General features: G+C 39.7%; 1 long non-coding RNA gene across 1 annotated transcript; it reads right to left on the bottom strand.

Moving 5' to 3' along the window:
• Positions 1–40,161: 40,161 nt before the first annotated feature.
• Positions 40,162–57,342, bottom strand: LOC135984127 (uncharacterized). The gene is made up of 3 exons (XR_010602036.1): positions 57,265–57,342; positions 43,613–43,715; positions 40,162–41,147 (listed from the first exon to the last, which is right to left on the bottom strand). It is a non-coding gene; the product is annotated as an uncharacterized LOC135984127 (long non-coding RNA).
• Positions 57,343–72,089: the final 14,747 nt, after the last annotated feature.

Here is a 72,089-nt window from a genome sequence, read left to right as displayed (position 1 = left end):
CCTGGAACACAGGTCTCCTGATTTTGCCTCTGGTTCTTGATCATGAATGTGTAGTTACTGGCACCATGCAAAGTGCGCATAAAGTGTTATTATATCAGAATGGCAGCATTTTACAACTACTTTGCACCGGTGTAAATGACTGCACAAGGTGCAGGGCAATGGAAAATTAGGCCCTCTGATTTTCATGCCCTGTACAGGAGACCATGAAATTTCCCACGAAATACTTTAAATAGAATATTATTGCAGCAAAGATTGAGTTGAGATAGAAGTATTGTTTTTCACTAGGCTATTAGGAGCAAGGCACATTCAAAATTACACTAGTTAAATTGGAGGGGAGGGGGAAGCTATTGAAGAGAGAGAAAAGCATCAGTTAAAATAGTTTCCCAACGTACAGAAGGAAGTATTTTTTCATTTTGTCTTTCTCACCATTAGCAAAATATTTGTGTGAGCATGCTGCTTTTGTGCCTAAGAACTGATTTTTTATTTTGTGATGTTCAAACAATTTAGGGATTTTATTTTATTTTTACATCTTATACTCATTCTCCAAAGCAGTCTGGAGATTAAAAGTAGAAAATGCTTGCCAAAGTTTTTATTTATGAAAAGCACACAGTAGAAAACATTTAGTGCCCTTACCCTTTCAATATTTGCCCCAGAATTCATTCACCAAAATGATATAGCCCCAACCTGAAAGGGAATTCTGACCGCGAGCATGAAAATTAACACACCGAGCATCTTGCTTTGCTCAGAATTCTTATATTCAGTACCACCAAAATGACAAATTTGTTAAATTGTTTTAGAATATACCCAAGCTATGTTTGCAACACCTCTCATTTCCCAAAATTAAAATATATTGCAATGAAATTATTACAATAAGTTTTGGGCACAGGGCACAATTTTGGAAAAAATATATACTGCATAAGACATTGGATTCAATAGACCCTGATATTCAGATAATTCCCTGAGCTTCGAACTGTCATATCCTTCAAAGTGATCACCTTCCCTAAACCGTCTTTTGGTTTACTGATGTAAACTGTTAGTCTCCCTAGTAAAAGTAATGGGCCTAATTCTGCTCTCAGCTAGTCCAGTGAGCTGAATCTCCTATATATTTAATTTTTATTTTTTACCATAGCAAATCACTGAACACACTTTCATTGTGTCTACAACCAAATTGGTGAGGCTCTGCAACATAAAAGATGGCACAAATGTTATCCCTGGACTCAATATGGTGCTTTTGCTGTACTTTTAATAATACCAAGGATATTCTAATGTAAACATTGTATTTCAGGTATGCTCAGTGCAATAGCGGGATTTTGTTCAGTTGGCCCATATTGACAGACTTGCTAAACAATAATGAACTGTTATAAAAATCACAATACATTACTCAGGGTGTATCAGAAAATAAGGAGGAATCCTTTTAGTGTAGGATTGAACCTATAAGTTATGGAACTAATTTCCCTGAAGCTCTCAAAGGACTCCATGGAACATTAATGTTAATTGGTCTGTGACTTTTTGTGGGAAAAGGAAGGTTGCTGTCATAGTGCAAGGCAGTAAATTTTCATAGGAAAGTTATCCAAGAAAACCTGTTTGGCTGCAGCAAACTTGAAACAGAGTATCTTACACAGAGAGCTAAACATTTCCTTACATGTTGTTGCACATGATTAAGGAGAAATGATACACATCCTCCCTAGGTTCCAATTCTTTCCAAACTCAAATTCAGAATTACTCTTCTTGTCTTTAAAGCTATCTACGACCCTTTCCAGGCCTCCTCATGGTTCTACTCTGCATCATTCTTGTCATCTCTCCATCTCAACTTTGGGGAAATAGAGGGGCTAGGTGGTGGATGGGTTTTGGTGATATTCAGTTGTACCGTCAGTTTCCACTGGGAGGTATGTAATACTTGCAGCAGATGATTTACTTATGCCAGAAATAAGTGTAGGCTTGCCAACATCGGTGTTGACATGGTCCAGTGTTTTATTGCAACTTATATATGAAAGCCTCAGACATGCCTTCTGTGCCAAGATGGAAAATATTCCATATATCAGGTGTCAGTACACTTTTGGCACGTAGACACCACCTACCTTTGGTGGTCTCTCAAAGACAGCAGCCTCACCAAATTATTTCCCTCCCCACAGAGATTTTCTGTTGCCATAACAAACTCTCTCTCTAGGATACAAATCTTCTCTTTGTTTCATGGCCATTTTTTTATTTTTTTAATATTGCTTGGTGATTTTTAGGATATTTACTGCTTTGTTTTTCCTCCCTCACTCCAATAATGAGACCCAACTACTCCTCTGCCTCCCTCCAGCATCTTTAACTATTCCGTATTCTTATCTGCTGGTTATCAGTAGTGACCACTAGTATGAAATATCCATGAATATTAACCATAGGCCACATCTGTCACACCTCACTTCAGTTCTCTAACTTTGGTTAAAATAGCTATAATTGGATAAAACAAGAATGTTATTATGTGAAAGACAAATATGTCTTTTGACTATAAATACTACAAATATAAAAAAAAAACCATATCCCAAATTGTCCACTAATGTGATTATTACAAACATATACACAGAGGACTCAGGAAATGAAAAAAAAAAATGAATCTGCCTAGTAACATATACAGAATATGGGTGCATTAATATGAAATTTTGCATTTTAGTTAACTGAATTTGTATGTATATGCAAACAGGATGAAATAATGTTGCCATGAGAACAATAGTTTTTCCATTTACTGATTTTTATGCATGTTAATTTATAATCTTATCATTGTATTACCATGGTCTTTATTGTTATCGCCTTTTTTATTTTTTAAAAAGCAGAAAGAAAACCATATTTACTATGCTTATGTCCTGATACTTATTTTCTATGTCTCTAGTTAATTTACAGCATCTCTATACTCTAGCTTGGTTAGGGCTGTAAGTTCCATGCCTTCTGAATTTAAGATAATACTAACCAGGAATTATAATGTTAGTTTATTTCAGTTTTTCATTGGTTTCTAAAACAATGTAGAAAGTGATCTGGCAAGACAGACAAACAGTGGCAATTAACAAGATGAAGGATGGTCTTGTGTCTGGCATTTGGGAATAGAAATTGGGACTATGTTTTTATTCTCCGCTCTGACATAGACATCTTGTAATTCCTTGAACAAGTCACGAAGAATTAATTTCAAAAGCTTGACAAATACCAATATAATCACCTATTTTAGGGTGCAAAAGTTCAGGGTGGCCATTGAGATCTTTGCCAAAAACTAGACATGTACAAATGCATGATGGATTGTGTGTACGTGAGAGATGGGATTTACAGACTTGACACTAATCCAGAACAAAGCAGCAGGCAGTACTGGGCCAGGGAGGCCCCCACCCCTCAGCAGCTGTAGGGCAGGCTCCAGGGGGAGGGCCAGTTTAACACCTCTTCCTCCTCACCTTAGTTTTTTAGTGGGGTTGCGAACCCAGGAGCATCTCCAAAGAGAGGAGCCACAGAAATTTAGGATGGACCAATAAGTGGTCCAGACACTGCAACGTCCGTTTAGTGGAGTGAGAAGACTTAGGTCTCCCTCCCCTTATCCCCCTTCCCTTTGTAGTGACAGAAGCCCAAACATAGAGGAAGAGATACACAGGAGGGTGTGGCCCATTATATATGACTTGGGAGGGGGCCCTAAGCAGAACAAGCAGACTGACGAGAACTGTGAAGACACTGTTTGACCACTAGACCAGCTGGCAATTTGCCTGATCTGCTTATAGTGTGACTTTACAAATAACCTTTTTTTTAGAATCTTTAGACTTCTATTAGCCACTAGAATCATTTAGAATAATTCTAAAGAAGCAGCAGCTAAAGCACATTGGTGTGCATGGTACTTGTCTACTTACATTGTCTCTAATAGCTCATCAATATAGTGTTTAGATTATTGATCCCATGGATGGTTTGGGGCCATGTTTCAATTTATCACTGAAACTATCATTCTACGTGAGTGATTAAACACTTAAAATGAAAAGTATTGTGGTTTTATTTAATCTGTCAGGTATCTCCAGTTAAATCAATACAGTAGCATTATTTGACAAAGAGTGGGGAGAGAGGGCAGAAATCACGAGAGTTGCATGAAGAATGTGCCCCTTCTTTGACCAGCTCTACAATAGAGTTATATCAGGATGAACTGCTTTTAGTATAAAGTATTTACTTAGTCACTAATCACCTTCTAAACTGTAGGGAGTATAAAGATCCCTGCGCTTTAGAAAGCCTATAAATAGATGGTTTCTTTATTTAACTTGTTCAGGTCATCATACAATCGATAAAAATCAGTTATGGTATGACAAGATGAAACACCACTGCTTTCATTTATTAATATATCCAATTTTGACTTAGTGTCATTATGCTGGGTTTAGTCATTTGTATTATTTCAAATATACCCATGAAGTCTAAATAAGAATGGCCTAACCTCCCTGACTTTTCAAAGATAATGTGCAGTTTGGCTTTAGATCTAAACTGTGATCTTACTATTTTCTCATACAAAATATTTCAATTTCATGTTAGAGATTCCATTCATACTATGCCGTAAATAATGTACTTGTGGCTTCATTAAATACAAGGAAAACAAATTGTGTCTTGGAGATTATTCAAATTAGAGAGCTTATTAGGAGAGGAGTGCAACCTGCAGGGCATCTAAACTTTCATCCTACTTGATGAGCCTGTAGGGATACCTACTCTGCCTGCTGCCAGGTTAACCAGGTCCAGAAAACTCCTAAGACAGTTAGGAAAAATTCACATTGGGAAGTTTAAAATACATCTCAGCTAGCTAAGAACAACAGACTTCTGTTGTCTTATGTTTTACACACATAGTGTGCAAACTGTTATGAGCGGAGAAAGATATGTTCCACTGGGTAGAAACTGAGAAACATTACCATCACTGGAGAATTGGAAGGAATATATGTGATGTTTGGATACAGAGAAGGTGGGGTGTTTATGGATTTAATATTCCCCTTTTTGTCTAAGGTTAGAAGCCAAGTGATTGAGGCAATAGTACCCATGGAGGCTGTACAGCGCTTGGGGGTGGGGATGGATTTCCAAAACGATCTAAGGAGTTAGAAGCATAGGGTCCCATTAGAAGTTAATATAGAGGCACTATGTAAAAGGAAACAAGGGGGATATATTATTTTTACTACCTTGTGCATCAGTTGAAGGCACCTGGGCTGGTATCTGCTATGAATAGTGTGAAGAGATCGTACTTAATATTCAACATTGGGGAACAGAAGAGATTGTGTACTCTAGGGGTGTTTTATTATTGACTTCAGTGGGGCCGCAATTTTATCTTAATATATTTCTCAATGATGACCCATCAGTTCAACAATATGGTGATGATGGGCTCTATCCAGTCATTTGAAGGATGGTTGCTGTAATTGTGGTCTGGAGTTTGTGCTTATGAAATATGATTGAATCTGTAGGTCTCAAAAGAATGTGAAGTTCACTCCCAGGGTGAGAGGGGGAGGAGAGGAAGGAAAACTCTGGAGGTACGACAATTCATTATCCACTCTGTGTTACATAGTTAAAGTCTTAATAAAATTCAAATTTGAATACAAAATAAACAAAATATTTCATTGCAGAACACACTGTCCTAAATTTTCAACAGTGACTGTACATTGCCTATTTTATACAGTGACCAGAGTGAAGTCACTCTTTAAGTCAGCAAACAAGATCAGAATCAGGCCCATAATATAACGTTCAACTAGATGATTTTATATATTAATTGATTTAAACAAATGCACTAAATTAAATACATATTTAATAAACTTAATTTCAAGTGTTAGCAATATACATGTGAAAGAATGGACACAAGAGCCAGGATAGCATAAACTCTAGCAATATAATGTAATCTAGGTTTACATCTCCCCTCCAACTACTTTCCAATTGTAAAAGTATTCTTGCCAGTATTGACACATTGGGGTTGATTCTGATCTCACTTACACCAGTGTATATCAGGAGGAACTTTAGTGAAGTTGTTGTAGTTATATGCAGGTAAAACTACTGTTGGTGAGATAAGGATCAGGCCATATCAGAAAGATCAAGGCACAAAATGAGTTACAAATATCAAGTGACATAAGACAATAAAGAGTGGTTCTATAAATACATTAGGAGCAAGAGAAAAAATGAACGCTGAAGGCAAATGTAGAGCCTCTACTTCAGTGATGGGCAAACTGCCGCATGCGGCCCATCAGGGTAATCTGATTGCAGGCTGTGATGTTGACTGTCTGCAGGCATGCCCCTCCCCACTCCCCCTGCAGCTGTCAGTGGCTGCGGTTCGCCATTGCTGGCCAATGGGAGCTGCAGGAAGCTGCTGGTTGCCCACCACTGCTCTACTTAGTGGGAAAGATGAGCTAATAACTGATGACATCAAGAAGGCTGAGGTGTTTAGTGAAGACTGAACCAAAATAGGCATTAAGAAGGTTGATGGTGACCGGATACATAACACAATATTAATAACAAGGGAGACGAGTGATGCTGTATGATTGAATATGATCATTTATATAATTGATATTGCTATTGTTATACAGTTGCAAAAAATCTTGTACAATGTATGTCATGTAAAGTGTCAATGGAAAAGTTATGATTTGCTAAGTAGGATTATCCTGTTTATATGCATGTCTCATCTTTATAACCGAAGTTATGAATATTGGCTACATACTGATATTTTACACATGTGCTATGTTGCTGGGTACCACCCCCAAACAGAATTTACATTAGGGTCAGACAGCTATGTATTGATGGCCTATCAAGGACACTTAGCTCTCTCAATGGGCCATAGAAGAAACTCATTCCACCCAGATAGCTCTTTCTCACAATCTAAGGGGCCAGTGGCCACCCCCTGTGGATCAGTAAACTATGTAAGGACATGTGATATGCTCATGTGACCCTGGACATCATCTTAGGCCAATAACTTTCCACAAACAGGGGTTGTGGGCTTTCTTTGAGACAGGAAAATTCCATGCACATGGCAGAGGATATAAAAAGGCACCTGAGACAGCTCCATTTTCCTTCATTTCCTGAATTGGATTCCTAACAAGGACGCTCTAAACAAGGACTGATGACCACCAATCTGGTTGGGTAATTCCAGGGAGGCTTTTGAAAGCTAGCAGTTTATTCCATCACTGGTATGATCCTGATTTATGAACACTGAAAAAATCACTTGTGAGCATATATATATATAAGATCTATTAACCATTTATAATTCTTTTCTTTTATTATTAAATCTTTAGTCAGTAAAGGATTGGCATAAGCATGATTATTGGGTAAAATCTGAGTTATATATTGACCTGATTAAGTGGCTGTTCCCTTGGGATTAGAAGTACCTTATATTTGATTAAACTGGTTTTCAGTAAACACTCCTCATAAGGTCTAATGTCTGGATGGTGAGGCAAGGGCTAGAATGCCTAAAGAGACTGCCTTTTTGGATTCTTGTTAACTAGTGTGCTGATATAGAAGTTCACTTTTGTTACTGGCTTGGTATAGTCTAATGATAGAATAACCACAAGTTTGGGGTGAGTCTGCCCTATTTCTCAGCAGTCTGTTATGAATTTGGCATTCTCAGCTGTGACCCACTGAGTCACAGTGATAGGAAGGAACACAAGTCAAAATAGGTAAAGAACAGGTAAAAGAATTTTTAGGTGATTAGATGTATTCAAGTGCATGGGCGGTGGGTGAGGTCCCAGAGGACTGGAGTAGGACAAACATAGTTCCTATCTTTACAAAGGGGGGAAATAGGAACTAGGGAAATACACACCAGTCAGCCTAATTTTGGTACTAATTTTGGAAAGATATTGAAACAAATAATTAAGCAGTAAATTTGTAAGCATGCAGAGGATAAAGAGTTTAATAGCTAGGGTGACCAGATGTCCCGATTTTTTAGGGACAGTCTCGATATTTGGGTCTTTGTCTTATATAGGTGCCTATTACCCTCCACCCCCATCCCGATTTTTCACACTTGCTCTCTGGTCAGCCTATTAATAGCCAACATGGAATCATGCCAAACCAACCTAATTTCCTTATTTGACAGAGTTACTGTCCCACTAGACAGCAGAGGGGGAGCTCTAGATGTGATATCATGATTTTTGTAAGGCATTTGACACTGTCCCACATAACATTTCAATGGGCAAACTAGGGAAATCTGGTCTAGATTAAATTACTATAAAATGGATGTAAAACTGGTTGAAAAATAATTACTCAATTAGTAATTATCAGTGGTTGGCTGTCCAACTGGGCAGGATGTATCTAATGGGATCCCACAAAGATCTGTCCGGGATATGGTAATACTAAAGTCAATAATTTCATTAGACTTGGGTAATGGAGTGAAGATAGGAGGATTGCTAGCACTTTGGACAACAGGATTAGAATTCAAAGTGACCCTGACCAATTGGAAAAATGGTCTTAATTCAACAAGATGAAATTCAATAAAGATAAGTGTAGAGTACGGGGAAAATCAAATGTACAACTATGAAGTGTGAAATAACTGGTTTGGTGGTAGTACTGCTGAAAAGGAGCTGGGTGTTATAGCAGATCACAAATTCAATGAGTTAACAATATGAGACAGTTGCTGAGAAGGCTAATATCAGCATGGGATGTTTTAACAGGAGTGTCGATTGTTAGACACAGGAGGTAATTTTCCTGTTATAATCGGCACAGGTGATGCCTCAGGAGGAATACTGTTTCTGTTTTGGGGTGCGATGCTTTAGGAAAGATGTGAACAAATTTGAGATAATCCAGAGGACAGCAAAACAATGATGGAAAGTTTAGAAAACTTGACATATAAGGAAATGTATAAAAACAAAACTGGGCATGTTTAGTCTTGAGACAAGAAGACTAAGTGGGGACCTAATAAGTCTTCAAATATGTTAAGGGTTGTTATAAAGAGGACTGTGATTAAGTGTTGTCCATGTCCACTGAAGGCAGGACAAGAAGTAATGGGCTTAATCTGCAGCAAGTGAGATTGAGGTTAGATATTAGGAAAAACTTTGTAACTATAGTTAAGCAGAAGGAGGCTGTGGAATCCTTGTCATTGGAAGATTTAAGAACAAGTTAGACAAATACCTGTCACTGATGGTCTAGATATATCTGGTCCCTCCATGCACGTGACTGGACTAGATGATCTCTTGAGATCTCTTCCAGACGTACATTGCTATGATTCCAGTATCATGAGCTGACAACCCTAAGTCTCGCTTACTTCTAAACACATGTATTTGGCTTTGCTGGTTCTATTTTAGTCAGTGTTGGAAGTCTGTCAGTGCTAAACCTGTTCAGAATAGGCAGCATTAAAATGGGGCCCCCAGCCTCTCTTTGTTCTAACACCTGAACTCCCCATTCTTCACATCATTTTATTGCATTTTGAAGACTTCATTTAATACAAACTGGACTGGAGGAAGTAAGTACACATGCTTTTATATATTGCTCTGTATGAAGAATTCCTAGTATCTTCATTAAATGTTACTAGTGTATATTCTAAACTCCAGCACTCTGCAGCTTTGTTAAGACAGGCCAATATATTAATGAAGAAACTGAATGATGGTCTCTTGTTAAAGGATGCAACAAACCTACAGTGTCTGATTTGGGAATGAAATACTGTAGTAGGCATCATAACTGAAATGGCCCAGCTGTATTACATTATGCCATATTAGAAAAATATCTATGAAAAGTTTTACGCTGTATGATTTAACAGCTGCTGTCCCTAACAAAAGACAAGAATATTAATGGAAAGGAGATGAGCTTAATCTCATACATTTAGATCACTGAAGTGCAGTGATTTATAGCTTACCAGGACTAAATGATTTATATTATACAGCCAAGTTTACTATCCAGATTAATAAGTATTGTTGAACTGTGTAAATGGAGAGTTAACAGAACACATACAAAGCACTTGAGTGAATTTTGTCTTTTGAACAGCTTTACTAGATCACAATAGGCAATTTGTGAATAGCTAGCTAGATTTTCATGATCGCTTTATTATTTTTTGTTAAACAAGCAGGGAAATACTTTAAAATAGGAAACATATATATTTACATGATTTTTCTTTTGGTTTAATGTTCTCTTACAGACTAATGAAAGAATATTCCATGGCAAATCTCGATTCATCCATTTCCTCTGTTCCAAAGAGAAAAAAAATCTGCAGCCCTTACTCATGTGACTAATCCCATTGTGACCATTTGAATTACATGTGTGAGTAAGGGCTGTACAATTTGCCCCATAATGTAGCTCCTTGGCAGTTTCCCCAGAAATTAGGCAAATTAAACTATATCATCAACTTTCTTGAAAAAGCAAGGAAAGCTTGGCAGAATGTGAACACCACCACCACACAAAAGGCGTTTGTGTAGTTTCTGCTCTGTCTTCCTAGCCTATATATTAGTTTTATAACAATATGACACTTATTTCTTCAAGACAGAGAGCTATGCTTAAGCCTAGAAACACATTTTATTTAACAAATTTCAAATTCACCACTTTTTTTTTTCTTCTGGAAAGTCCCAGAGTATTCTGACTTGCACTATCTGCTGGTGGGAGTATAGGAGTTATCCCAATTTTTCCACATTACCCCCATATTTTGAAGTTCTGAAAGATCAAAACAATCTTCAGAACCTATCCTACAAGAAGGACTGTATGGGCAGACCATATTGAAGTCAATGTTTGCTGGATCAAGCTCTTAAAAGTACCCAACATAGCTTGATTAATATACAAACTCTCAGCGTGCAATTCAAATGGTGACACTTTAGACTAACTGTGGCCTTTTTTATGGATTATTTTTAATACATAAAGGTTGTTTGAACAGTGAAGCAAGTGATAGAATAAAATTTAAAAGGTAAAATTACTATTAATATAAGTATTCTAAGCACAATATTATATTTTCACTGTTGCTTCTTTTCCTATAAAAAGTAGGACAGTCTGACATTTCAAAAGACAACAAGGTCTGGGGATATTTATAGATATCTAAACATTTCATGTACTTCTGCTTGGAACACCATATGTTGGCCCTACAACCAATTCCTTTAATCTTTCATCACATCTAAGTTTATAGTGTATCATCAAGAAGTCATTTTGAAACAGTATTTGACTGTCCAGGCAGGACTACACTTAATGCATATGATTCTGATTTCAACTGTTGCAATGCTAAAGTTCTTTGACTCTCTATTGACAGGCTGCCATTCCAAAGAATTTTGTATACATGAAAGGAGCAATAGTTGGAGTGAGAGAACAAACACTTTGGCTAGTGGCAGCATCCTCACAAAACTCAGCTTTTGAGGATGGAGAATAAAGACAGCTACACTGTAAGAGAAATGATAAAAAAAAAATCATCAAGTGAAGACCAAGTCAAAGCAGCACATATTTCATTTAGAAAGTGCCTTGGAAAGCTTCTTTGACAAATTTCTGGGCACAAAGAATCAGATCCATCCAGCAGTAATTTCCTGAGAAGTAGCTGCACATATGATACTGAGCAAGCACTTGGAATAAAATAGCATACATGCTGACTCTTCACAACAAGCATTTGTAGCAGGACTGTAAAAGATATACGGTCCATGCTATCAGACATCCATTGTGGGAGATGTAGAGCTGTCTATCTTTTACTGAAATTGAATTTTAGAAGTAACACAGGGAATCACAAGTAACAAACATTAACCACATGGATGAAACATTGAAAGTGAATGTTCTCCTCGCCCCCTCCCCCTGTCCCAGCCCCGAGTATTCAGGTGCCTATGGACAGATGCTGATTTGCCACAGAAAGATCTGAGGTTGATTAATCTGAAATTACTCTCCAAGCTGTTATTAAATAAGGCTGTTGGCTTTACATTTTGGTTGGAGAACATTTAGCATGTGCTATTTAACCTATACAGTAACATGCAAGTGTTTATTGTGCTGTAAAAATGACTTGGCTTACAATGACGATTTTCCCACTTTAAAAATAAAGTACTGCTACCAGTATACCTAGTGTAGTAAACTGAGAATAGTAGCATTATTTATAATGCAGTTTACATTTCTTCACAAGTTCCCTGAAATGTAGACACTTCAACAATGCCAAGACACTTGATTTTTATTTGTTGAGAAAATACTTTATTACTAAAGAATAACAAAACTGGAGGGGAAAAATAGATTCCAGTGATGGATAAGTGCTGTTAGAGGGGCTCAGAAATAGTTGCGTTGAACTCTTCTACAATAAATATGTTTTCAAACCTCAAAGCAAATAACCAGAAAAGCAAATACTAAATAAAAATAATAGAAATTTGAAAAAAAAAAAAAACGTTGTCACTATCCTCATGAAATCTAGATTCTGGGTCTGCCTCAGAATCAGCTCAGAAGGTGTTCTCTTCCACATGGGCCTAGAGATTTCTGGTGCACCTGTGCTAGTAACAGCTAACCTCCATGGTGGTGATCATGGTAGGAAAACTCAGGGGCAAGTACTTCTGTACTCTGTGCTCACTGGTAGATGTCTGGGGTAGATGGAAGCATATTGAGTGGAAAGTGGGAGGAGGAGGTCATCCTTCTGAATCCAATTGAATGTGGTATAAAGAATATTTGAAGTTCTATGGTAGGACTCTGGGATAAGCTAAGAGTTTTCTTCTCCACCACAGCATCCTGCGACTCCTAACTATCAGAAAACTGCTAGGTGGAGGACAGCTTGGTAAATTCAGGCAGCCTTCTCTTGGCAATAGTGTTTGGTGTGGGGTTTGTTTGTCTGTTTGTTTGTTTTGCTGTGAGGAACTTTTCATCTGTTTTATAGAAGTGATTGACTATATATGGTTTAAACCAACCATTTCCATTTAAGTCAAGAGGCAGAAAATACAATCTTTTCTCTTAAACCAGCCAAAACTTGGCCATTCATTGCTTTGAGAGGTGCCGGGAGAGATGTTGTATAGCACCAAGGAGAATTTCTCATACTCCTTATAACTAGTAGAACAGGGTATGGAGAATGTGGGGAATTTTGTAGTATTTTTATAGGAAAAAATATGTATTACTCAGTTTCACCTTTCCAACAATGAAGTTGTCTTGGAGAAACAATGGAAGACCCAACATCAACTTTTAAAGACTGATAGCCAAGGGAAGGATAATTGAGGGAAGGAGCAAGACTGTAACTGAAACCTAAGGTTTGAGGTGTCATGAGTTAGGAATAAGAGCTCTGCTGAACAAGCAGGAGAGAGAGAAATGAAGTTCTGGAGACTTTGCTCAAGGGGCAGATAATACTGCCAATGTGGACTCTGATGTAAGCTTTACTTTTCCATTCTACCCTAAATAATGCATTACAGAGGAGTAGTACAACGGCCATCCTATGGTACTACAAAACTGCTGGTTGCATGTCTTCCCACAGAGGTAATGTGTCCAACAGGAGTTCCAATAAGTTCAAAAAAATTTGAAGAGCCACAGTGAGAAACAGAAGTATCAAAGTCAGTGACTCAGGCTTGGGGTAGTGAAGTCATATGGCTTACTCTTGCAACCACGGAGGTTCATGACCTAGCAATAAAAAGGATACACACCCATAGAGTGTCTAAACGTCAAAGGCAAAGCACACATCTGTGGATCTGTAACATGGGGGTTAAGACCAATATTATAGAGACCTAATGCCTTTGTTGAGGAAGGAAGGTTGACTCAAAGTTGCAGGGTAGGGCTTTCACTCACTTCTCTTTCCAATATCCTTTATTCATGACAAATGGTATCTAAACCTAGGAGTAATTTCCCTCTGAAGCTGATAAATCTAATCCTGGATTAGGGGGCTATTTAATATTAGAAAGGACATCAGAATCTCATTCCTTGATTGCAAACTCTTTGCAGCAGGAAACACATCTTATATATGTTAATTAATAAATGCAGCGTAAATGTATAGCATTGCTCTATTTATATATTTCATCATAATAATAGGATATTGGCTATATTACTGCATGTTTGTAAAATCTGAAGAAAAACAAAACAGCTAGTATCTTATGTGAGTGAGTAGGAGTTCCAAAAGCATAACAATGCATAAAAGCTGGGGAAAGTATTGCTGATTTGCATTGTAGTTAGGTAGTGGATTACATGTGCCTGGCCATCAGGTGAAGACTGCATTACTAGCAACTTAACTAGACATTAAATACAGTATTGGACGTTTTCTATTCAGCTTTTCACATGCAACTTGATCTAAAACATTGGAAGGCAACATGACCTAGTACATACAGCCCCTGACAAGGACTCAAGAGACCAGGGTTCTAGTCCTAGCTCTGTCCTTGACCTGCCAGAAACCTTAGACAAGTCATTTCACCTCTTTATGCTTCCATTTCCCAACTTGTAAAATGGAAATAATAATATTGCTCTTCCTTGTAAAGTGGCTTGAGATATACTGCTAAAATGTGCTATGTAATAGCTAGTTATTATTTATTATTAAGTTAATGGAAGTCTGGAGTGGACTTTGTGTCAAGCCCATGTATCGCAACCACCATATTTTAAGTATTTGATTATGATTATAATTCTTTACACTTACATTGTCTATGGGCCCAGATCCACAAAGGTACATAGGTGCCTAAATCTGGGATTTAGGTACCTAAGTCCCAATTTTAGGCACCACTGCAGTTCACAAATCCCCTGCTTAGCAACCCCCTAACCCTGAAGGCACTTAAACTCACTTGATACCTAAATTGTCACTGTAAAAGTTATCTAGCTATCCATGTTTCTACCTTTGGGCATGTGCACTGCTGCCTCACTCTAGGTGTCCAAACACCTATCTCCCACGTAAGCCTCTGTGCAATCCACAAACCGAGGAAAGGTAGGCAGATGCACTCTTATATTGCTTGCAGAGCCCAATCCAGTTGAGATGGTCTGAGCACACCTACCAGGTCTGACTCCATTCAAAATTCATTTGTCCAAAGTGGAACAGCTTCAACAAGAAACTGAGGGAAACCCACATCAGCGTATCCTATTACCTTGTGGTTAGGGAACTCTCCTGAGAGGTGGGAGACCCCCTGTTCAAGTCATTACTCCACTGAGGCAGGGAATTTAGGTCATAAAAGCTGCCACGCTGGGTCAGGCCATGGTCTATCTTCCCTGGTATCTTGTCTGACAGCAGCTTGTACCACAACTGCAGGGGGAATATACAAGGCAGGGCAATTATGGAGTGAACCTGGGCATCGCTCATTCTGGGGGAGTGCTTTTAATACTGCACTACAAGTTAAGTATTTTCCTCCCCCTGCCATTTTGTATTGTTAGCCAAGTGCTTGCAAGAAACAGCTTAAGCACCTAAGCCACCAGTCTCCAGGTTCCCAGCAGTGGATCCCAAGTAGAGATAGATGCCTCCCAGCTGCACACACTTGATTTAATGCTTAATTCCAAAATGAGAAAGGCCTAGGACATACCCCACTCTTTGGCATCTCCCATTGGCTATTTTAGGCAACTTCCCGCCTTGCATACCATCTTTTGTGGATTACATTCTCTCCCCATGCATCGCACAAGGAGCATAGACATCTAACCCAGACATTCCCATTCCCATTGATGTTTCATTGATTTCCTAGGGGCCTAAAAGTTAGGCATTTCAGTGGTAAGCATTGGAATCCTTAAGTCCCTTTGTGCATCTGGGAAATCAGTGTTTTATAAACATTAATAAATTAAGTACCACAGAATCCCTGCATGGAAAGAAAGCATTATTTCTATTCTCTAGCTGGGGAAACTGAAACACAGAATATGTGATTTGCCCAAAGTCAGATAGGGAGTCCATGGCAGAACCCAAGTTTCCTGACTACAGGTCCAGCTTGACTTTAAGTCCTGTGCTTCCCCTTAATGTAGTTCAATTCCTTTAAAATAAAAGTTTGCATTTTTAATATATACCTCTTGAGAAAAATATGAAAACAAATGTTAACCTTTGTCTTGGTGTATCTTCCCAGGACAAGACATGGCTGATGAGTGATGGATTACAATATACCCTGTGGAGAGGTTGGTCTTTACAATAAACATTAAAGGAAAAAAAATAAGTATTTCAAAACAAATGACTAATGCAGTTTTTATTGGTCTGTACTCCTTGCTCAGTTTAAGCTTGATTTCTTGGTACTGCCTCAACTAACATAGAACTGCATGTACATGTTTAATTCCTCTGAGAAAACAGGAGATTTTAATGATTACATTTCCATGCTGAGAATGCAGAAGCTGGCCAGGAAAGAAGGGTGTAAGCCAGAATGTGTATTGCCTACTTGGAAAAATATTAAAGAACAACTAGTTAGATTTCTTTACCTAAATTGAATAGAGGAATGGGATGGAAGGGGATACTCAGAGCATGACACTGAGTCATATTAGTACCATTGCATTTCCCGGGTAACTACTGGCATATGGGAAATCCAAAGAAAAGAAATTCATTCTGTGTACTGTTGATGACTATTTCAGTGACCATATGTTTTTAATATCATGAAAAAACTGTCCAATGTAGACACATTGTAAGTATATTTTTATATAGTTACTTAGATTTGAAATGTCTATAAATGCTTATCTACCATATGTCGTCATTCATCTAGCATTTTTCATCCCCAAGGATCTCAACACACTTTACAAAAACTGCATACAAAAAATCACTCTTTGATCCACATTGCACACCTCATCAACAGGGTATATTCAGGACCTGGAATACAGATCTAGGCCGTGGATGCTGTCCATACTGCTAGTGCAGATACATGATCAGGAGTCTTTCATACACAAATTGCTTCTCACAACATTGAAATGCAGCCACTTAGAGAAAGGGAAGTGAAGATTGTAAATGTAACTGAACATCTAATGAAAGTTGCTGAGGAAATGTAGGCAGAAGGTAGTTACCCAAACTGGAATTTAGTGAGCACACCACAGCTAACACCCCTGTTTTTGTGAAAAAAAATCATCATTAAACATCTCATGGTACTAAGTGGCTAGGAAAAAGAAATGGTCTCAGACTGAAGGCTAAATACTAAACAGCTCCCACACCCCCAAATTTGAAGAGGTAGAGGTTCTGATAAAAGTGTGCATACAATTTGGTTTGAAATTTGACTACAAAAATCCAAGATGACACTTTTCTGGATCCAGTTCAGAAGTCTTGAGAGACTTTTGGCACCATAAACCCAAATCTTGAACCAAAAGGTTGAACCATATCCTAAAAATCTGGATGATATCTGATGATGATTTTGGTTAGGATTTTAATTTTATAAGCTCACCTTCTGAGAGATAATGTAGACCTTGATCAGCAAAGATTACTGGAAGGCTACCACTTTCATCCTCACCCCATCCGAGAGCTCAAGATTCCTCTAATCATGTATAACAGGGGTTCTCAAACTTTTGTACTGGTGACCCCTTTCACATAGCAAGCCTCTGAGTGCGACCTCCCCTTATCAATCAAAAACACTTTTTAATGTATTTAACACCATTATAAATGCTGGAGGCAAAGTGGGGTTTGGGGTGGAGGCTGACAGCTTGTGACCCCCCCCCAATGTAATAGCCCCATAACCCCCTGAGGAGTCCAGAACCCCAGTTTGAGAACCCCTGATGTATAGTATTTGCAATAGTTTAATTTAACCTGTCTATAGGATAACTTCAGTTGTCTAACGGATATATTTTTATATGAAAATAGAGTCATGGCTTTTAAGGAATCAAACAATAGGTGTAAATACTGCAACAATAGTGCGAGGCCTTAGAAGAGCTGATCCAGGATATACTTTATTTCCTATGAGACACATATTTCTTCCTTTCATTTAAAAAAAAAAAAGGGCACAGACACATTCACGCTGACTTACACCTTAATTCACAAACTCTTTTGTTGTTTCCCTTGGCTGATCAAGGCTAATTTACAGTTACCTTTTTATTCCTCCATGGCTGACAGTTATATACAAAGAATCAATCTCCTATTATTTTGTGTAACTTCTTAGATATTATCGATTGTTTCAGGGTGCTCGGCTTCTTGCAGGGTTAATTATCTGTGTCCTAACCAAGCACTGGCAATCAAAACAAATGGAAGCAAAAGCTGATTGTAGACAAGAGCTTATAATAGCTCAGCCCCCAGACATCAGCAAAAAAACAAATAAAGGTTTTCTGAATACTTAAATAGGAGACCATATAGGACTTGACTCACTGCTAGAGCACCACCTTGTGGTTGGGCATAGCAGGCTGCCTCCTCTTTAATACCCTCTGCTGACAGTTGCTCCAGCCCTGTGACAGTATCTTCCCATAACTCAACTCTCCAGCAAGATCATGATTTAGTCCCACTTCTTTCAGAGTAACAGGAAGTCTAACAAATTTAGAGTCCAGTGTGTTTACAGCTGGTCTTCAGCCCTGGACTTTGGGACCTCATGGTCTGCACACCCTTACCTTAGGGCTTGCCATCATTCTTGACCAGGGCCGCCCAGAGGCAATTTGCCCCAGGCCCCAGGCCCCACAGGAGCCCCCACGAGAATATAGTATTCTATAGTATTGCACCTTTTTTTAATGGAAGGGGCCCCTGAAATTGCTTTGCCCCAGGCTCCCTGAATCCTCTGGGCATCCCTGTTCTTGTTCCCTTCGCTGGCCTCACAACACCTCACCAGTATTGGTAGGAGACCCCAGGCCCTCCCACTCCACTTATTTCCAACACAGGAACTCTATAACCAGCAGCCAAGGACTGCTCCATCTGACCCGTTGCAGCGGCCTTCCCAGACTTCTTTCTATATAGCCTTTCTCTAGGCCTTATCCCCACAACCTCTAGATTCACCTTTCTGTCTTGGTCAGCACTCACAAGGCTATCCCTTGGAATCCCCCCAAGCAAATCCTAAACCAAGAGTACTAACTTAAGCCAACTTCCACCTTTCATCCCTGTTAAGTTTTCCTTACTCAGTTCCTCATTTGAACACCTCCAAGGGCTTTCTTGCTGGAAGTCCTGATCCTTCCTTTTTCTCATGGCTCCTCACCACAGCAGCCAGCTTTATCTTGGGAGCTGCTTTATGTCACTCCTAGCCTCTTACCAACCTTCTGTATTTACAAGAGGGTCCTAGGGCTAACACTTTCCCCCTAGTCTTCCATCTTAATCCTCCCTCTTTAATACCCAGAGAGTGACTACAAAGTTCTTTGCTCATTCTTTGCAGTTGTCTTCTAATCTGTGATTTCCTACTTTATAGTTATCACCCTGCTTCTTCCACAGCTGGTCTTCATCCTTAATTAGTCCAGGTGCAGCCAGATAGCATAACTAACTGTTCAGGCTCACACTAACCTTTTAATTGCCTCCTGACCCCTGGGTCTCCCCTCACTATTGCTCTGAACTCCTTTCACGGTAACCATCCAACTCCTCCCCAGATGGGTCTGATTCTGAAATGAGCCTGACATGCCTTCAAATGCAACCAGGTGGGCTAACTGGGCTCTTAGGCTCCTGTTAACCCTTTGTTGGCAACTGTGGGATTTATACACTCCATCACAGGGTCACAATGTATTCAAATGACAATATCTCATGAGTATCAGTTACAAAGACATCAGTTACATCTGTCATTATCATCACTGACACCTGATGTTTGTCTGTCACCAGGAGAAGACCATTGACCAATGCAAAAAGTCCTTGCTCTGCGTCATATCTAAGTCTGAACTCTGAATGACAAGGGCCAAGAAAGACAGAAGCATTTCAAGACTCTGAGTTTATCACCACAACATTCTCCATAATCTTAAAACTAAGAGTATATTTCCTTGATTTAATATTTTATGCATAATGTTTTATAGATATAAAAATGTATTACATATACTAAATGTAATAATATATGTACACATATTTATATATACAAAGTCCAAGATGCAGCATTCTCAATAGAAAGGATCCAGCTATGGAATATACTTCCAGAGGTCATTTTATTAGATTAATCCTGTCTGGCCATCTTTAAGAAATATGTCAAAACGTTCCTCTTTGAGGAAGCCTGTGATGAGGATGACATTCTCAACATCAACTCCTCCAAAGAAAAGCCCAAACCCTTAATAAATGAAGTCCTGAGACAACCAAATCAATGAAACATCCCTACTCCAAACAGGGTTTTTAATAGCCTGAAAAGGGAAAGCACCAGAGAGCCCAGGAAGTCCAGTAGGGGCCTAATTATTGCCAACCTATTTTGTATGAAAGATGCTCAGCATTTACCTTGCTGGGTAGCAGTATAAATTCATAAGATATAAAATTTATAGGCTGTAATCAAAGCATTATATGCACACACACCACCCAAGGGCTAGAGAATCTGCCAAAGCATCCATCTATTCCTCCCTCCACATCCCTTTTCTCAACTGTAACATAGGATTTCTTTGCCTTGGGTTCCTCTGTGACAAAATCCAATGCACAGCACCATATTTAGTCTATGCACGTGAAGGGGGCTTAGGCCTAAAGGCCTGTTTCTGTTCCTGTTTAAGCAAAAAGGAATTTTGCCATTGGCTTCAATAAGAATAGGAGCAGGACTTAAAAATGAAACAATGAGCAGCATAATTCTCTATCACTAAACTAGGGGCTGGTTTACACTGGGGGGGATCGATCTAAGATATGCAACTTCAGCTACGCGAATAGCGTAGTTGAAGTCGAAGTATCTAAGATCGAATTACCTGGGGTCCACACAGCGCGGGATCGACGGCCGCGGCTCCCCCATCAACTGCGCTACCGCCGCTCGCTCTGGTGGAGTTCCAGAGTCGACGGTGAGTGCGTTCGGGGATCGATATCTCGCGTCTTAACAAGACGCAATATATCGATCCCAGATAAATCAATTGCTACCCGCCGATACAGTGGGTAGTGAAGACGTACCCTAAGGCACTTGTTCTGTAGCTAGCCAGAGGCAAGAATACCTCTTCAGTTACTAGCATCACCTTCTCCAAAGGGACTCCCTGATGCTGGAGATCTCCTGTTCAGGAGATAACTAGGCTGGACCTTATTTAGTTTGAATAATATGATAAAATCAGGTTTCAGAGTAGCAGCCATGTTAGTCTGTATCTGCAAAAAGAAGAACAGGAGTACTTGTGGCACCTTAGAGACTAACAAATTTATTAGAGCATAAGCTTTCGTGGACTACAGCCCACTTCTTCGGATGCATATAGAATGGAACATATATTCTTATCAAACTGTCTGTACTGGGCTATCTTGATTATAACTTCAAAAGTTTTTTTTCTCTTAATTAATTGGCCTCTCAGAGTTGGTAAGACAACTCCCACCTGTTTATGCTCTCTGTATGTGTGTATATATATCTCCTCAATATATGTTCCATTCTATATGCATCCGAAGAAGTGGGCTGTAGTCCACGAAAGCTTATGCTCTAATAAATTTGTTAGTCTCTAAGGTGCCACAAGTACTCCTGTTCTTCTTTTTGATGATAAAATCATACAGCTCAAAGTGGTCTTTTTACTAATCTGTTTACATTCAGAAACAACATATCCCTTCTCAAGATTCTGATGTACAATGAAAGCCCTGAGTTTGCTATTTCACTCTCAAGTCTTACTCCTATTGGTACTGTACTTGTTTTCAATTTGGACAGCCTGTTTCTCTAGTTAGATGTAATTCCGCCTCCCCATCCAAGTTGCAGAGAAGAGGAAAGGTATCATTTTGGGTGTTTGTATATTATTCAAAGTCCAAATACATATATCACAGATAGTTCATGTTTTCTTTCTAACCGTTTTTAAAATGGAACCCAGCTGTTGAGTTATCCTGCTAGAAATGAATCCATTGAGATCAGAAAGAATTTAAAAAGCTAGGTGCTGATTGTGGATTTACTATGAGCCCTGACAAAAAGGCAGTACATAGCTGCTCTGCCCCAAGAGCAACCAAGGACAATACAGTCCCTGGTTCCCTATTTGCTTCTGGGGGAAAGCAATCTGTGGAAGCTCTTTGGCTGGTTCAGATTACTCCCCATTTGTGCAGGCCCAGCTATGCTGGCCAATACACTAGGGTCAAAGTAAAGACTCTATCCCATGGCTGCTCCTACCTGCTCATTCTCCCCTCACCTGTGTGGAAGGGGAGGTAGTGGCCCATGGAAGCTGCTCATCTCCTACTTGCTGTGATCTGGAGGAGTGTGGGTAACTTGCACAGGAGAGTTAGGAAATGCCTTACCCTTCTTGCTCCCTATATGGGTGCATGGAGGAAGCCACATTCTTAATACTTAGACTGAATATATACGGATATGTTAAGCTTAGTCTTCAATCATTTGGACCACAAAATTAACTATATTTAAAGAGCTTTTCTTTTCACGAATGGAAAAATTCTTGGTAGACAAACTCAAATCTTAATCCATTTTGGGGATGTTGATCTGAGATGAACATGTGGTTTGATGGTAAAAGAATTCAGTGATCTTAGTTCTGTCTCTAGTGGCTTGTAACCCATTGTAAGAAAATCTGGTTTAAATGTTACACGGTTTTGTCTGGGCGAAGTGGTACAGTATTAATACTATTCCTTTAACTTTATAATAGAGCACACTGTGTAAAAACTGCAAGTCGCAGAACTAATCCACGAAGCAATGCCTTCTTTGATAATGAATTAACTGTCTTTGTACTCTGGTCCACCAAGAGATGAGTAATTTAGCTGTCTGCCTTTGTTTGCTTTATTTGGAGCTATCAGCCTCTCTGAAAACCCCTTCACAAGTTATTTTAATTTTTCTGTGTGGTGTGAGAGGGAATGCAATAAGATCCACATGTGAAGCCATATTCTGCTTCCCTAGAGTGTAAACACTTCAGTGTAGAGTTTGTCTCTACCTCTCTATATGTACAGTGTGAGAGCCCCTAATCTTGGTCAGACCTTCTTGGCAGAACTGTGATATGAATATTAATGGTAACTTAAATTGCTCCTGCTGACTAAAACTCCAATGATTGGTGAGAGAAAATGAATCACGGTATGACAAAACAGTGCACCCATTTCTGAATGTAAGAGCTGCAGGAAGACGAGGGCAATATTGATCTTAAAGAAGCAAAATGACATTTTCCAACAACTAAAAGTGTCTCAATTTTATACAGAAACTGCCTGGAAGCACATGGCCTCCTTTTCTCATTTAGCTGTGTCTTAGACAAGCTTGCGTGAAATGCAACTTTCTTGTCAAATAGCAGTGCAGTAGCTATAGTTAAAATTCAGCAGTGGCAGAACTGGTGCAGTTATATGCATAGAGAGCAAGATTCATTAAGGCCTTGCAGGAGGTGCACACTCACTCCGAGCTGAACTTAGGTTGCAGGAGTTTCCTGTGTAGCAGCACACAGAAATGGTTTGGCTATCAGGCAGGAGCTGAAGGAGTCAGACCTACACAGATCTTCATCACACTCATGAAACCAGATGCTAAATCTGCAGTGGCTACTCTAGTCTTTAGAATGGAGTAGCCTTTCTGTAATTTGTGGGGAGGAAGTTTCTCTGCCCTCTCCAGAGATCTTCCAAAGCCTAGTTGAAGTACTCAGGCTATGCACTTGGTAGTGAATTTGCCCTAAAAGAAGAGATTCCTTATTATTAACAATTACACTAGGATGAAATATCTCTACAGTATACATTTAAAACAAAACAAAACACTTTGCTACAGAGCATAGGATTTTGTCCACACACACAAGAGTATCTTCTGATTAAAACTCAAAGTACTTAGGAATCCTGTACAATTATAAGGTATAATAAAATCAAAGTATATAAATGAACAAGAAGTAGACAAATGATGAACAGAGCGGATACGGCTCACAATAGTTCAATGAGAGTGGCGTCAGAAGAACCCAGGTCAGTTACTGCACTATGGCTTCTTTGCACCACGATGCTGGCTGAAAGTAACCCTTAAACTGGATTATCTGACCATAATAGATTCACCCCATTGTAGGGATATCCTCCAGTAGTGCAGAGTTAGCATGGGGATGTGGCCAGGGCAAAGGTGGGATGTGGCTTGCTTGTCCCTACCTATCTGTATGTTCATGTAGTTTGAAGTGTTCTTTTAAATGTGCAGCATTATCCACTTTTCTATGTGGAATTTCATCTGCCGTCATCTTTGGTTATATAATTCTAGAGTTCCTCACAAGCTCTAGCTTTGGTCAACCTAAATAGTTTAATAGTCAGCCATTTATGTCCCCTCATTATCCAACATTATTCCTGCCATTAATAATAGTACTCAACATCACAAGTCCTAGCATTTGTACTCCCACTATTAGCCACTCTCTATGATAGCAATTGGACATATTTTCTACATTTTTCCAGCCAGACCACCTTAAGGATCTAGTTGGAATCAATCCAGGTGGCACTTGATCTGCAAAGAGGCTACATTCTTTTCAAATTTGCTTTAAAGATGATGATGACTTTTTCCACACCACAGCTCCTAAGAGTCAGCTGAAATTATGTTAAATCATTGATCTCAAGTGTCTTCAGAGTTAGCAAAGAGTAAAGTTTAGTGCAAGGGAAAACTAACTAGTGGCTGGGTGATATTTCATAGTATGAGTATTACAAAATTTAGAAACATAATTGTCCACAATTCTCATCCTATTCTATTAATTTGACCTTATTTTTAGCAGTATTAATGTTACTGATATATTTCTTTAGTATCAGTAAACACTTTTGTTTCAACTTTTAATACTACTGTACATTCTGCCTGTGGCAGAATGATATATTTGACCCTGAGAGTTTTGACTCCGCCATATCTAATACCTCACTCTCAGTGTGGTTTTACAAGTTAAATCTTGTGCAAAGTAAAGCTAATTCCCTTGATATGTAAATAGAGGCAAAGTTTCTATTGCTTAAAATATCTGAAAAACTTGAGGGAATTGAAAGATTTTACAGATGAATGGTCTGGGTTGTTTTTTTTAGATCTTAAAAGTGGATAAAGATGTGGAGAGCTTGATCCACTTCAAATATACTTTTAAATGTAATACTGGGTCAAGTGGAATGGCTTTTCAATGCACGACATAGGATTTCATCTTCATGCATCCAGCAGATTATGCTACCCATTGATGTTACCATATAAATTTTCATTCTCCATGCTGATCTTTCATGGTCTCCTTGAAGATTTTCATTTTGTGAGGAAGAAGTTGCATAAGATTTTTCCAGTTTCAGAATTGCTTGTTATTTGACACATCCCAGAAAATGATTTTGCTTGCTTACTTCAGCTTCAGAAAAGCACCAGCAGTAGGATAGAAATAACTCTCTATCATTAAAATTGTTCGAGAGTATCAAGGAAAGCTCTTCAGCCGGTATTTCTGGTACTTTCTTGAGTTTCATGCATATAGTAATGACCTCACTGATGCAACAACAAACACAACAAACATTTCATGAATGGTAAAAGTGCCATTTCCCACTTTAAATGTGTAATATTTTCTGTACATATTATAGGAAAATATGAGAGCTGCAGATACATAGATTATATAGTCAAAAGACTCTCAACTCCCAAACTGGCTCTTTTTGATATATTGTTGTCTAATTATAGTTATCCAATACATAAGATTTGTAACAACAAAGGGTAGTGAAAATAGTGTACTACTGACTAAGCTGTACGATAATTTAACTTTTTACTTTTTTCAGCTCTTAAATTTAACCCATATTTAATTTATACAAATACAAGAGAACCCTAACCTGGCATTTTTTTCTTATAATTAAAGATACATTTTAAATTAGGTAAGAAACTAAAAGTTCTTAAGGAAAAATGTTTTGTGTGTCAAGTTTCAAACAAGAGTGGTTTTGAGTTATAAATTGAAGAAAAATATCTATAATATAATCATATCACAATAAACCTTCACCCAAATTCATGGCTGTGTTGACAACTGCTGCTAGAAAAGAGGCAAAGGACTGAACAAGTATGGAGGCATATTGTCTTGTTCTGTTCCTGTCCATACGGTGTCTGCTCTATGGATGAACTGGTTGCATGCTATATAGCAACATATGCAAATAATGGGTATTGGAACCTCACTCTACTCCACAAAATGAAATACCAGGTACAGTAAGCGGGTGCTCCAGGTAGTACAATAAGTTAACTACACACTATGTTTGTGTGCACACCATATAAGTGGAAAATGGTATCTGGTGAAATTTGCAAAAAAAGTGGTCACGGTCAGCTAAAAACGAGTCATTGGGCACCTTTTAAAACTTGCAATATATGCACAAAGCCAAATCACAAGAAAGGCTTGAACAGAGTATCAACCAACAACATATTTACATATTTAGGCTCAGATCCTCTGACCAAGGCCTAATTCAAGTAGCTGGGGCAGATGCTAGGTAGTGTTGGTAAGGAAATAGTCTCCCCATACCAAATGATTCTGAGATTTCATTTTTACCCCCGTCTTACATCAACACAAAAAGTCAAAACCTCGAAAGTTTCATGAACTGATAACACTGGTCTACGATTTTTGAGAAGTCGTCTGCTTCAGAGATAAAATGTGCTATTTATTATGTATTTTGATGTGCTGAATTCAAATATGACAATTAAAACAACTGATTGGCTACTGTTTCTAAGATATTTAAGTTTTTACATTTTATGTCTATGTATATTGTGTAGATAGTAGAGTTTTAATCATAAATTGTAAACCTAGGTCTTTTCATGTGTTTATGGTTGCTTTACATGATAATATTTCACCTGTCCTGTTTATGTAACACTTTAAAAATCAGCAAAAGAGTTCTATAAATAAAATTTATTATGAAACAAAAGGCAAAAAACTATTATGTACATAGTTTAGTCCTATTCAATGTCTATTCGGCGCTTCTTGGCTTGTCTCTTGTATTCATTAAATGGAGCATCTCTTGTCACTGTCCAGCAATAGTCTGCAAGCATTGCTGGGCTCCATTTGCCCTGATAGCGTTTCTCCATTGTTGCAATGTCCTGGTGAAATCGCTCGCCGTGCTCGTCGCTCACTGCTCCACAGTTCGGTGGAAAAAAATCTAGATGAGAGTGCAAAAAATGTATCTTTAGTGACATGTTGCAACCAAGGCTTTTGTATGCCTTGAGGAGGTTTTCCACCAACAACCTGTAGTTGTCTGCCTTGTTTCAGAGAAAATTTATTGCCACTAACTGGAATGCTTTCCATGCCGTCTTTTCCTTGCCACGCAGTGCATGGTCAAATGCATCATCTCGAAGAAGTTCACGAATCTGAGGACCAACAAAGACACCTTCCTTTATCTTAGCTTCACTTAACCTTGGAAATTTTCCATGGAGGTACTTGAAAGCTGTTTGTGTTTTGTCAATGTCCTTGACAAAGTTCTTCATCAGACCCAGCTTGATGTGTAAGGGTCGTAACAAAATCTTCCTTGATTCAACATGTGGTGGATGCTGAACACTTTTCTCCCAGGCTCCAATGACTGTCGGAGTGGCCAATCTTTCTTGATGTATTGGGAATCTCTTGCATGACTATCCCATTCGCAGAGAAAACAGCAGTCCTTTGTGTATCCAGTCTGCAGACCAAGCAAGAGAGCAACAACCTTCAAATCACCACAAAGCTGCCACTGATGTTGGTCATAGTTTATGCACCTCAAAAGTTGTTTCATGTTGTCATAGGTTTTCTTCATATAGACTGCATGACCAACTGGAATTGATGGCAAAACATTGCCATTATGCAGTCCAACAGCTTCAAGACTCGTCTTCGATGAATCAATGAACAGTCTCCACTCATCTGGATCGTGAACGATATTGAGGGCTGCCATCACACCATCGATGTTGTTGCAGGCTACAAGATCACCTTCCATGAAGAAGAATGGGACAAGATCCTTTTGATGTTCACGGAACATGGAAACCCTAACATCACCTGCCAGGAGATTCCACTGCTGTAGTCTGGAGCCCAACAGCTCTGCCTTACTCTTGGGTAGTTCCAAATCCCTGACAAGGTCATTCAGTTCACCTTGTGTTATGAGGTGTGGTTCAGAGGAGGAGGATGGGAGAAAATGTGGGTCCTGTGACATTGATGGTTCAGGACCAGAAGTTTCATCCTCTTCCTCTTCCTCGTCTGACTCAAGTGAGAATGATTCTGGTGCATCAGGAACCGGCAGTCCTTCTCCGTGGGGTACTGGGCATATAGCTGATGGAATGTTTGGATAATGCAGCGTCCACTTTTTCTTCCTTGACACACCTTTCCCAACTGGAGGCACCATGCAGAGGTAACAATTGCTGGTATGATCTGTTGGCTCTCTCCAAATCATTGGCACTGCAAAAGGCATAGATTTCCTTTTCCTGTTCAACCACTGGCGAAGATTTGTTGCACAAGTGTTGAAGCATATGTGTGGGGCCCACCTCTTGTCCTGATCTCCAATTTTGCAGCCAAAATAAAGGGGATAGGCTTTCTTAACCATAGTGCTTATACTGCGCTTTTGTGATGCAAAAGTCACTTCACCACAAACATAGCAGAAGTTATCTGCACTGTTCACACAAGTACGAGGCATCTCTGCTCACTTTGGCTAAACAGAAATGTGTCCCTTTGCAAAATCAAACACTGACAAATAAGAGAGCACGACACTGTATGATTTCTAGAGCTGATATAGGGCAATTTGTTCAGCAGAGTGATGTAAGCTTTGTTATGATTGCATCATCCATGACTACTAGGAATAACATGATGCAATTCATATCACGTATGACGCAATACCAGCTTCAGATTGCATCATTCATTGTTTTGCCTAAAAAGCAAGTACTGTCCAAACCCAGTCATAGATTTATTCATAGTTCCAGTCAAAGAAGTATTTTAGTCATTTCTGGTTTAAATTGAGATCCCTTCCCTTTATAACTCACTTATCCTCCGCCATTCCCAAGTCAAGGGTCGTATATACTGACCCATTAGCATATCTTGAAAACTAGAGCCAATCAACAATTTTAAGCATCATTTTCGTTCTCATTGACCCAGAATTAGTAAAGTTTGACTACATTTATTTCAGAAGCATTTTGGCTGTAGAGCAGTGTAATACAAGTTTTTAAGGGGAGGGAAATTGGGTCAGCTGAAATGTTCAATTTCAATAACTTTGAAATGTTTTGTTTCTAGTTCAACAAATTTGAACTAGAAACAAATATATTTGTTATATTTTAGTATAAATTAACCAAAATTTCAATGCAAAAAAACGTAATTTTGAAACAAAATGAGACCTTTCATTTCTAAAATGTCAAAATGGAACATGTTGACAGTTACAAAACTTTTTCAAGGCTGGAGATTTGTCAAATTCGACCCTTTCTTGCAACCAGTTTCAGTTTCAACAAATCCATATTTTCTCATTAAAAAATACTGTGTTGGAAAATTCTCAACCAGCTCTAGTACTGCGTAGATATATGGGTGCCAAGGTAAGGCATTCTCCCTCTAAGCTGTGGAGACTGAGACCAATTGGCAGAAGCTATTACAGCCCAATGGCTGGAGTAACCTCTAAGGCTGTGGTTCTCAGCCAGGGATACATGTACCCCTGGGGGTAAGCAGAGCTCTTCTAGGGGATACATCAATTCATCTAGATATTTGCCGCCTAGTTTTACAACAGGCTACATAAAAATGACTAGCAAAGTCAGCACAAACTAAAATTTCATACAGACAAAATGAGAAAGTAATAGTGTGGCTGTGAGACTTTTGTATTTTTATGTCTGATTTTGTAAGCAAGTAGTTTTTAAGTGAGGTGAAACTTGGTGTATGCAAATAAAAATCAGACTTCTGAAAAGGGTACGGTAGTCTGGAAAGGTTGAGAACCACTGCTCTAAGTCTTTATGTGATTTACCCCATTTTGCCTTTGGGAAAGGACTGGAGGATCAGTGCATCAACTACTCCTATCTCTCATTCTCCCTCTTCCCCTCACTGCCCACTCTACCCATTCCCAGACCTTTCAAAGCTCTGTACTATGCCGGGGATCCTCTCTATCCCAACAATAGCTCACAAGGTAAACTAGAGCCACACTGGTTGCCATGCAAAGGGGGGCCAACATGGTTGTGAGGGGAGAAAGGTTGATTTAATCCATGGTGGTGTACATTAAAGTATCATAACAGTTGACTATAACAGGGTTCAAAAAAGAACTGGACAAGTCCATGGAGGGTAGGTCCATCAATGGCTATGAACCGGGATGGATAGGGATGGTGTCCCTAGCCTCTATTTGCCAGAAGCTGGGAATGGGCGATGGGATGGATCACTTGGGATGATTACCTGTTCTGTTCGTTCTCTCTGGGGCACCTGGCATTGGCCACTGTCAGAAGACAAGATACTGGGCAAGATGGACCTTTAGTCTGACCCAGTATGGCCATTCTTATGTTCTTATAACACTGGATATTGAAAGGTAGGTGGTCTATGATTGGTTCTCAAACTTCTTGAAACTGGTCAAAACTCACCAATTCTCCTTCAAACACTTTTTAATTGCAATTTAAATTTACATCCAATCCCATCTCCCCAGTTTGTCTGGTGGTGGTATCAGGTTCTGTCCAAGCTTTTATACAAGGTGTCTTTTGGTAACTACAAAGTGGCCTGAGAAGTCTGACTTCTTCATGCTGTTTCCCCCTACAGTAGCTGATGCCATGTTAGCATTTATGAGTCAGGGAAAAAATAATGTTACATACTACATGCAGAAGGGTGGAAAGGAAAGGAAATTTTACAAATGTAATGTATCTGTATATTTTTAACCCTAGCAATCACTCATATTGCAATGATGGGCATGATACAAAACTGAACAGATTTAAATCTTTTTACAGAAAAGAGACAACAGAAGGGTCTGGTGGCATTGATCCCTGGAAATTAAAAATACTTCTAATTTGGTACAGCCTGGCAACAAAAAATCGGGGAGAAAAGTAAACTCTGCCAGCATTGGCAGATTCCAAAAGAGGCAGAATAACCCTATCTGTTGCTTTCTGACCTGTTAACTCCGTTCTCATCCATGGCCATTATATATTTTCTATGAATGATTAGGAGCCTAAAAACAATACATTTTGTAGGAAGGAACCCCTTATTCATGTCTTTTTGTGGAATATTCAAAGCTAGGCAGGGTCCATATTTCTTACTTCAATTAGTCTTTTTAGAGGTTAAAGTCCTTCATCATTTTGTGATTTGTTACATTAATTTAGATGGAACCAAGGAGCCTGGAGAGTCAAAGGTGTTAATAGGACCTTGAAACTGTCCAACATTAACCAGTTTTAAACAAGGTTCAGGAGTTATATAGAGGTATCAGCCTGCTTAGTACCAGGGCAAACACACCATTAAGAATCTATTAAATCTTTTATTAAAGATACAGAACAAGGAAAAATAGTTACATTTCGAAATGTGAAATATTAAGTAAGGCTTTCATTGTAACAGCATCCATTGTTCCCTTTTCCTTTAGCTGGAGAGAATATTTTGAAGGGGGGGAAACATTTGTGACAGTCTTTTAGATGGTAATGACTTTCCTTTGTGGGGAAAAGAGAAGTTAGTTAAGATAGGCTGAAGCTTTTGTCTTTGCTGTTGATATTGAAGTCTGATCCCATTTCCTAGAAGATAAAACAGGATGAACACATGCAAAAGGGGAAGAGAAAAGAGCAACAAACTTAGAAAATGCAGCTTCTGTCTCTCATGTTGATTCTCACTTGCAGCCTCACTGCTGGAGAAAAATAGGTGCAGCAAACAGTCTTATCAGCTACTCTGAGACCTGGCAAACGTGTACCAGCATTGGGTTATTTAGGCATTGCATTTAGCTGCCTCTTTCTGGTGACAGGCTAGCACCAGTGTTGCAAAACATGCAGTTTGGCCAGCTAGACAGACTCTTATTAAATGGAAAGAAAAAAAGAGAGGTCTAGGAAAAAGAAGACACAAGGTGGGGAAGGAACAGAATGCATGGGATGGGGGTGACAGAGTCTCACATCACAGGTGGTGTTGGGATTCATCTAGAGCCAGCAGAGGAGGCAATTTCATTTTTGTTCTTCTCTCTAGCCAAGTCTAGTCAGGACATCTCTCAGGATCAGGATGATGAAGGCCCGGGTCCCAGGTGCCGGTGAGTGTGGCAGCCACAATGATCGCTCCTGTAGACAATTCTTCTCCAGATATTTCTTTGTTTGAGGACCCCAAAAGTGACTGATTGGTGGAATAGCACATTCCCTCATTTTTTTGTCCACCACTAAGATCTAATATCTGACACACATTTTGGTTAATTGATTTCTGGACCTCTACTTCCAAGGTCAGTAGGGACAACAGCTTATATAGACAGAATTTGGGAGAGTTACAGTACAAGAAGCAACATCTTATATCACTAGAGTTCCTATGCACTTTCCTCAACTTGCCTATTTTTTCTCTGACTCTCTGACAGAGTAGTGATTCAGCCTCTGGTCTGGTGTCATTCACTTGTGATATCATGTACCTGAAGTCTTCCTCCTACTTCTTGTCTCCCTGTCATCCTGTTATACTTGCCAGGTTATTTTGATGAGTCCCATTGTGATCCATGCCTACAAAAGTATTTACATGGATGTCTCTGAGGAGGCTATAACCATCAGCTTCATATGCAATGGCCTATTTTATGATTCCCAAATCCATTGAGGGATTAAGGGCAGAGTCTCACCTGGTGTAAATTGGTAAATTTGGTTTAAACTGACTTCGGTAGAGGCATGCAGATTTACAGCAGGTGAGGATCTGCCCCTATATTTGTTTATTTAGATAAACACTGTTGGTTTGCAATTTCTTCTGTACCTCCGTTCTTGTCATATTTCCAGATATGCATCCCACGCACCGTGGGCAATCTGCTATTCCTTCTAATGTCTAATGACTTCTAAGTATGCTTTACTATATTAATTGCCTTAGGGGAAGTGTCATTGTGAATCCAACACACTGTGTGAGACAGGGTTCATATTTTTGTATAATTCCTACTTCATTTAATTTCTTATTTATATCATATATGAATTATGGACAGATTTAGTCACTTCTACCCCCACCATGTACACAGATGTAAACTATAGGTTCACAGGGGGAGCTCTCTTGACCACACTTTAATGACTCCTGTTCCAGAGTACACATGTACCCGAGCAGTAAGGTGCAGTTGTACAGTGATCACACATACAGTTTATTGGCAAATGGTAGCATTTTTTGGTATTACTAATGTTTGCTACCAAGCAATGTAATCTGTGATTAGGGCCAATTAGGGTGACCAGATCAAGTCAAAATATCAGGACGTGGGAGGGGGGGGGTCAGGAGGGGGTGGGGCAAAAAAACAAAACAAAAACACCCTGCTGCCCAGCTGGTGCTATCCCGCGGCGGCCCCGCGGTTTCTTTAATCTAGAGGAGAAAGATGCAGTAAGAACTAATGTCTGGCTTCAGTTTCCAATCAAATTCAGATTAGAAATAAGGCACAATTTTTTAACAATGTGGATGATTAACTGTTGGAACAAACTACCAGGGGAAGTGATGGATTCTCTGTCTCTTAATTTCTTCCAATCAAAACTGGATGCCTTTCTGGAAGATATGATTTAATCAACCATAAACATTAGTTGTGTTTTACTCAAAGGCAAGTTATTTGGCCCAATAAAGGCATAACTGGGTGAAATTTAATAGCCTGTGATATATAGTAAGTCAGTCTAGATAATAAATTGGTCGCTTCTAGCCTTAAAAAAAATCTATGTAAATATTTTAGAGGTCACACAAATAGCTTTCTCATTTAAATAATATGACGTTCCCCAGGACTTCAAACAAAATTTCCCAAACAAACATTTAATAACATAATTCTGGATGAGTTTGCAGGTCTTATTATAGTTATGTTTTCAAATTAGACTGATTATATGTCATGGCTGAATTGGTTAACTAGACATCTATAAGATATAAAATAGTCACTTGTCACTGAAAGCTCAGAGAAGAGTTATGCAAAGGTGGATCAAAGACATTGCCCACTATTTGTAGTACGCTCAATTAAATTTACAAGCCTTCAATTAAAATGTTAGTTAAGGTGGCTAAAACTGGAGGAAAATAACTAATCTTTTGCAGTTATAATTAGCTTTACCAGTATCGTGGATTTTTCTCTAATAGGTTTTGATCTGATAATGCCCCCTTTTACTCTGATCAGTACAAATGATCTAGGCTTTCTGTTACATGTCGGAAGCTCACCATGTGTGCCATCAAGCAGGAACCATGGAGAAGTGTAGTTGGTTTCACAAACTGGAGAATATTTCGGAGCTCAAGCCCTGCGATCCCACCCTCCCCCTTCTCACAAGATCCATCGTCAAACTGGAGAGAGTTGCACTATGGAATAGCTGTCCTAGAGTGCAGCTCTCATCGGTGATGGAAGTGCTGCTAATGTAAACGCTTTCTGATGCCTGAGGAATTAAGTGAGTACACAAACCAGTGTTTTACTTTCACCAGTTCCCTATCATCTGGAAACTTACAGCGCAAAAACTCTGCAAGTGTAGACATAGCTTAAGACACTCTCTTGCAATGAGGGGATGCAACTTCCAATTCCTTCTCCATGTCCGATAGAACAGGGAATTGAACACAGGTTTTGCACATCCCATGTGAGTCCTAGCCCCTAGGTTCAAGCTTATAGGAGAGGTGGCAGCAGAGCTGCCTCCTCCAGCTATGTTGTGATTTTTTTTATTTTATTTTTATTTTGTCAAAATGTCTGAAAACTAAAATAAAAGGTTTCAGGTCAAAACTACAAAAAAAAAAAAAAAGTTTTGTTTTACCATTGCTGAGACTTTTCAGTTTTTTCAGTTCAATTGAAACTATTTGGTGAACATGACACAAATTCACAAATAATTTTGTTTGAGCCCAAACTGTACTTTTTGGTAAATGAACTGTCTGTCCGAAGGATTTCACCCAAATCTACTCCTTACTAAAATGAACATGGGCCTCCCGGATACTGCAAGGAAGATGGAGAGAAAAAATACATCCAACACCCTATCAGCCTTGCCCCTTGGGAAAAATTCCTTCCATCTCCTAAAAACTGGGATTAGTCAAATCCACAGTATTTTGCAAACACAGTTCAAACACCTCAAATATAGGGAAGAGACTCAAATAGAAGAAGAGGGGTGTGAGAGACAATCAGCTCTCCCTTTCCTCCCCCACAGCCTAGCATATTGCAGTAGGAACAAATGGAGAAATCTCTCCTCTTCCCCTGCTCTGCCTGTGTTTGATCCCCAAGTGCATTCTAAAAGTGTTGTGTTTTTTTGCAGGGGAGGAGGGAATCCTCAGAACAGCTTTCCTCTTCCTCCTCCTCAGACCCCCAATACAGGGATTGTCTTTCCTCTGCTGGTCCAATTAACCCAGCCCCTATTCCCCAATGAGAGGGGGTGAATATTTTAATATTGGGATATAGTCTGAGTAAGTTCCCAAGTGAAATATTGGAATTTCGCTTCATTTAGGAAGCAATAATCCTTCAAAATTTATTTTAATATCTATTTTGTTTGACATTGTTTCTGCACACAGAACTACACACACCATGAAATACACATTTGTCAAACTCTGTCCTGGACAAGAATTTCTCCTCAATAGCTTCTTAAAATATAGTTTAATGGTTCATTGTTATGTAAGTTACTTATCTAAGAATAATTTGTTTTGATATTTCTATTATAGCTAAATTTCCATTAGTAACTGAATGAAAAATAGGATTGAACAGAAGCACTTTTAAATTGCCTTAATTACTATGCGTCAAATTCTGCCTTTTGAAGATCTATGTTGTAGAAATTGAATATTTTAATATGAACACCAGAAGGTCATCAAAATTTAACTGGCAACATAATGTGACTTTATTTTCTCTCTACACTACAAAAAGGTGTAGTCTTAACTCAGATTAGCTAACCTGGGGTTAGGTAACATGGGTTAAAATAACAATGAAGTCACAACTTGGCTTTTTAACTCAGGTTAGTAGCTCAAATTCAAGCCTGTAGGACAACCTGGAGTTAAACTTGAGCAGCTAATCTGAGTTAAAAGCAGAGTTGCCATGTCTTCACTGCTAATTTAACCAAGTTAGCTAATGGGGGTTAGCTAACTAGAGTTGAGCATGCTTTTGTTTTTTTTTTAAAGCAGTGTAGACAACCTATTTTTATCTACTTTAGTTTACTCTATAGCACCCCTATCTTTCTTTGGAACTGTTCTGGAGCATCTGGTTTTAGGTGGCATTGCTAGTCCTGTAGTTTTGACTAACACAACATGGTTACTGTTTCAACAATACATTTGCCCTTAGTGTGTTTACTTGAGAACTCTTGGGACAGATTCTCATTTACACTTATGTGTTATATTACACTGTGTAAGCTAACTGTAGAGAAACTAGTCTTGGGATATGTCTACACTGCAATTAAAAATCCACAGCTGGCCTGTGGCAGCTGACTCAGGCTTACGGGACCCAGGGTAAGGGGCTATTTAATTATGGTGTAGACATTTGGGCTCAGGCAGGAGCACAGGCTCTGGGACCCTGTGAGGTGGGAGGGTCCCAGAGCTAGGGCTACAGCCAGAGCCCGAATGTCTACACCACAGTTAAACAGCCCTTTAGCCCGAGCCCCACAAGCTCAAGTCAGCTGGCACAGGTCAGCTGCAGGTATCTAATTGCAGTGTAGACATACTCATAGTTACTATGGACATTTAGGCTACTGGTGAATACTGCTCTCACCGTGTTACAGGGCATTAAACTGATTGTAATGCAACAACAGTTACACTCACTGTAAGGCCCTTTTATATTGCCAAAGTGGTGTTAACAGACCACAGTATAAATGAGAACCAGGCCATGTTATGTCTATAGTCTGACTCACTTTAGCCATCCAAACCACAAAAGGCATAAAAGACTATCACAGTAACTATGATTAGCTTAATAAGAAAAATAAACATAATTTGGCCCAATATCTGGGCATAATAGAGTGAGGGGAAAAAACCTATCAGTTTTGATTAGGCTATGTCTACAGTGGTGCACATACTAAGTACTGCATTGGGATCATGCTCGTGCACATTCCCCATACACTGTGCTGAATATGGGTATAATGAGGTGTAGACACGCTACCCATTTCCACACTGGTATACAAGGTTAGTGCTATCATTTCAGGATTAGTATCCAAGGTTCTGTGTGTCATAAGGAGACACTGTAGGAAATTTTTGTGGTGTGTTGTTGGAATTGTTCCTTGCCTTCACGCATTTGCTGATCACATTGCCCCTCACTTTTATTCCCTGCAAAGCTGGGTGAAAGACCAGGATGATCTGGTACTTCTGCCCCTTATTGTGGGACAAATATTTATACAACAGACTTGATATGATACTGGATGTAATTTGGGCAGCATTTTCTGACATGCTGAAAATGGCCGACCATAAGAGTCAATTGAAATCCATTTATGTCACAGTGGACAGATATGTTGAATATCAATATTCCGATAGTCAGTATTGCCCTTTGACTTATTGTTACTTCTAGTGCAGGAGAAGCACCACAGTATGGTGGGATCACAGAATCTTGAAAACATGGGATTACCATCAGTGACTTCAGGACTTCTGCATGAAGAAACAGACCTTCATGGAGCTTGCACCAATCCTCTAGTGCCATAACACATTGTTCAGGGAAGCCATATCAGTTCAGAAGGGGGTTGCTATTTCCGTGTGGAAGCTGGTTCCTCCAGACAGCTATAGATCCATTGCAAACCACTTTGAGGTTGGAACTTCTACCAGTGGAGTCATGGTTATGCAGGTTTGTGAGGCAATTAACACTGTGGTTTACCCATGGGTGGTTGGCATAAAAAAACCTTGAGAAATAATAGCTGGTTTTCAGAGGGCTAGGGTTTCTGAACTCTGCAGGGACCATTGAGGTGCTCATATCGCAACAGTTTGCCCACTGCAAGAGGCAAGTGTGTATGTGAAGCAGAGTTAGTTGTTTTATTTTAAGCCTTCTTAACAAAACAAACCAATATCTCACAACAGTCTGTGCAGGCTCAGTAATCCTTTCCCCAAGTCTATCCCTCACATGAGTAACTTCAGCAACTCAAAATTTCCGGTCTCTTACCTCACGGCCTAAACAATAAAGGACTTCACACAGTCCTTTGTGTCCATTGGGTTTCTGGAGCAATTCCTCTCTGCAGTTGCAGCAGTAGCAATCCATTGGGAGCATGGCCCCTGCCACTCAGCTTTCTGGAGGGTGTTGCAGTCCTTTGCCCCATTTCTTGCTGCCCCCTCTTTTTAAAGGTGTGATGGAGTGTATAATCCCCACACTGGGAAACTAAGGGCAAAAGAGCAACCCTGGACACAAAAGCCCCCACCCAGCTGCACGTGCTGGGAATGCTCACAATGGAAGCAGGGTTTAAAAGGGAGTGGTGCATGTCAGCCAGGGCATACAGAGCAAAGGAGAAGACCTACGCTGTTAGCTCTTGCAGAGATATCACAGGAGCGCCACACCATCCAGACCAGACCCCACTGCCAAGCCACCAAAGGCCCCTGGGAAGAACAGTGGGCCATGATTGATGGAGCAGAGCCTCCAGATCACTGCCAGAGAGAATGTCACATTTGGTGAGTCCATATACTCTGGTGACGTTGCAGGGGCAGGGGCCATGGTAAGAAGTGATCCAGAGAGCAGGTTTGGAGAGCACGCATCCACCCTAGGCTGCATATATGACCTGCGCGTGACAGGGCCATGGGATGAAACCTGGTGGAACAGGGAAGGCCCGGATCAGGAACCAGGCCAGGGGCCAGAGCCAGACACAGTGTCAGGGGTAAGGCAAACAAAGAATGACTCGAGGATAGGGCAGGACAGGATGGGAGTAGACAGAAACCAGGAGCAGGGAGGGAAGCAGGAACTGGGAGCAGGCAGGAATGCAGGGCTCAGGAGTCAGGTTAGCAGGAGGGGTCCATAGTAGCAGCCAGTCAGGGATTCCTTTAGTTGGTCACATAACTTCCTTTTGCTACTTTCTGCTTGGGGACCCATGGGACTGGGTTCAAGGCCCACAATCCTTCTCATGATATCCCTTATCTTCACAATGCCACAGTGGAAAAAAACCCTTCATGCGATCATCGCCTACTGTAAACTGCACAACATTTGTGAGGATAAGGAAGAATATTTCCATCCTGAGTGGAGTCGGGACAAATCTGGTTTGTAAACTCTGTACAGGTATCCCACACATGTGTGTTGGTCCTGGGTCCCAGCTGGCACGGGAAAGTAGGGATTCCCCAAGCAGAAATTGTGAGTCACTTCAGCCTCAGTACTTGGGCTCTTGACAGCACCTGGTCAAGCTCCAGGTAGAAGGGACATATACAAAGAGCCTTGTGAATATTTTGGTCTTGCTGATCTCAAGTACTTTATGCATCCCAGCACTGGCACAGAATCTGCTGAATGTGTGCCTGCTGCAGCCTCCATAAAATGTCCTGGAACAGGTGAATATTCTGGCTGTTCCAGCCAAAATCATGGAGGATGGTGAATTATATTCAGACATTGATCAGCCCCTGGGTATACGCAGTGGGGCAGGCATCCATTGTCTTGGAGCTGTATCCATTGTCACCTGTATTGATCTGTAAAGACTGCAGTGGAAAGCTGTTATGATGTGGTTAGTCCAGCACACAACTACCAATGAAAACAAGGGGACAAGGATTTTTATTGATCTGGGTAAAGCTCATGCAGGAAAGGGTTCAGTGCACTGTGGGAATGAGGGTGTCAGTCCATTGAAACTCAAGACTTGGTACCCGCCCCTTGCTCGGTCCACTCTGCAGACTGGCAAGGATACAGGGCTTTGCCACTGCCATACCTCAGGTATGAACTTTCACCCCGCAGGTACACTGGCTTGCTTGCCCTCTAATCACCTTGAGACATGTGTTTCAGGGGATTCAGTGTGAACAACAGGGGGGTTATGGCACAAACCCACACATCGATATGTGTAGAGTCATTAGTGTAGATGTGCTCTAGAGTCTCATGGATTTTATTTGCCTTTTTGGCTAGATCTTTGAATAGAAGTTTGCAATGTGCAGCTCCAAACACCCTTCTGAAGTTGATAACAGAAGTTGGTAATAGAAAAGTTTCATACTGTGCAGAAAAATGTATCATTTTTATTATCTTACGTACTTTTGCATGTGCTTGTTAATGGAAATTCATATTTCTTTTTCAACCTTTGATCTGATGAGATAGCCAGTCTCTCACTGCATAAGGTAACAGGAATAATCTATTCATACTAATTAATTACCGGTTAATTTCCTTTTTCATTGCCTGTGCAACACTGTAGAGTAAAAATATTTGTCAGATGTACCCATACGTTGATAGATACAGTTAATCAGAAACATAATTAAGAAGTGTTGAGAATTTAGATAAAATGAGCTTTTGCTTCATAAAAGCGAATGATAGGCAGTTCAAAGTATGAGAAAAAAGCACCAGAGGAAGTTAAAGAAACTAAGCTGAATGATCTTTACCAGGCTGTAAAGCGTAAAGCATTTATTTTATATACTGTACATTGGACAGAGTGAAAAAATGATCTCTCTACAAATTGACAATTCTTCTATTGCTGATGAGAATTGGTTATGCTGCCTGGGTACTTAGAAAAGATACTTTGCTCAACTCCAGAGATGTTTACATCAATTCAAGCTCTTCCAGTAATACGTAGTAACTTATATCGGTTGATTGATGGAGTAATAGTGTTCTTTTCATGGCATAAAGCCATTGCATAAGGCCAACTCTTACTTTCTTTTACATAAACAATACATTGAAAAGAAAATTCTACTTTTAAATTGACTTCCTTCTTTTTAAACCAAGTGAGAGATGACATCAGATTCAGAAGGAATAGGGAGATGTTGCTGTGGATCAAATGCTCGTGGGGGTGAGTTGCTGTAGGTTAAATCCAGGTCCCACTGAAAATAGTAAAACTCCAAGTTTACTTTAATGGAGCCATAATTTGGCCCTAAATCTTTAGTAAAGATAAACATATCAGTTGAAAGTTTTCCTTTTCTTTTTTTTTTTCTTTTTTTTTTTTTAAATAAAAAGAGCCAGATTATCAGCCGTTGCAACTCAAAATAGTTACATTGACATCAACACCACACAAATTTACACCAGTTGAGAATCTGGTCCAGTGATGGGTGAGTGAAAATCAAAGAGAGGTAAAAAGTTAATACTTGATACAGTATAGCTCTTCAAGTTTATATTGAAAAGAACGTTCTCCTCTTATTTATATAAGGAAGTTGTAAACTATTGTATCTGCAAAATATAATGTAACAAAGTCATACATGGATTAACCTATTTTAATGTGATTTGTTTAAAATGATGTGGTATGAGAGAAGAATACAATTTTAGAGAGAAACTCTGCTCTGTTACACCCGCGTAACTCCAATGACTGCCATGGAGTCTCATGGAACTCACTGGTTTGCTGAGAGAATTTCATCTGTCTTCCATGTCTCATCTGCCTTCTATCTCATACCTTGGTGACCAGGAGCTAAAACATATGAATGGGGTTTGTAGGGAAGCAGATACAGTAACTCCTCACTTAAAGTCGTCCCAGTTAACATTGTTTCATTGTTACATTGCTGATCAATTAGGAAACATGCTCATTTAAAGTTGTGCAATGGTCCCTTCTAATGTCCTTTGGCAGCTGCCTGCTTTGTCCCTCAGTGGTTTGAGCATTGGCCTGCTAAACCCAGGGTTGTGAATTCAATCCTTGAGGGGGCCACTTAGGATCTGGGGCAAAATCAGTACTTGGTCCTGCTAGTGAAGGCAGGGGGCTGGACTCGATGACCTTTCAAGGTCCCTTCCAGTTCTAGGAGATGGAATATCTCCATTAACTAACTAACTAAAACTAAAAATTGCTTTCAATTCTGTCTTGTGGTTCTAATTCAGGTATTATTACTGATGCATTGTATGATTTACCAATCTGTGAGCCATGGTGAGTAAATGGGAATGATAATTATCTGTAACTCCCGAGGGTGTGACAAATCTTAATTCAGTAATAGTGGTAGCAGCTTTTAAATCTCTGGATGGTAGATGTTATAGAAATGCTAATTACTAGATGCCTGCCTTTCTCGTTAAACTAGAAGTGAAAGGATCTTTTAAAAAATCATAAATCTACATTCAAGGTAGTTTATATATATGATGGGCAAATGTCAAAAGTTTTGTCATTTGGGTTTTATTCAGGTTCTTAGCCAGACCTAAGCCTGCAAAAGTTGATTGGACCATCTAATGAGAATTGGCTTTATGAAATATCCAGCATGAATGAATTTAGACATACTTTGTGCTTTTAAGCACTTCTAATTCTGGCTAGAACATTCATACGCAAAGGCACATCTAAATGAAAAATATCTTTATATTCAGATGATATATTGTTATGATCTCTGCTGTAGAGTCTCATTAAACACAGTATGCAGCTCCTCCAGATGACATCGTTATCTTGCCATTCATTTGGGTACCAAAAGGGATCATATATTTAGGCATCAAAATTTACCATGAAGTATCCCACTTGTTAGAAGGAAATCTACTTGCTGCTGTGAAGCAGATTGTACAATCATCTATCAGCTATTAGAGCCAAAGGCACAGGGGGTAAGCCCGGCCTTCCAATTACCTTTCAATGGGACACCAACAGATCAAGGTTGGGTGCCAAGCCCAACAGCCTCTTCCCGTCCTTCTCTATATGGGGAAGAACAGCAGCAGCAAAGAGGAGCTTGCAAGAGACAGACTATGGATATCTACAGATCTTCAAGGCTCCTTCCTCCAAGTGGCCAACACTTGCTATAGTCAAGGGTTTGGAGTGTAAATCAAGACATTTCAGCCAGCCTGCTCTCAACAGATTTAGAGGGATCCAGATGGTCCAGTGCCTTCCCCTGCTTTCTCTATATTCCTGACATCATTCAGTCACTTGTCTCAAAAAAATTGGACTATGGATATCTTTTATCATTTGCTGTGTTGCCACTGGTTCTTGGTCCTCCTTAACCCCCTGCTACTTTAGTTCCCCAGCCTTCTGCTCAATGAGCTTTCACCCTTTTCTGCTTCCTCCCTTTCCCCTTCTATCTCCTGATCATGCAGCTTTTTGCTGCCTTTAACCTCTTCCTACTCTTTATCAGCCAATCCCTTTCCATCATTCCCTTCTATCTTTTCAAGCCCAATGAACATTCCCCAGAAGAAAAAAAACAATTCTCTTTAAAACTAAGTTTCTATAACAACATAATTGACTAAGCATCCAAGAACTGCCCTATGTAGTGTGACATGGAAATTCCACAACTCTGCCTCAGCTCCCCTCAGGACTTCAGTGGTCTAGTATTGTGGTGACTGGGCCTTCTATCCAGGTCATGCTGTAGTCCCACCCATTCTCAGATATCCCTGTCCTTGGAGTCCCAAATAATTCCCACCACTACTGACAAATCACATATACCCAACTGAAATATCTTCTGATCCTCCTGGGGTTTCTCTTCAGTCCTAGTCTCTCTAATCAATGAACAAGAAAAAAAATCTAATCTTCAAACCACTCCCACCTCCAGTCCTCCAGAGGCCTTGATATTTCAGTCTCTCTTCCTGTTCTTCTCAGTCCTCCCTCTTATTTACAAGACGCTGACTCACAAGGCCCTTCCCTTTAAATCCTGCCCCTTCCAAGGGAACACAACAGGAACAAATCCTCTCCTGCATTTTTTTGGGGGGGGGAATCACCTTATTCCTGTCTCTTGCTCTCTCTCTTCTCCACAAGAGGGTACAAGACCTCCTCTCTCCAGGGTCATCTTCTCTTAACTGCCCAATACTGCCCAATTTAATTTCCTCCCTCAGACTACCACACCCTCTCCAGACGTACCAGGTGAGACTAATGGAGCTCTCCAGTTCCAAAGTTAACCTCTTCATAGCCTGTGTGGTGTTTACAGTCCCATCACAAACATTGATAAAACTGTATTTACAAAAAGTAAAGAAACTCCTCACCCTAACCTTTTTGCCTGTATGCTGTATTCCTTCTGCCCAAGTTGCATCTTTTCTTGCTTTTTTAGACTGTAAACTCTTAGAGGCTGGGACTCTGTCTTCCTGCATGTGTCTGTAATATAAATAATACAGCAAACAATTAATAGCTATGCCTCTGTAGAAGAACTAGTTTATAAGAAACGTACAAATACAAAAACATTCCAGTCCAATGAAGGATCTCAGCATGGTACACACAACTGGAATTTGATGATGGATTAAAAATAGTTTGCCTTGAGAGTACAAGTCTTGGATAAACATTAAAGCACAGAATGAAGGAATATATTCAAGAAAATGAGGACTAAGGGTGAAATCCATTGCACCCACATAAAACCTGAGTTTTTGGGCTCTAGGTAGGTAGAGAGTGTAGCGGTTGGGAAGGTGAAATCCATCCTCTGATCAGAAACAGTGAACTGGGCTGCTGTAAAGCCCTAATATGGCTACAATTCAAATCAATGGACTGGAATTGTTTATAGATTTATAGATTCTAGGACTGGAAGGAACCTTGAGAGGTCATCAAGTCCAGTCCCCTGCCCTCATGGCAGGACCAAATACTGTCTAGACCATCCCTGATAGACATTTATCTAACCTACTCTTAAATATCTCCAGCGATGGAGATTCTATAACTTCCCTAGGCAATTTATTCCAGTGTTTAACCACCCTGACAGTTAGGAATTTTTTCCTAATGTCTAGCCTAAACCTCCCTTGCTGCAGTTTAAGCCCATTGTTTCTTGTTCTATCCTTAGAGGCTAAGGTGAACAAGTTTTCTCCCTCCTCCTTATGACACCCTTTTAGATAGCTGAAAACTGCTATATTATATACACTCCTATATATATATATATATATATATATAAAATTGTTATAGGAGTGTTCTGTAAATAGTTAAATGCAATAGCTAAAATGCCAGTAGCTAGCACTCAAAAATACATAGCATAGTTCCTGGGTTTTGCAGGACTAATAGAACTTGTTGTTGTGCATTGCAAATGGCTTCCTCTCTGCAGCTCTTAACATGGAGCTATTAAAAGGAACAGCACTCTTTTTCTTGGCGCACCCTCATTCTCCCACATCACATTTTGAAGTCTCCACAGTGCCTACAGAATGCACAGTCAGATATCACTCAATCCAACCCACACCATCCCCTGTGAAACTTATAAATGGTATTGGGACCTTGAACTGGCTCACCACAGTTAATTTTTTCCATCTTTTTTTCTTTTAACATTGATTAATTGTTTAGCTCATAAAAGAGCAGTGTGCTGACATACAATTGAGTGGCCATAACACAGCATTGCTGTAAATAATTAATTTGGTATGAAATAAAAAAGAAAGAAAGAAAAGGAAATTTAAAAACAAAGAAGAAAAAAGTTATATGTATATTTAAGAAACATGGAAGTTGAGTTACTGTTTACTTCTACAAATGGGCAAAGGTCTAAAGAGTTTCTTAATTTTTTCCCTCTCAAACCAATTCACCCGTCCCTAGTTAAGTCTCTCTTCCCTCACCTCCCCGCCTTTCACATTAGTACTTCTCTAGAAAGGAAGCTAATTTGGTTTGTTGCCCTCTTTATAGCTTTACTGAATCAACCCTTTGTCCTTTGATTTTGTATTCAGAAGGGCAGACTCCTTCTTCAGTTGAATCTTTTTTAAAAAACAAACAAACAATCAATATTTCAGAAATTTGTTAACAAAAAAACAAGATTTTAGAATATACAGTATGCTGATTCCAGCAACTGGCAAATAAATTTGGTTTCTGCCTTACCCCTTTACATTTTCCTACTATGTGTGCCTATTAAACTCTGTTATCAGTTTCTAATGAAATTCAAGTATACATCAACTTTCAGACTAAATGCATCAGAACTGATTAGTGTGTATTATGGGCACACATTTCACTTTGTCAATGGCTTTGTTAATTTTTTGCCTGTGTAAGAACTATTTAATTTACAATTATGAAACAGATAGCCTAGAGTTAACTCATCCCATGAATTTCTTTGAGTTTGCCAAAAGAGCTGGAAGGCAGAGTTCTTATTAAATGCTAAGACTCTGCCTTCAGATCCTGTTTCAAATAATAATTTCAAACCCTGAGATCACATAGCTATCTAAAAAGCAAATTAATTGAAATGAACAAAACAGCATACACTTAACTATTCCTCCGTGTAACATTCTTATATGGTGCATACTCATTCTCTTAATTTCCTCTCTAGATGGAACCTAACAGTCAACTAAAATTACCTTCATCAGGAAGTGGAAACTGGCCCAGATGGCAGACTTCTCTTAGTGTCATCTGAGCTAACTTACTTGTTTTTTTTTTCTGTTAAATTCTTTGGCTTCAAACTTTACTACTGTAATTCTCTTTAATTATCTAGCTTAGTACTTTACTATTGCAAGCAAAGAGACTGGAATAGCAGAAAACAAGTAGGTAATATTTAAGCAGACTTCTTCCTAGATGCTGCAGGACTTTTCTCTGGTTTCACATCTCTAGGAAGCACTATAAACCCAGACTATAACACTTGGTCAGAACTACTGAAAAAAAGTGCTTTAGTAGTAAGCAGTATAGTAGTAAATTACATAAGAACGTCCATGCCAGGTCAGACTAAAGGTCCACCTCCAAGTATCCTATCTTCCAACAGTGGCCAATGCCAGATGCCCCAGAGGGAATGAACAGAACATGTAATCAGGTGATCCATGCCCTGTCACCCATACCTGGCTTCTGGCAAACAGAGGCTAAGGACACCATTCCTGCCCATCCTGGCTATTATCCACCGATGGACCTATCCTCCATGAATTTATCTTGTTCTATTTTGAACCCTGTTATAGTCTTGGCCTTCACAACATCCTCTGGCAAAGAGTTCCACGGGTTGACTGTGCATTATGTGAAAAAATACTTTCATTTGTTCATTTTAAACCTGCAGCCTATTATTTCATTTGGTGACCCCTAATTCTTGTATTATGAGAAGGAGTAAATAACACTTCCTTATTTACTTTCTCCATACCAGTCATGATTGTATAGACCTCAATCATACCCCCCCTTAGTCGTCTCTTTTCCAAGCTAAGAAGTCCCAGCCTTATTAATCTCTCCTCCCTCAGAAGCTGTTCCATACCCCTAATAATTTTTGCTGCTCTTTTCTGAACCTTTTCCAATTCCAATATACCTTATTGGAGATGGGGCAACCACATCTGTATGCAGTATTCAAGATGTGGGTGTACATTGATTTATATAGTGGCAATATGATATTTTCTGTCTTATTATCTATCCCTTTGTTAATGATTCCCAGTATTCTGTTTGCTTTTTTGACTGCCGCTGCATGTTTAGTGGATGTTTTCAGAGAACTATCCACAATGACTCCAAGATCTCTTTCTTGAGTGGTAACAGCTTTAGATCCCATCATTTTATATGGATAGTTGGGATTATGTTTTCCAATGTTCATTACTTTGCATTTATCAGCATTGAATTTCATCTGCCATTTTGTTGTCCAGTCACCCAGTTTTGAGAGATCCTTTTGTAGCTCTTTGAAATCTGCCTGGAACTTAACTATCTTGAGCAATTTGGCATCATCTGCCAATGTTGCCATCTCACAGTTTACCCCTTTTTCCAGATCATTTTGAATATGTTGAATAGGACTGGGCCCAGTACAGACCACTGGTGGACACCACTATTTACCTCTCTCCATTCTGAAAACTGACCATTTATTCCTACCCTTTGTTTCCTATCTTTTAACCAGTTACCAATCCATGAGAGGACCTTCTCTCTTACCCCTTGACAGCTTACTTTGCTTAAGAGCCTTTGATGAGGGACCTTATCAAAGGCTTTCTGAAAATCTAAGTACACTATAACCACTGGATCCCCCTTGTCCATATGCTTGTTGACCCCCTCAAAGAATTCTAGTAGATTGGTGAGGCATGATTTCCCTTTACAAAACCATGTTGACTTTCCCCAACAAATTATGTTCATCTGTGTGTCTGACAAGTTTGTTCTTTACTATAGTTTCAACCAATTTGCCTGGTACTGAAGTCAGGCTTACTGGCTTGAAATTCCCAGGATCACCTCTGAAACCCTTTTAAAAATTGGCATCATATTAGCTATCCTCCAGTAATTTGGTACATAAGCTGATTTAAATGATAGGTTACAGACTACAGTTAGTAGTTCTGCAACTTCATATTTGAGTTCCTTCAGAACTCTTGGGTGAATACCATCTGGTCTTGGTGATGTATTACTGTTTAGTTTATCAATTTGTTCCAAAACCTCCTCTAGTGACACCTCAATCTGGGAGGGTTCTTCAGATTTGTCACCTAAAAAGAATGGCTCGGGTTTGGGAAGCTCCCTCACATCCTCAACTGTGAAGATCGATGCAAAGAATTCATTTAATTTCTCCACAATGGCCTTATTGTCCTTGAGTGCTCCTTTGGCATCTCAATCATCCAATGCCCCAATTGGTTGTTTAGCAGGCTTCCTGCTTCTGATGTACTTAAAGAAATTCTTGCTATTACTTTTGAGTCTTTGGCTAGCTGTTCTTGAAATTCTCTTTTGGCCTTCCTAATTGTATTTTCACACTTCATTTGCCAGAGTTTATGCTCCTTTCTATTTTCCTCACTAGAATTTAACTTCCACTTTTTAAAGGATGCCTTTTTGACTCTCATTGCTTCTCTTACTTTGTTGTCTAGCCACAGTGGCACTTTTTTGGTTCCCTTACTATGTTTTTTTTTTTTAATTTGGGGGTATACATTTAAGTTGAGCCTCTATTATGATGTCTTTAAAAAGTTTCCATGCAGCTTGCTGGGATTTCATTTTTGGCGCTGTACCTTTTAATTTCTGTTTAACTAACTTCCTCATTTTTGTGTAGTTCCCCTTTCTGAAATTAACAACAGCAACACTGTTGGGCTGCTGTGGGGTTTTCCCTGTCACAGGGATGCTACATTTAATTATATTATGGTCACTGTTACCAAGAGATACAGCTATATTCACCTCTTGGACCAGATCCTGTGCTCCACTTAGGACTAAATCAAGAATTGCCTCTCCTCTTGTGGGTTCCAGGACTAGCTGCTCCAAGAATCAGTCATTTAAGGAATCAAGAAACTTTCTCTGCATCCCATCCGGAGGTGACATGAACTCAGTCAATATGGGGATAGTTGAAATCCCCCATTATTGAGTTTTTTTTTATTTTAATAGCTTCTCTAATCTCCCTGATCATTTCACAGTCACTATCACCATCCTGATGAGGTGGTAGGTAATATATCCCTACAGCTATATTCTTCTTCTTCTTCTTCTTACTATCCATAGAGATTCTATGGTACGGTTTGGTTCATTTAAGATTTTTACTTCATTTGATTCTATGCAGTCTTTCACATATAGTGCCACTCTCCCACCAGCACAACCTATTCTGTCCGTCTGATATATTTTGTACCCTGATATTACTGTATCCCATTGATTATCCTCATTCCACCAAGTTTCTGTGATGCCTATTATATCTATATCCTCATTTAATACGAGGCACTCTAGTTCATCCATATTATTATTTAGACTTCTAGCACTGGTATATAGGCACATTAAAAACTTGTCACTTTTTAGCTGTCTGCCATTACATGATGTAATTGAATGGGCCTTTTTTTCATTTGACTGTTTCTCATCAGATCCTGTTTGTATTTTATCATCTTCCATCCTCTCCTCCTCACTAGGACATAGAGAATCTCCATTAAGAGATCTTCCTCTGAGGGATGTCTCTGTCTGTATTGGATGCCATCTAGCCCGAAAAGGCTTCAGTAATTGAAAAATACAAACGTTTGGTCCAAAGATTACAGGAAAGAGGAAAATTGCAGATATGAAAATTACAAATCAATAGACAATACAATTGACTCTCAGAATATTATGGACTTTCAAAATATAAGAAAAATAAATTCTGACTAAGCAAGGAAACATAGAAATCCCAGAGACATGGAAGAAAGTGGGTAGGATTACAATGGTCCCAGGGTCATAACATTTTTAGAAATAATAGTACTCAAGGAAGTTCATGCATTTAACAAGATCATTCTTTAAAAAGACACTTTCTAAGGCTTTATCTACACTGATGATTTGCTCCAAATGTCAGTCACCAGTGTAGCTGCACCAGGATAAACCCCTAGTGTAGAAAAGGAAAGCCATGGCTTAAATTGGTGCATCTTACCCATTTCAAGGAGATAGAAGTGCTGTAAATGATTCTTGGAAGATATTTTGGCTCCACAGTTCCTGCCTAACCCATCCCACATATCCCATATGGAACCCACAAGATGTGAAATTAAAACCAGCCAGCCCCACATGGGTCCTTTCAAAGCATGTGAGGAAAGGAAGGGGAGTAAAAGCTGGTTATGTTTCATAAATTTCATATATGCCCCATGCTGAGTCCAGCAGATGTGACAGGGGTCTGCACTTTATTTCGCCAGTCATACTGGTTCCTGCATTTTGAACATTTTATATTTCCTTTTGGCTCAGAGTTTACAGTTTTAAGGATTTCTCCAGATACACTCTTTAAAGAGATCATAACTCATATAGTCACACTAGCCAAGAAGAGTGACCTTACAAGACATGATCCAACATTTAAAAGGTATTTCAATGGAGTTTTACATTGATTTAATTTCCCTCTGTAATATATTGGGACCATCTATATCCCAGTCAAACACCCTATGTAGAACATGTGGAATGAGAAACTCTTGATACAAAAATTGATGGCAGGTTAGACATCATTGTGGAACTTGTCTCCTATATGTGTTATTTCTCAATAGAATTACATTAAACAGTTTCTGTGAATTCAAACAGATGAGTTTGCTTTACTGCAATTGACACAGCTTGGCACAGAGCTTGTCAAAAAAATAGTATTTTTTTCCATTGAAAAATGTTGAAACCAAAATGTTTTACTGAAGTGTATCTGTTTAGATGATAATTTCATCAGGAAGTATTCTTAGGTCAAATATGAGGGAATAAAAGAGAGAGGGAGAGAGAGGTTGACCCCAGAATAGTCAGTAACCTAGTGATTAAGAATACTCACCTAGGATATGGGACACTGAGGTTTGAGTTACTGCTCTGCCTGATTTAGAGTGACAGCGGATGAAAAACTCTGCTCTGAATCAGACAGAGAGGGACTTAAACCTACATAGCAGGTAAGTGCCATAAACATTGAGCTATTCACGTCATTCTCTATTGTGCTTTTTTCCTCAAGAACATGACTAGAAGGAACCTCAGTAGGTGATCTAGTCCTCTCCCCTGCACTCAAGGTAGGACTATGTAATAACTAGACCATTTCTTACAGAGATTTCACAACTTCCCTAGGCAATTTGTTCCAATACCTAATGTCCAACCTAAACCACCCTTGCTGCAATTTAAGCCCCTTGCTTCTTGTCTTATCCTCAGAGAAGATTTTTTCTTCCTCTTCCTTCTAATATCCTTGTATGTACTTGAAAACTGTTCATGTCCTCCCTCAGTCTTCTTTTCTACAGACTAAACAAACCCATTTTTTTCAATCTTTTCTCATGTTTTCTAGACCTTTAATTTTTTTTTTTTTGGTCTCCTCTGGACTTTCTCCAATTTGTCCACATCTTTCCTGAAATGTGGCACCTAGAACTGGACACAATATTCCAGTTGAAGCCTTATTGGTGCAGAGAAGAATTTCTTCTCACATCTTACTTAGAACACTCATGCTAATACATCCCAAAATGATGTTCGCTTTTTTGGCAACAATGTTACACTGTTGACTCATATTTAGATTGTGCTCCATTATAACCTCAGATCCCTTTCCGCAGTACTCCTTCATAGGCAGTCATTTCCAATTTTGTATGTGTGCAAGTGATTGTTCCTTCCTAAGTGTAGTACTTTGTATTTGTCCTTATTTATTTTCATCCTATTTACTTCAAACCATTCCCTCCAGTTTGTCTAGATAATTTTAAATTGTAATCCTATCTTCCAAAGTACTTTCAACCCTTCCAAGCTTGGTATCATCCACAAACTTTATAAGTGTGCTTTCTATGTCACTATCTAAATCATTGATGAAGATATTGAACAGAACTGGACCCAGGACTGATCCCTGCAGGACCCAACTCGATATGACCTTGATAGTGAACCACTGATAACTACTCTGAGAATGGTTTTCCAATCAACTTTGCACCCACCTTATAGTAGCTCCATCTAGATTGTATTTCCCTAGTTTGTTTATGAGAAAGTCATGCAAGACAGGTAAAGGACTTATCTAAAGTGAAGATATACCATTTCTACCACTTACCCTATCCACAAGGTTTGCTACCCTGTCAAAAAAAGCTAGTAAGTTGGCTTGACAGGATTTGATCTTGAAAAATCCGTGCCGACTGTTACTTATCACTTTGTTATCTTCTAAGGGTTTACAAATTGTTTGCTTGATTATTTGCTCCACTATCTTTCCAGATACTGAAGTTAAGATGACTGGTCTGTAATTCCCTGAGTTGTCCTTATTCCCCTTTTTATAGATTAGCACTATATTTGCCCTCTTCCAGTCTCCTGGAATCTCTCCCATTTTCATGAGTTTTTGAAGATAATCACTAATGGTTCAGATATCTCCTCAGTCGTCTCCTTGAGTATTCTAGGATGTATTTCATCAGGTTATGGTGACTTGAAGACATCTAACTTGTCTAAGTAATTTTTAACTTCTTGTTTTCTTATTCTAACCTCTGATCCTACCTCATTTTCATTGGTGTTCACTATGTTTGATGTCCAATTGCTACTACAGTTTTTGTTGAAAACTGAAACAAAAAAAATAATTTAGCACTTCTGCTATTTTCACATTTTTCTGTTATTGTCTTTCCCCCATCATTGAGTAACGGGCCTATCCTGTCCTTGGTCTTCCTCTTGCTTTTAATGTATTTATAGTTGTAATGTATCTAATTTCAAAAGTGTCATTTCCCTTCTGCATCAAAAGACAAATTTCAAAACCTCAAAAAATATTTATGAAAAAGAGTTTCTGTTTTGCTGGAAATACAAGTGAACAACAAGCAAATCATAGAAAAAGTCACTAGTTTCATAATCAGTCAAGTTTTGAGTGGTTTCTAGTTTTGATCCCAAAGCTTCACATAACCTATTCTCGCTCCAGTGTTGGAGTGCGTTTCTTACTATTAATGATAGGCCTTTTGAATGCTAGTGGTTTCTTCTGAAGTCCGTACACATCCTTTCTTCATTCCTGTGGACGGTTTTATTATTTTGGGGCTAATGATAAGCAAACAAACATCTAAGCATATTCAGTGTAAAAAATGGTCTCATAGCAGACACATTTAGGGAGCTTTTACTTCTTCGATTTAAAACTTAAATTGTTCCTCTTCCCTCTATGTCATTTATAGGATATACTATCACAGTTTGTTTTGTAATCCTTTTATATTTTGGTCTACAGTGGAAGGTCTACCTAGAAGTATGACTGCAATTTGTTTTATTCTGTTCGTGGAACATTGTGCATGCTATATTATTATCATCTTAGTATATATTATAGTTTGTTTTTCAGGTATGATAGTATTGACAAGAGGATGAAATGGAATCTCAAAGAAATGGAACTGGAGATTTTAAAGTAAAGATGCAATTCAAAGCTCCCTGCATTGTTCTAGCTTTTTGTGATGTCACAATGCTTACAAAGGAAATACTTATCTTAAACTCTGGATATGGCCTGAAAGTATAGGATGGACTGATTTCAAAATTGATTATTTTAAAATGTAAATGTATTTCTAAATACTTTCTGTTACTGACTGGGAGCTTTATATAAAGTTTTCTTCCTTGTGTCTGAAGAAGGGATTTTTCCCTTGTGTCCGAAGAAGATTTACAGTGATATTTTATCATGAGGTAGTTTACATTTTCCTTTTAATTTATGATTCAGGTCTTAAGAAATGTCGGGTCCATAGAGTCCAGAGAACTCTATGTATAGATATATACAATGAAAGTATGGTCTGGATTCTGTATTAGTATCCAACTGTCTAGAGGCCCACTTCTGAAGAATTTCTAGACTATTTTTTCTTGTTTTGTTTTGGTGTCATCATAAATGATATACACAATGTCGAGGTTTATATATTGTGTCAGGATTTCCTTTGAGATTGTACAAAGACATCCTATGGCTCAGTTAATTTAGAATCCGTGGAAAGGTATTACACAAACTAGCTCAAGAGGACTGACTAGTGTAAGCTACACCAGAATAACTCTCAGTAAGAAGTAACCCTCCCAACTTTAACATATCCTAAATATGAGATTTTCATAAGCAGAAAATGTAATAAAAAGGTTAGCTTTAAGATGATGCAGTAGATGACCTCTCAAGATCCCTTCCAGCCCAACATTTGTACAGTTCTCTAAGAAAGATCTCTGGTACCAGAAAGTATGGCTAATTTCAATATTACACATAAACACACAGAGAGAACTTTCAAATGAACAAAATATCTTATATACCAGGAAGCAACCCAAGGCTATTCCTCTCCAGCTCAAATAGATGAAAAGCTCTTTCAAAGCAGAAATATGTCATGTCCTTTAAATAAGTGTCAGTTTTCAAAAGTGACAGCTAGGAGTCATAACAATATATTGTAGAGGTTACACTGGAAATGCCTATTTACACAGACAGATTCAAGTTTTTGTGGAAAAAAATATTTCCTCACTCTTTCTTTCTCATTAGCTAAAAAATAATGACATGTGTTGATGCCCAGAGCTAATCCAATTCTGGCATGAAATTAAATGCTAGTAGCAGATCATTTAATCATATATAATGTAAAAATTATTTTATGGTCACATTTACCATCTTGCAACACAGCTGAAATCCATAGCTATCTAAAACCATTTGAAGAAACTATTGAAAGTATTATGCTGTGTTTGAATACAATTAATATTTCATATCAAGTCCCTCTAGTCAGATGTGCAGTAATATGCTAAAAAAAATCATTATTTGCAATTAAGGATCATGAAGAGTAGCCAATATTTCACACAAGATATCTTTGTTTTGATCAGTTTATACTGGTATTACTTTAATGATTATCCCTTCAAAGAGTACAGTAATTTAAGAATGACTGTATTTTGTGTCTCTTGATGTACTTAGCCAGCTGTTGAAACTTGTCCAGATTTAAGACTGTATCATTATTTGGGACAACACTTAGGAATGTGTATAACTTTAAGTATATGCTTAAGTTCTGTCCTGAATAGTGATGTATTTAATCATATGCTTACATGCTCACCTGAATGGGAGACATAAGAAATATAACTGTGGATATCAGTCTGCATTTAATAGCTTCTTATTTGGAAACTATGCAGGAGAACTTGATGCCCAGTCCTCATTATCTCTCAATAGTTTAGATCAGACCGGGTTTCGATAAAGAATCATAATATCTAAGGTTACAGTTTTTGAACATTATTTACCCTCTTTTTTTTGTTTTTCTTTTGGCCTCTCAGACCATCTCTTCTGCCTTGGCTTGGCCCAGTGAATTCAAGTAGTGCTAGGTTAGCCCCTTTGTGATAAATATGAGAATGTACTTTTCTAATTTAAAAGTGGCAATCTAAATTAATAATGTGGTTATTCACTGCCTGACTTGTTTTGCAGAACTACACCTTCTTTGTCTATTTGTATTAAATGAATATCTTGCCTCTGGTGGCACATTAATGAAATGACTACCATGAAATCCCTGTCGAGTTCTAAACCTTCACTTGTAAGTATAACCAACCATAACATAATACAGTGTCTTCAGCTGATAGCTTGATATGAGTTAGAACAAACACGCATTTTGGAAATGGCTTAGCTTGATTCACCTCCTGAAGACTAAGCAAAAAAATAAATAAATATTCTACTGTAATGCATAGTTTTACTGGTGCTAGGACAGGGCTTGACCACCAGCTGACATGGAGTAGCACAGGGATGAGTCTTGCAAGTAAAAGTAAATAGAAGTTTTATTGGAGAAATAAAATAACAGAGTAGAGTAATGGCTTCTGTCCCTTCAAATTATTGGTAGCATGAGTTTGCTGTAACTAGGCTTTCTCAGTTCTCACAACACATCAGCTTTACTTCAGTTACCATAAACTTCAGCTGACTCCTCCACATCACCTTGCCTCCCACCCTGTCTTCTTGCATCATACAGCATTTCTCTTTTGGCTTTATGTCCATACACTACCTCCAACTAGACTTTGGTTTCAAAAGTATAGAAGCATCACTGTGTAGCACATATTAGGACTGACTCTGTTTCTTATATGTTATGCCAATTCCTGGAGCATGTTCCTTTTATTTTTAGAAAAAAAACTAGAAACTTTTGTCAGACTTAAAATGGCTCTTTTAGATTAAAAAAAAACAAAACAGCCAACCAAACACCATATGTCTAGATAACTATAATGTATGCATGTGGTCTGATAATTTCAGTCCTTTTTTTCCCCCTCCAGTTTTTGAACTGAGTTACAAATGTATTTGCCACTGATTTTCATTATTCTGCACTATAGGAGCATTAGGATATTTGTTTCCAACAGATATAGATTGGATGATTTACCTCTTCATTTTTTTTTAAGATACAGCAACAATTAGATGATATGATTTTCATCACTGATTTACTTCTCATGCAAATGACATTGTATCATCAGTTCTGGAAAAAACTGCCATCAGTATGATGCCTGCAAAGAGTAAGTGACCTTAACAAGTTTTCAAAAGCTTATTTGTTTCACATAGTCACAAAACAATTAGTACAAATAACAAACTTCCTCAGAAGAATAGTTTTATGGTTAAGGCTCTGAATCAGGACTCAGAATAGTAGAATCTGACCTCTGCTCATCTGCAAAAACTCTTCTGTCCTCCAAATAGACCCATTGTATACATCACACCCAAAAAGGTATCCCAAAAGAAAGTAGAGTTTACCAAATATAGATGGAATTATTAAAAACATCCCCAGCCAATGTGGACCCATTTTGGTGTATATAGTAGCACTGCATTTATTGAAAACACTTCCATTGACATTAATGAGAGTTCCACATGAGAGTGAGGATACATTTAAAAGGTTTTTGGAAGAATGTATTGGTTCTCTTGATGTAGCCAATAAGTTGCTGTCTTATTAAGCCTGTTTAATGTGTTTCTATCTGGAGACTGGAACTGACTGTGAAATATGACAATAACTATATCAGGTATTTTATGATTTTGATTATTAGGATCAAAATAGGATATGAGGAATTATGACAAATTTTGTAAGTTAAGTGTTATATGGTAAAAAATATACACGTTGAGTCACCAGAGTTTAGGGAAACATGAATCTTGTTAATATTTTGATGTAGCTCATGTGTCAGAGCTCCGGCTTTGCCTCGGGAGGTCCTGCGCTTCTAGGTGGTTAGGGCTTGCCTCAGAGGTTTGCTGTGACCTTCAATGTAGCCTCTCTCCCCTCCTAGAGGGGAAGGTTACCGCTTACTGATACACCTTCATCATCAGCCAGTCAATGGATTTGGTGTAAGAGCCCTCTTTAGTCCCTGTCTTCCTACTCAGGGAGAATTTGTGTAGAGGTGTGGGGAGGGTTGGGGAGAACTCGGGCCCACCCTCTTCTCCGGGTTCCAGTCCAGGGACCCTAATGGCAATGACAACAGGTAGTTTCCCTATACTAGCGGAGCTATTGCCCTTCCCTGGGCTACTTCCCCAAACGGACCGTCCTAGCACCCTCCTTGGTACCTGACCATGCTTGTCCTCCCAGATCTTTCACTGCACACCTTCTTTCTCTCAGTCTTCCCACAACACACCTTCTTACTCCCAGCTCCTACTAGCTGGCCTCTCTGAAGGGGCTTCCTTTTAAACTAATCCCAGCCAGTTCTAAATGGGCTTCAGGTGATCTGATTAGCCTGTTTCCTTTGATTGCTTCTAATCAATTCTTAATTGGTTCCAGGTCTTATGGAGTCTGCCTGGCTTCATTGCTTCTAGCACCTTCCTGACTGCTCTGGGGCAGCCCCTGCCCTGGTCAGTCAGGGAACAGCAAACTATTCATACAGTGTCCAGTATATTTTCCTTCTATCAGACTCCTGCACCCAAACGGTCTGGGTCTGTCACACTCACTAAAGATGAAGTCCTTATATTTTTCTCCAAATACATGTACATTGCAGTCCAGTCATGTGGCCCACATTCATTCCACACCACCCAGGTTGCAAGCTTTTGACAACAGTAACTCCACATGGAGTCGAAGTACAGAGGAGAAGTTGCCAACAACCTTTAACTTGCCATGGGATCTGGAGTTGCGACTCGGTGGGAGCAGGCTAGCTAGGAGATTAAGGAGCTGCTGCTGGCAGTTCTCCTTTGACACATTGGCTGAATTTTAAAGCTGCTTTCTCCTGAAGGAGGGCAGATGCAGGAGCTTTACCACTCTTCCAAATGTGAGCTTCCTCTCCACTGTAGTTCTCTTTATAGGTGCAGATGTGTGAGAAAATTGTGCTTCTTGCTCTATGCCTAGAAGGGTTGAATTCCCTTGTAGTAATGGTCACTTTACTGACTGTAAATAACAGTTACAAGGGGATTTTAAAAAGTGCTCTGCACTGGCCTAACTCTGCTCCCACTGAAATCAATGGTAAAACTCCCACTGGCTTCTATGGGAGTAGTTTTTGGCCACTCATGAATGCTTTTGAAAATATTTCACTGAAATTCCAGGTTCCTAAGAATCTAATTGTCCCAAAATCTTAAACTTGACGCATAATTCTCTCATAAGAGCCGGCTATACTGGGTCAGACCAAAGGTCCATCTAGCCCACGACCCTGTCTTCCAACGCCAGGTGCCCCAGAGGGAATGAACAGAACAGGTAATCATCCCCTGTCACCCATTCCCAGCTTCTGGCAGTTTGAGGCTTAGGAACACCCACAGCACATGGTTGCATCCCTGACCATCTTGGCTAATAGCTGTGATGGACTTATCCGCCATGAATTTATCTAGTTCTTTTTTGAAACCTGTTATAGTCTTGGCCTTCACAACATCTTCTGGCAAAGAGTACCACAGGATGACCACGCATTGTGTGAAGAAATATTTCCTTTTGTTTGTTTTAAACCTGCTGCCTAATAATTTCATTAGGTGACCCCTAATTGTGTTATGAGAAGGAGTAAATAACACTTCCTTATTTATTTTCTCCAGACCAGTCATGATTTTGTAGACCTCAGTCATATCGCCCCTTAGTCGTTTCTTTTCCAAGCTGAAAAGTCCCAATCATATTAGTCTCTCCTAATAATCTCTACCTTAACATACATTTCATACTGTTCATAGTTGAAAAAAAGTTAATGTAATCATCTCCCTAATTTCCTATTGAGTTACCATACTTAGTAATTAGCTGTTCCAACATTGGAGTTTCAGCAAAATATTAATTATTTTTCAAATAATGCTATATTGAGCTAATAAAATGGAATATCCTGCAACAGGAGAATAATGTATGAGGGAGAATGCTTTGAATTTGAAAGCCAGAACGAGGCCCACTGAAGGAACAAAAATGACAAAAGAAGCACTAGTGAAAGGACAAAAGAATGGGTTCAAACATGATTATATTCATCCAAGTATGAGAATGTTAGCAGAAGATAATTCTGTCCACAGCTAGATATGCCAGTTTGAAAACTAAAAAGACAGCACATCATGTAAGTCACATCACTCTTTGTGCACATAAATATGATCCCAAATGTTATAATAGACGTTAGAAATTAAAATGACCGATTAGATCATCCAGTTCATCTCACTGCCAATGAAGGATTCTTCTGTATAGTACTCTACATTTCCTTGTGCGTTTTACATTTTGCTGACTTCCTATAAGGAAAAAAAAATGCCCTAAAAGCTTTGGAATGAAGATGAGGGGCTTTTTTCCCCAAACAGTTTTGAAGTAAGAATGTAACATGATCATTTCACTAACTAGCTATAATAACATTGTAGTAACCAAACAATAGTTAGAGCATTTGGAAAGTTTTACAATGAAATCTGAAATGGCATGGCTTTTGAAAACTAAGTCTGTGACAATTAAAAAACTATGTTCTATCTGAATGCAGATAGAAAATCTTGGTAAATGACAGTGCTTTCTTTCTCTATTCATTTCTCCTTTATCTCTTGCTGTTCACAAAGATTATAGGAATGGGTTCAGAAAAAGAAAAAAATCTTGCCTCAAAACAAATTTTTATTCTGTGTTATCTTGACTCTTTGATGGATATTTAGCAAAACTGAGGATAATTATGAGTCAGCACGCAAAAGGCCAAATTTCCAAAGCATGCACACATACCTGCCTAACTTGTTCACAGGCATCCCCAGATTTGTATGAGTGTGCACACACAGGTTTTTTATTAATATATGGTGAGCAGAAAAATATACATTTTTAAAAATTCTATTCCTCTGATGCAGGGACACACGATGTCAAATATTTAATTCCAATAAATCAGGCAGGAAGTATTGGCAAATATAGAGCTTGATTCTATTCTTGATTGTGCTGGTATAAATCAGAAAAAAAAAATTGAAGAGATTGAAATTACTCTGGCTAAAGTAATAGAAGAATCAGGACCATAATGTTTCATCCTTCTAAACAGCTGGCTATCAGATTGGAAAAAAATCATTATACTTAAATATCTTCATTATCTTTTAAAATCAGTACTTCAATGAACAAAGGGAAGAGAAAGATAAAATGATACCCGTCAAATCTACTCAAGCAGAGCCCAGAGTAGCACATACATTTACAGTGTTTGAGATTCTACTTTTACTTGGGTTTCTCCTCTCCCTTTTCCACATGTAGGGCCAAGTTCTTCTTTCAGATGACAGAAACTGTTTAAGTCAGTGGAGTCTATGTTGCCTTATCCAACAGTAGAAGATGCTTTATGATTAACAGAATATTTGCTGCATTCTAAAGAATTGCAGTGTAAAAATATCTACTCTAAACCACTTATACTGAAGATCTCTGAGCACTTAATAGAATGAAACAAAAATGAATTTAAACAGAACAGGGAGATTGGATGGCTCAGGGTAATATTGGTATCAATTCTGTGCTTTTTGAAGTCAATACAAAGCTCCCACTGACTTTAACAGTGCAGGATCAGGGTCATAGAGCTTTTCTTCTCTTGTTCATTACTTTGTATCCAGCTCAGGTTGATAATGACTTAAAGTGGTTGGATGTTTTATTTTATTTTTCTTAATATATTTGATCACATTCAAACTGGTGGTATTACTATTGTAGACTTGTGTTAAGTAATACTACTACTAATTAATTTTATTATTATTGTCAAGGCTGCTTCCCCACTCTGAACTTTAGGGTACAAATGTGGGGGCCTGCATGAAAACTTCTAAGCTTAACTACCAGCTTAGATCTGGTTCACTGCCACCATTCCCAAAGCTAATTCCCTTCCCTGGGAAGCCTTGAGAAACTCTTCACCAATTCCCTGGTGAATACAGATCCAAACCCCTTGGATCTTAAAACAAGGAGAAATTAACCATCCCTCCTCCTTCCTCCCACCTACTCCTGGTGGATCAAGATCCAACCCCCTTGGATCTAAAAACAAGGAAAAATCAATCAGGTTCTTAAAAAGAAGGCTTTTAATCCTATCTTCCAAAGGACTTTCAACCCCTCCAAGCTTGGTGTCATCCACAAACTTTATAAGTGTGCTTTCTATGTGCTTTCTATGTCACTATCTAAATCATTGATGAAGATATTGAACAGAACTGGACCCAGGACTGATCCCTGCAGGACCCAACTCGATATGACCTTGACTGTGAACCACTGATAACTACTCTGAGAATGGAAAATAACTTTACAGAGTAATCAAACTTAAAGAGCTCAGAGGACCCCCCTCTAGCCTTAGGTTCAAAGTACAGCAAACAGATAAACACTCTAGTAAAAGGTACATTTACAAGTTGAGAAAACAAAGATAAACTAACACGCCTGGCCTGGCTGTTTACTTACAAGTTTGAAATATGAGAGACTTGTTCAGAAAGATTTGGAGAACCTGGATTGATGTCTGGTTCCTCTCAGTCCCAAGAGCGAATGACTTCCCAAACAAAGAGCACAAACAAAAGCCTTCCCCCCACCAAGATTTGAAAGTATCTTGTCCCCTTATTGGTCCTTTGGCTCAGATGCCAGCCAGGTTACCTGAGCTTCTTAACCCTTTACAGGGAAAAGGATTTTGGAGTCTCTGGCCAGGAGGGATTTTATAGTACTGTACACAGGACAGCTGTTACCCTTCCCTTTATAGTTATGACAATTATAAATGTACACTTCAGAGCCAAACAATAGTTTAATATCAGGGGAACATGTGTTGACCATTGGATGGAAAGAAGAGCAGAGAGTTGGGACTCAGAAGTACCAGTCACAAAAAAGGAGTAGAAATGGAGCTGTGGTATGTGTCCTAAAAGATGCAATGGATGATGAGGTCTATGCTGGCATAGATGATACTCTATGACATTATAGACCCTGGGGGAGGAGAGGAAGGCCGGGACTATAGGAGCTGGGGACACCGCAGCCCAGGCAGACGCCAAGGCAACCCCGGAGGCCTCATAGGGTTTGGAGGCACTGGAGAAAGAGCAGACCAGAGAACCTAGAGGTAACAGGGATGCCCAGACCACAGTAGCAGGGACGATGGCAAGAAGCAGTCCAGGGGAATCAGATGGCGGACTGGTGAGTGAGCCGAAGCCTTGAGTCATCGTGTTTCGGTCAGAGCCTCCCCCCTCTGACTCAGTGGCCCACGCTATGGCCACTAACAAGGCCCTGGGCTGAGGTCCAGTGGAGAGGGAGAGCCTGGACCCCACTGCTGGGGGTGCAACCCCGCCCCCTGTGCCCAGCAGTGGGCGCTAGACCTTACTGCCCTGCTGACAAGGGTGAATTTATTGACTCTTCCCACTAGGCTGCACCGCCCTACTGAAAAGGGCGAGTGTATGGACTTGGGAAGGGAGGGACATAGACATAAGGTATGTACATGTCTCTCCCCCCATTCCCTAAGAGAGGCAGGCACACTCGCCCTGCACAGGATGGGGTTCCCCCAACCCTGTCACACCCCCTTGTTGCTGGCACAGAGGGTCCGAGGGGGCAACAGCGGGGTTCGTTGCCCGGTGTGCTTCGCGCCAATGAACACACCAGGGTGGAGAAGTAGACAAAGTTTATTCAAGAGCTCTGAATAGGCACTAGGAGACCAGCATGTCTCAAATCAAGCGCACTGATACAAGCAGTTTTTCCCTTTTTATTCTTTTTTCCTCTGTAATGGTGGCTGAAGCATGAAGGGGCATCTGAATGTTTAGTATATCTGGCATGTAAATACCTTGCAATGCCGGCTACAAAAGTGCCATGCAAATGTTTGTTCTCACTTTCATTTGACATTGTAAACAAGAAGAGGGCAGCATTATCTCCTGTAAATGTAAACAAACTTCTTTGTCTAAACGATTAGCTGAACAAGAAGTAGGACTGAGTGGATTAGTAGGCTCTAAAATTTTACATTGTTTTGTTTTTGAGTGTAGTTATTTAACAAAAAAATCTACATTTATAAGTTGCTTGAGGAAGAGATTGCTCTACAGTACTTGTATGAGGTGAATTGAAAAATACTATTTCTTTTGTTTTTTTACAGTGCAAATACTTGTAATAAAAGATAATTACAAAGTGAGCACTGTACACTTTGTATTCTGTGTTGTAATTGAAATCAATATATTTGAAAATGTAGAAAACATCCATAACTATTTAAATAAATGGTATTCTATTATTGTTTAACAGTGCGATTGATGTTTTTAATTGCTTGACAGCCATAATATTTATCTAAACTATCCAAATTTATGGAGGTCCTCACCAGGCCTCACAGCCCTACATCTCCATCTGGTCCATCTTCAGCAACAGGCCCTGTGACAGAACTTCCATCTGCCAGGCCTACACATGCTCTCTTTCATTGCAAAGAGGGGTGGATAGTAGGACTCTGGTAATTCACCCCTGTTATGTGTATGAAAGACCAAAGCTGCTTTCTGCTGCCAATTGAGGGAGATTTGGATCAGAGATACACAGATAAACCATATAGAGCATCTGTTAGGGGAACAGTGTAACCTGCCCTTCATGGATGTTCTTATATAGACTGTCACTGTAAGCTGAATAAAGTTTGAGTAAAAAGAAACATGCATTTTATTGTACTAGTGTCCCCGGTTCTGGCATGGTTAAAGGTGGAAGTGGGACTCATTCATAGCAACATCTCAAAGACTTCCATTTTAGTAACCAATGTTATTTGAAATCAATTAATAAAGCAGAAGCTGTACTCTCAGCTCAAATTGGTATTCAATATTAACATGTTAATGCACTACCAAATATCATTCAGAGGAAGAATTCAGCAGTACTTCAAAGTAAACAGTAACTAAATTCATCGGACTGAATTCATGCCTAATGTAACTCCATTGACTTTGGAGATATATCAGTGTCTGATGTTTCAGGAGTGGTGCAAGAAACCTCATAAATTCGGGAACAAAATAAGCGACTTCTAGGAGAGTTTCTTCCAAATCCCATACAGTTATTGTTCTGTCTAGAGTCACTAGGCAATTTTCCCCAGGAGTAGGAGCCAACTTGTCTAACCTGAAAATTCTCACAAAAATAAGTCAAAAGAACTTGAGCTGAAGCAAATGGCAGACCCCTGTCTGCTAGGCAAGTTTCCATCAGAATCCTGCCTTGGTTCCTGCTAGCTCCCCTGGAAGCCATATGGCATGCCCTAGGGCTGGGGACACTAGAATTTTAATTCCACAGCTCTGGGGCAGCCTGTCATAGGACTGCAATTATCAGCTAACTCCCCAGGAGCATATTATGTTTTGCAAACACCATGTGTCAGTATCTCCAAAACAATTTTTTCCCCAGGATTTCTGGTTCATGATGAATTTTGGAAAATTTGGTTTTGGTTCAATTTGGAATGAAACCCAGTTTTGAAAATACTGACATTTCTCACAAACTGGAAATTCTAAATTTCAGATGGCTCTGGTTTTGTCTAATCTCTGAAACATGAGGGTTTATATCCTCATGTATTTTTTCATCCCATATAAATAACTGTGGGTTTTCTCATTAAGTTTGTAAATGTGTAATCCTTTTATCATCCTCCTAAACTCTTGGCCTCAATCTTATTTTATGGCAATGGTAATCATGTTTCTGGGTGCCATGCAAGCAACCTGGTTACAACATCAATAAATCTATTTACTCAATAAGCTTGGGGCTTAAGCAGGAGCTAAGTAATCTGGCACAGGACTGAGCATCTCTGGGTAGGAGTGAATTTCACCCTGCACTAATGATCTGTAGACTGGGAATTATTGTCCAACAGCTCAGGAGAGGGATAGCTCAGTGGTTTGAGCATTGGCCTGCTAAACCCAGGGTTGTGAGTTCAATCCTCAAGGGGGTGATGTGGGGATTGGTCCTGCTTTGAGCAGGGGGTTGGACTAGATGACCTCCTGAGGTCTCTTTCAACCCTAAGATTCTATCAACATTTGCTAGGAATTTTGAATAACTAATACACCTCTACCCCAATATAACGCTATCCTAAGGAGCCAAAAAATTTTACCGCGTTATAGGTGAAACCATGTTATATTGAACTTGCTTTGATCCACAGAAGTGCGCAGCCCCGCCCCCCCGGAGTGCTGCTTTACCGCGTTATATCCGAATTCATGTTATATCAGATCGTGTTATATTGGGGTAGAGGTGTACTTGAAAAGTTTTTTTAATCTATTCATAAAGAACACAAATTGGGGAAAGAGGCAATTTTTGTCAAATTAAGCACTGAATTATTTGCTTGGCTTTAGCGGACAGTTCTGTAAGTATTATTGTACTTCAATTTTCCTCCAGGTTGCTAAATGTTTCTGATCTCTGTCTGGTTTAGTTTCCAGGATGATAGCATTGGATTTAAGCACATCTTATTTTAGCAGGATAAATTCCAACTAGATTTGGTTTTCCTCTTGGTCACCAGAAGCTGCCTCTGAGAAGTTTTCAGGAGCACTGAAAGGGGCCATGTTCTGCAACTGTGCAACCCAATATTTAAAGAGATTGGTCCAACCCAATTTGATTTTATTTTGCATACCTGTGTCTTTATGAGATCATTTACACACAAAGTCGAGAGGTTTTACAGTTCAACAGGAGCTACAGTGTAATGTCTTGCTCTGCTTGTAATAGCCAATCTGATACCAGTCAGCTCTGTGTTCTTGGGGAACCAGGGCTCAGTATCCAGCCTGTCTGACTCATGAAAGCCCCCGCCCCAGCCTCTGCTGAACCAAAACTGATCAGAGAAAATACTTGCAGAGAGCAGTGAAGGACAGTGGGAGACACACCTAGACCCCTCCTGACAAGGGTGACAAGATTAAGGCAACTCCCCTAGTCTCATATGCATTGAAGATGGGACAGGGGGGCAGCTCCATTAGCATACAGAATGGAGAATAGAGATTCCAAGGCAAGAATTGCACTGAACTCTGGGACCAGAAAAGCAGGGAAGCACTACATGACGGGGAATCTTTGCTCCAGAAGTTAATGAACCTACACCTGCACACATCCAGCTCAGCAGTTATCAGACCAATTCTAGTAATGAATTCTTGATTGATATCCAAAATACTGAAGCAGCCTAACTGCATTGCGAGCTCCCTGCAAGAAACATCACCCATAGCTAGGAGTGATCAGCTCCTATTGTCTAGCCTAAAGAAAACCCTTGAGTCATCAGTTTACCCATAAACAAATCTAGTGCTCTCCCTCGAGCCATTGTATTTTCCCTACAAAAACCCCTACTCACACTCCGTAAGTGTTCTGATGCTTGTATACAAACTATGTATCAGTTCCACTGGGACTCCATCTTCTCCTGACTGATTGTGCTGGGGACTCTGCCTGTCTCCAGCACTTGGGACCCTGAGCTACCACAATCGCCTGGGAACCCCGACTGGTTCATGCTTCATGGAAGTGGTGAGATCTCTCTCTCTCTCTCTCTCTCTCTCTCTGTTTTCCTTTCTACCTCAGGTATTAACCTTTAATAAGATAATTGTTATGTTGGTTTAGGCTCTCCTTGTGTAGTTATCACTATTATTCAATAAATAATTTTTATGGGTAAGCTGGTTGCGTCTCTCTCTCTGAACTTTACTCTTTTGTGGTTTTAGCTTCCTCATTTACTCTGCAGCAACACTTCTTTTACCTAAGCGAAAGATCCCTGTAGCGCCCAAAAATACGGTGGGGTTTGCTCATCAAGTGGGTTACTACCAGTACAATTGTGATGTGAAAGTGGGGATAGGGACGTGCTAAACCTGTGACATTCGAGGGTGGCAACTTGAAAGTGCTGCTTGACCCAGTCTGCTGCGTCCAGGGACACAAATGTGGCAGCCTGAAAGTGCTGTTCAACCCAGCCTGCTCAGGCTTACTCTATTCCAGTGCGGTACCTTTGGCACATAAGGGTTGCAGCTTGAAAGTGCTGCCTGACCCAACCCACTGAGTCCAGGGACATATAAGGGGTCAACTTGAAAGTGCTGATTGACCTGGTTCGCTCAGACTTGCTCTGTTAATGTGTATGTGTGTGTGTGTTCATCTGGTTCTGGGGCTGGAGGAACCCAGCTCTGGGGAACCTAGGTCCTGCAGGATAGCTCCACTGGGAGGGGATGAGTAGAGCTCCATATGAAAACACAAGTGACACAAGCTGTACATTGATAGATTTACAGAACCCCCACCCCCAAAAAGTAACCCTAATAAATGAGCATACCCCAAAGTAACGGGCACATCTGGTAACAAATCTTAATCTAATTCTGATTAATCTGTTTTTAATTTTATGTGAATTATTATACCTTAGGGTATATGAAGATCACTCTGTAAACACTCTCTTATCACGGCATATTTCAGTGTGAAGATAAAGTATGTTGACACTCAGCTGGCGGTTCTCAATGTTGCTCTGGCAGAACAAAAGACCCATCATCATGCTCTCTTAATTTATATAAAATGCTGGAGGTTTAAGATGGCAAATTTTACAAACCTCACAAAATAAAGCAGTTTAAGCATAATATCTGTTTATCATATTATTCAGAGAGAAACCTAGGTATCACCTCTGTTCTATTTTAATGCAGTGCATCCACTGGTTAGTGAGATACTAATGGCTCTCATCATTGTTTCCAAATGAAACTGACTTCTTGGTAAAGATTTCCAGGTTGCCATCCTGGAGAACAGGTCAGGCTGGCATTCTCTGTATTCTAATGTATTAGATTTTCATTTAATACCTTGACAGTCTACAGATAAAGATCTTCCTCTAAATACATTTGGGATCAAATAATTTCATCCACCATGCCATCAAGATTGACTCTTTCCAGATTCATTTGACACCTTACACTATATTTTACCACCTGTTTCAGAGCAATCAGCAGTTTCTCATAATTTTAATCAAATCAGACTAAAAGATAAAGCACCATTAAAACAGTAGATGTCCTGCAGTCAAATCATAATATGAAATGCTGCCACTATTTCATGTAACATTTTGTGAAATCTCAAGGTAGTGCTCAGCAGTGATAATATTACATGGCTCACTGCCTAAACTGCCACATTAATAAAGCACATTAAAAGAATGGTACTATTTCATGTCACTTGTGGTTTTGCACACTACTTTTCCGAAACAGCAACATTTAGTTACTTAAGATCCTAAAGTTTAAAGGTATTAAGATTCAGTTATCACTAAAGAGAACTTTTTACGCAGAACCTTGTTATACTAAAATCAGAGACTCTGTGCCAGCTCTCTATGGAAAGCCATAAAGACATTCATTATAGATAATCAGGTGTCTTCATACTAACTTTCCCTTCCAGAAAGCAAGCATTCTACTGATATATTTAAATAAAAGTTTTATTTTTAAAGAGAAACATGCTTAGTGTTCATTTTGTTAAAATGTGTTATTGGACTACATGTTTGGCTTTTTTTTTAAAAAAACATACAGTTATCAATCAAGATACCCCAGCTAATACAAAATAAATAATATATTCTACCCTAACTCCTCCTCACACCTCCTGAAAGAAATAAAGACTGCATGTAATATTAGTGTAGTTAGGTCATTAAAAGATCAAATAGGCAAGCTCTGAGGAAATAGACTCTTTTCAACTACCTGAAAGGGGGTTCCAAAGATGATGGATCTAGACTGTTCTCAGTAGTACCAGATGATGTTCTCTTTACAGGTACTAATGTGGAGAGTGGACTAGATGACCCATCTGAGGCAGAAGGAGACTCCACCGATTGGAAGGCAAAAGATGCACTGTCCTAGGGATGGGGGTTCCACGACCACCACTCCCAAGAGGAGGAGAAGGGTGGTGGTGGTCGGGGACTCCCTCCTCAGGGGGACTGAGTCATCTATCTGCCACCCCGACCGGGAAAACCGAGAGGTCTGCTGCTTGCCAGGAGCTAGGATACACGATGTGACGGAGAGACTGCCAAGACTCATCAAGCCCTCAGATCGCTACCCCTTCCTGCTTCTCCACGTGGGCACCAATGATACTGCCAAGAATGACCTTGAGCGGATCACTGCAGACTACGTGGCTCTGGGAAGAAGGATAAAGGAGTTTGAGGCGCAAGTGGTGTTCTCATCCATCCTCCCTGTGCAAGGAAAAGGCCAGGGTAGAGACCGTCGAATCATGGAAGTAAACGAATGGCTACGCAGGTGGTGTTGGAGAGAAGGCTTTGGATTCTTCGACCATGGGATGGTGTTCCAAGAAGGAGGAGTGCTAGGCAGAGACGGGCTCCACCTAATGAAGAGAGGGAAGAGCACCTTCACCAGCAGGCTGGCTAACCTAGTGAGGAGGGCTTTAAACTAGGTTCACTGGGGGAAGGAGACCAAAGCCCTGAGGTAAGTGGGGAAATGGGATCCTGGGAGGAAGCACAAGCAAGAGAGCGCAAGAGGGGAGGACTCCTGTCTCATGCTGAGAAAGAGGGACAATCGATGAGTTATCTTAAGTGCCTATACACAAATGCAAGAAGCCTGGGAAACAAGCAGGGAGAACTAGAAGTCCTAGCACAGTCTCTAAGAGACATGAGGACATGAGGGCAGGCGGTGTTGCGGACCGTTGCACGGACCCGGCATACTTTGCATGTATGTAGGGGCTTTCACCGCTCTAACTAATTGAGCCTCACAGCACAGTGGGAGGAGGGTAATTATTAGCCCCATTTTACAAGTAGGGAAACTGTGGCATGGAGGAGCGACATGCCTTGCCCAACCTCACGTAGCCATGTCAGTGTCTGAGTTGGGAGCAGAACCCAGGTGCCTTGGTTTAACCACTAGACTGCACTTCCTCCAAGGTGAGAGGCGTTGGAATGTTAAGGCTGGATCCCCACTTTGAACTTTAGGGTACAAATGTAGGGGCCTGCATGAAAACTTCTAAGCTTAACTACCAGCTTAGCTCTGGTTCCGCTGCCACCATTTCAATTTTTCCCTCCCTAGGAAGCCTTGAAAAACCTTCACCAATTCCCTGGTGAATACAGATCCAAACCCCTTGGATTTTAAAACAAGGAGAAATTAACCATTCCCCCTCCTTCCTCCCACCAACTCCTGGTGAATACAGTTCCAACCCCCCTGGGATCTACAACAGGGAGAAATTAACCATCCCCCCTCCTTTGTTTGTTAGTCTCTAAGAGACTAATTTGTTAGTCTCTAAGGTGCCACAAGTACTCCTGTTCTTCTTCTGGCACAGTCAGGGAACTATGATGCAATTGGAATAACAGAGACTTGGTGGGATAACTCAAATGACTGGAGTACTGTCATGGATGGATATATACTGTTCAGGAAGGACAGGCAGAGCAGAAAAGGTGGGGGAGTTGCGTTGTATGTAAGAGAGGAGTATGACTGCTCAGAGCTCTGGTATGAAACTGCAGAAAAACCTGAGAGTCTCTGGATAAAGTTGAGAAGTGTGAGCAACAAGGGTGATGTCGTGGTTGGAGTCTGCTATAGACCACAAGACCAGGGGGATGAGGTGGACGAGGCTTTCTTCTGGCAACTAGCAGAAGTTGCTAGATCGCAGGCCCTGGTTCTCATGGGAGACTTTAATCACCCTGATATCTGCTGGGAGAGCAATACAGTGGTGCACAGACAATTCAGGAAGTTTTTGGAAAGTGTAGGGGACAATTTCCTGGTGCAAGTGCTGGAGGAACCAACTAGGGGCAGAGCTTTTCTTGACCTGCTGCTCACAAACAGGGAAGAATTAGTAGGGGAAGCAAAAGTGGATGGGAAACTGGGAGGCAGTGACCATGAGATGGTCAAGTTCAGGATCCTGAGACAAGGAAGAAAGGAGAGCAGCAGAATATGGACCCTGGACTTCAGAAAAGCAGACTTTGACTCCCTCAGGGAACAGATGGGCAGGATCCCCTGGGAGAATAACATGAAGGGCAAAGGGGTCCAGTAGAGCTGGCTGTATTTTAAAGAATCCTTATTGCGGTTGCAGGAACAAACCATCCCGATGTGTAGAAAGAATAGTAAATATGGCAGGCGACCAGCTTGGCTAAACAGTGAAATCCTTGCTGATCTTAAATGCAAAAAAGAAGCTTACAAGAAGTGGAAGATTGGACAAATGACCAGGGAGGAGTATAAAAATATTGCTCAGGCATGTAGGAGTGAAATCAGGAAGGCCAAATCACACTTGGAGTTGCATCTAGCAAGAGATGTTAAGAGTAACAAGAAGGGTTTCTTCAGGTATGTTAGCAACAAGAAGAAAATCAAGGAAAGTGTGGGCCCCTTACTGAATGAGGGAGGCAACCTAGTGACCGAGGATGTGGAAAAAGCTAATGTACTCAATGATTTTTTTGCCTCTGTCTTCACAAACAAGGTCAGCTCCCAGATTGCTGCACTGGGCAGTACAGCATGGGGAGAAGGTGACCAGCCCTCTGTGGAGAAAGAAGTGGTTTGGGACTATTTAGAAAAACTGGACGTGCACAAGTCCATGGGGCTGGATGCGCTGCATCCGAGGGTGCTAAAGGAGTTGGCGGGTGAGATTGCAGAGCCATTAGCCATTATTTTTGAAAACTCATGGCGATTGGGGGAAGTCCCAGATGGCTGGAAAAAGGCTAATGTGCCCATCTTTAAAAAAGGGAAGGAGGAGGATCCAGGGAACTGCAGGCCAGTCAGCCTCACCTCAGTCCCTGGAAAAATCATGGAGCAGGTCCCCAAGGAATCAATTATGAAACACTTAGAGGAGAGGAAAGTGATCAGGAACAGTCAGCATGGATTCACCAAGGGGAAGTCGTGCCTGACTAACCTAATTGCCTTCTATGATGAGATAACTGGCTCTGTGGATGAGGGGAAAGCAGTGGATGTGTTATTCCTTGACTTTAGCAAAGCTTTTGATACGGTCTCCCACAGTATTCTTGCCGCCAAGTTAAAGAAGTATGGGCTGGATGAATGGACTGTAAGGTGGATAGAAAGCTGGCTAGATCGTCGGGCTCAACGGGTAGTGATCAATGGCTCCATGTCTAGTTGGCAGCCGGTTTTAAGCGGAGTGCCCCAAGGGTCGGTCCTGGGGCCGGTTTTGTTTAATATCTTTATTAATGATCTGGAGGATGGTGTGGACTGCACTCTCAGCAAGTTTG

Source organism: Chrysemys picta, chromosome 5 (assembly GCF_011386835.1).
Source record: "Chrysemys picta bellii isolate R12L10 chromosome 5, ASM1138683v2, whole genome shotgun sequence".
NCBI lineage: Eukaryota > Metazoa > Chordata > Testudines > Emydidae > Chrysemys > Chrysemys picta.
This window is presented reverse-complemented; position numbering and strand designations above follow the sequence as displayed.